General features: G+C 46.2%; 2 protein-coding genes across 10 annotated transcripts; both read right to left on the minus strand.

Annotated features, from left to right (window-relative positions):
• Window positions 1-24,027: 24,027 nt before the first annotated feature.
• Window positions 24,028-51,468, minus strand: spag9b (sperm associated antigen 9b). 9 transcript variants are annotated; one of them, XM_078102815.1, is made up of 30 exons: window positions 50,053-51,468; window positions 45,816-45,936; window positions 44,168-44,238; window positions 43,795-43,892; window positions 39,373-39,520; window positions 37,858-37,923; window positions 36,338-36,776; window positions 36,172-36,265; window positions 35,747-35,871; window positions 35,233-35,290; window positions 34,380-34,532; window positions 34,223-34,280; window positions 33,866-33,996; window positions 32,997-33,050; window positions 31,317-31,496; window positions 30,631-30,760; window positions 30,455-30,544; window positions 30,161-30,322; window positions 29,902-30,073; window positions 29,538-29,738; window positions 29,000-29,156; window positions 28,320-28,448; window positions 28,153-28,233; window positions 28,005-28,072; window positions 27,779-27,927; window positions 27,519-27,690; window positions 27,303-27,416; window positions 26,732-26,914; window positions 26,316-26,447; window positions 24,028-26,231 (listed from the first exon to the last, which is right to left on the minus strand). In XM_078102815.1, exons 1-30 carry the CDS (start codon window positions 50,350-50,352, stop codon window positions 26,119-26,121), a joined length of 4,149 nt encoding a protein of 1,382 aa, XP_077958941.1. In that variant the 5' UTR covers window positions 50,353-51,468; the 3' UTR covers window positions 24,028-26,118. The 9 variants fall into 9 exon arrangements, with proteins under 9 accessions (XP_077958941.1, XP_077958942.1, XP_040031944.2 ...); XM_078102816.1 differs by having other exon boundaries at window positions 31,317-31,490; window positions 32,994-33,050; XM_040176010.2 differs by having other exon boundaries at window positions 32,994-33,050.
• Window positions 51,468-60,039, minus strand: daglb (diacylglycerol lipase, beta). Its single transcript, XM_040176016.2, has 15 exons — window positions 59,280-60,039; window positions 59,007-59,158; window positions 58,512-58,686; window positions 58,135-58,402; window positions 57,815-57,937; window positions 57,560-57,687; window positions 55,766-55,892; window positions 55,577-55,660; window positions 54,483-54,560; window positions 54,316-54,396; window positions 53,983-54,110; window positions 53,709-53,777; window positions 53,248-53,320; window positions 52,917-53,170; window positions 51,468-52,553 (listed from the first exon to the last, which is right to left on the minus strand). The coding sequence occupies exons 1-15, from the start codon at window positions 59,372-59,374 to the stop codon at window positions 52,358-52,360; spliced, it is 2,031 nt and encodes a 676-aa protein (XP_040031950.1). The 5' UTR covers window positions 59,375-60,039; the 3' UTR covers window positions 51,468-52,357.
• Between the last annotated feature and the right edge of the window lie 3,427 nt (window positions 60,040-63,466).

The raw sequence follows: 63,466 nt of genomic DNA on the forward strand, positions 1-63,466 counted from the left end.
TCAAACAGAAGGGGGGTGAGTAGCAAACGGACCACTTAAAGCACTGCTATGCTAAGTTAGCTGCTAGGCTAGCTTAGCCTAGCATGTAACATCTGCAGAGGACCACCACTGTGTCCCTTAAAGACCGTGGTTTGAAAACGTCTTGGCTAAATGTGGGGAGATTGTTGGTGCTTCAAACACAGCTGTTAAATGATGGAGGTGGAATTCTGTCTCCAAGACCATCAAATGTGCGTGGTTTTGTGTTTAAAATAACAATTAAACAACAGTGTTAAAATAAATGTTTTGTGATTACTCATTACTTTTAAGATTTAGGCTTTAGAAGAAAAACAAACATTGATTAAAAGCAACATTGTAACAACGATATTCATTAATCGCAATTGCGAAATGTGCGATTAATTAGTTTAAAAAAACAAACAATTGACCTCCCTAATAAAAAGCAACCGTTTGACCTTTCACGATGGACAAAGCGATGGGCCATCCATAGCCACACCGCTGGCATTTGTTAGCTTGCATTGCTGCTCATTAGCACACCATTCGTGGTGCACGTAAACCATCATGTAATATTCTATTGAATCTACTCAGTTAAATAATTCTGCCGTTCTGTTCGTAGAGAAGTTTGGACCGACTGTTGCCTGAATACATCAAACATCAAACTTGTTTAAGGTAGCCTCTGGTTACTTGGGTTTTATCAATTATTTGACAGAAGTTAGAAAGTGAAGAAGCAGCAATCTAACTGTGAAGATACAAGTGGATAAAGATACAAGTTGAGGTGAGCTTGGTTCAATATTCTGAACTTACTTGTACATGTGTTGCACCCGCTTTGTGATCATATAATTGATCAGCTGACCATGCTGTCCACCCAAAAAGACCTCGGGAGATTTTCTTCGAATTACAAGGACTACACGACACAAGAAGACGAGCAGCACAGATATCAGAAGTGCCTCCAGGGTCACTGATTGAATAAGCCCTGTCCCCTCATGCCACCTCCAAACACCAGGATTAAATACTTGCTGGCTCACGGTTTGATAAGAGAAACAACACAGAGCTCCCCAGAGGGTGTGAGTGAAGCTCTGTCCCAGCGGCTCACAAAGGATTCAGATTGGAAGTGAAGTGAAGAAAAACTGTGCACAAAACAAGGTGAACCCCAAATGTGACAAGGCCGCATTAATAATGAAATGGCAATATTTCCAGTCCTCCCCAGCCTGTCTGTGAAGGCATTGCTGTAATTGGACAAGCAGAACGCATTTGAAGAATTTCTCTTCATGATAAAAATGTGCAGGGTGACTTCAAAGAGATGTTGGTTAGTTTGAACTACGTTTCTGCAACGGACATCAAACAGTGTCTTCTTATTTTAAGCCTTGGAATTCTGTGGCAGTTGTCTTTCCCCTTGTCAAAAGTAATGAAGACAGCTTCTTTGAGCGTGTTTTCCTGCGTTAGATGTAAATAGTTTTATTAAAAGCGGACTGGCCCGTGAATCATGTCTTAATGAATAGTGTCATTATCATTGCTGCCTTTCACACCACTAGTCGGTCTCACACACTAAGTCTTTACTGTAGTAAAAGCAACATACTGACAAACAACTCAATTCCACACGTAGTAGTAATTCAGTAGTACTCCACTAATCTTTGAAAGCAGTCAGAAATTCCGATTTGGATTTTGAACACAAGAATTTAACACACCAAGTGACGAGCTCAGCACAACAACAAACTGGCCAGCTGCAAGTTGCAAAGACAGTCTGACCTGATGACAAAGCGACAGGTAAAATAAAACCAACTGTTTTAGCTTACACACACTAGTTAACAACAGCATTTAATGCTTTTTATTTAGTTTGGCCCCGCTAGCAAGCCACACTACAGTTGCAGCTTCATCAAAGTCCAACAAGCAATACATTAATTTATCTTCCACGTCCAACTTGAATAAAGCAAGTGCACACAGTCACTGTTGATTTAGAAGCTTTGAGCATTTTGGCCATCGCCATCTTGTTTTTTGCTATTAGAGGTTTCACAGGACGTACTAATGTGACCATTACTTCAGTGGAAACTCACACTTGAAATGTCGTGATGAAAAGACATTTATCATGAAAGGGTAACCAAGGTTTGTGGAAATTTGCCAGTGGCAAAGCTGTTGCTGTCCAAAGGAATGGACTACTGGGCAAACTGGAGCCCAGTTTAAATGCCCACTAAGATCTAATGGAGGGAATGTGAGGGAAGATGAAGATCTGTCAAAGTGATTTACTGTCATTTTTACAGTCACAGAAGATTCTCCTGACCTCTGACCTTCGGTGCCGGTCGTCTCTGTGTGTGTGGTGGTTTGTTTGGTGAACACCGACATGTGACCCAGTCCCGTTTGCTTGTGAGCCCTTTAGCAGCAGGAACAAGCACATTATAGAAAATCGAGGAGGACTCGGGAACAGGCGAACTCCCTCCCGACCCACTCTGCAGAAAATGGACTCCCACGCAAACAAATACCCCACATCCCGTTTGAGTGAACACCTTTCGTGTCATTGGTGCGGCATTATCTCCGTAGAGGACCACATTAGCAAAGCAATGGCTGTCAACCACATGTTCTCTTTATGCCCGTCTCTTCTATCCGTGAGCTCAGCGTCCTCCCCGGGCTCACGATTCTCTCCAGTTTGTTTTTTTTGTTGTTGTGAGATGACAGAATGAAAGGCACTGGGTGAAGCGGAAATTCTATTCCTGTCGGACCAGAAAAGGGCAGAACATAATGAGTGTGCGTCACAGGTGTTTGTGATTTGGTGGCGCTGCTCTGTAGCTGAGCGAGGACGGGATTGAAATGCATTTTGCTCTCATTGCTGACGGCATGTGTCGCTTTATTACTGCAGGGGAGAAAAGCAAGGGGAGAAAAAAACGCAAGGGAGAGCTACAGAGTGGAGTAAAAAAGGGAAAAAGGGAGAGGGGGGCATGGTAAATGAGAACATGATACACAAGACACCTGATAGGGAGAACTATTCTGACACTCCAGGTTGAAGGACAATTGCCATTTGATGCATCTTGGGTTTTTTATTTTTTGATGGAATCCAAGAGCTCCCAATTTCTTGGGAATTCTCCCACACTACTACACTCCTCCTGTCAGGGATGAGGGTGGTGGAGGCAGGACTCAAGCGCAGACTTCTCAGAAAGCAAAAGACTTTAATTGTCAAAAGGCAAAATCAAAAGGCCAAGGGGCAAAAACACACACGAACCAGGGGAAAAACAGCAGGCAGGAAACTATGAACATCCACGACAATAGACAAGGACATGCGTGGCAAAAGACAATGACGCGACAAGTGACAACAGACACACGGCTTAAATACACAAGGGAGGTGCAGGTGATTGGACACAGGTGGAAACTATTAGACGATCACAGGGGATGACGAGACAAGGCAGGAAGTGAAGTTACCCGGGGACACGAGTGGCAGAAAACTACAATATATAACAGGAAGTGAACCACACCGTGACACCTCCGCTCTCTTCACTGGCTACCGGTGGCCGCCCGCATCCAGTTCTAAACATTGGTGCTCACGTACCATGCTGTGAATGGATCGGGTCCAGCTTACATCCAGGACATGGTCAAACCCTACATCCCGACCCGCACTCTCCGCTCTGCATCTGATAAACTACTCGTTCCTCCCTCACTGAGAGCAAAACACTCGACTAGATCACGACTCTTTGCTGTCCTTGCTCCGAAATGGTGGAACGAGCTCTCTGATGACACCAGGACCACAGAGAGCCTTCACATCTTCCGCCGCAAACTAAAGACACACCTCTTCAGACTCTACCTCGACTAAAGACTAACAAATTGTAGCACTTAAATTGTACTTAAAACGCCACTCGTCTATAGCAAATTGTAAATTGGCTTATTTGAGGAAATTGCACTTTCTTGTTTCTTGCTCTTCTGGGTTTGTATCCTTATGGTTGAATGCACTTATTGTAAGTCGCTTTGGATAAAAGTGTCAGCTAAATGACATGTAAGGAAAACGGGCAAAGCGACATGGAGAAAAAAAAGCAGCTCCACATTGAGAAAGGACCCTTTGTGCAGCCAAACTTATTAATAAGAAAAACTTGATTTGGGATTATTACCAAAATCACAGGTGACTCACTGTAGACTATTTCCCTACAAATGGGGAATACTAGGGAATAAGACAATTGGCAACGGCTAAACTGCTTGTTTTGAAACTGACATAATCCAACCATTAATCTGCACTCATACGTTTTTACACACATTTTATATTTTATGCAGTAAGTAAGGGTGTTGTCTTTTTTAATAGAACAAGGGCCAAAGACGGTATATTTTGTCCATGTCAACACATCAACAATGCTTCAATAAAAGATAACAGCAATTTAGTTCATACAAACTCATCGTTGTGAAAGTAAAGGCCAAGGTTACAGAAAAAAAAGGCCGAAGCTTGGCAATGAATGTTAACAATCCTCTTCAGAGAGGTGAAGATGTGTCGGTGAAACGGATAGCAGTGTGTGTCTGTGTGCAGGATGTGTGCGTGTGGAAGAGTAATTCAGTAAACAGCGTCTGACCCTCGGCAACTGTCCCCAGCAGAGACAACTCTCCCCCCTGTCAGCCAGCGTAATGCTCAGCCAGTGGGAAGAGCACAGCACCAGGCCGCCATAACTTTGTGACCTGGAACTTTTTGATTGACCTCAGGGTGGAGGGGGGGCGGATTTGGGATTAAAGTGGGGTTTTGTGTGCGTGTGGGGGGCTGATCTGAGTGTTAAACTAATCCTGCGGGAATCTGTATTTAAAGCCCGGGCGGATACACGCTGATGGCCGAGCTGGCGTAGACAGGGAGATAGAAGATCGCCGCTGTGTGGAAACATTACGTCGGAGGTTATGCAAGAGATACATGGAAGCACACGCTGTCCAACTCTCGCCATATTTCCCCCTTTATCTCACACGCACCCACATGGGCAGAGAGCATGCAGGACCTGAAGCGCTGAGAGAGGTTAATATATTATGACCAATCGTCAACCCAACCTACACACCAGCCTCAAATAGACTTCTAGCGTGTGAATGTTCCTGGAATTCCAGCCAAATGGACGCTGTAAAGCGTGGAAACGTACAATCACATGGCTGCCTCTGCGTGAGAACACTGCAGAGACTTTTAACAGATTTAGGACTTGTTATGTGTAAATCTTTTAATTGGTTGAAGTCACTGAACATGGGGACTGGCGGGTTTGATTAACGTGTGAGAAGAACAAACAAGTTGGGCGGGCTTCCTATCAGTGCTTTGCGAAAGAATATTAATTAAAGAAAGTAGAGTATTATACTGCATTCAATTCTGAAACGTTCCAAATCTTTATTTTGGGCCTCACGTGGTAACGTTGCTCTCCTTGTCACTGAGATGGTCCATGAACTACAGGATTGCCATAAACATTCATCCCAGACGATGAACCACAATTCTTCTACTTTGGTAATCGTGAACAACATTTCTTTTTGAGGGGGTTAGGGGTTAGTTTTGACTCCCTGCAGACCTTTCCTTTATCACCATTATCAGGTCAAACTTTCTCCCTTTTGTCATGACTAGTTAGTAAACACTAGCATGCAAACACACCAAGTTAAGATGATGAATGTGTCCCAAGGGCACCAGATTTCACCCTCCAAGTTCTTGAGTCCGACCAATCTTTAGCCCTGCAATTGCAAAACGTAACTGAAAATATTATTTGTGAAAATGTTAATATTTGTAACTTTTGGTCAAGGCCAGTCTCCACAGACCAGTGGAGAACATTAGACCATAAAAGAGGCCGCGGAGCTCGATTTGCTACTACTTGCTTTGCACATCGCTGGTTGAGCTACCTCGCTTTTCTCTCCCTGCAGGTGCCTATATTTGTGAGGGAGGGGGGGGGGTTCTGACCCTCTTACACAAGTCCAGTACTCGTGTGCACATACACACACATACAAGCACGCGGAGATTAGGTGTCGTCACACCGAAATACCATCGTCACGGCTGTTGGCATGTGGACAGGGTTTCCTCGTAGGGGAAAGGGAACGTGAAGGGAAGTCCGGAGGGGCTGCGGCCGAAAGAGAAGTCCTCACTACACACACACATCGTGAACAAGTATCTCCCGCGAGCTCATCCCTGGAGGGGTGAAATTAAAAAAAGGTGATGACCAAGGTCGTGCTTTTCGATCTTATCTGTGGTTCTGTAATCAAGGCACTCATACATCTCTCTGTGTCAATAAAGCAGATTGCTTTTGTCCTGCAGCGCTTTACAATGCTTAATGTCTGCTTTTGTATTCAGCAGCAGTTCCTCTTTCTTCACTCTGTGTCTTTTATGAAGGGGAGACATGACGGGGTTTTTTATGTTATCATGGCGGCCACTAACGCTACTTCAGGGTCATTTCACTCAATTAGGAACCTTCGTAACCAAATTTGACGATTCGATTCCAGCCAGAACCTCGGCGATGAAGAAAAACTCCACGCTGAACTTTCCACACCGCCAAGATTTACTGCATTCGCCTTTTGGTGCTACTGTGATTCTGTCATCGGCTGAGAAACTGATCAAGAAATATCTCACGTCGCCCTCTGCTCACAGCGAAATTAATCTTCTCCACTCACTTGACTGCTTCTCTCAAACTTCAATCTGCCTCATCTTTTTCTCTTTGTTCATTTATAGTTACCTTTACCCTCCTTCTGTAGCTGGATTGAAATAGTCCTTTTTACAGACACAGCAGTTGCTTTTCTCCCACTGCAAATCAATTGAATAGAAGTCTCCAACGGAACATATAGAAACACCTTTGGTATGAAACAAGCGAGGCCCAAAAAGCTCTCATTGCTTCAGTCACCGACATAAAATGCCACCTCAGTCACGTCGCAGGTAAATATACCCGTCTGCAGGCGTCACAGGAGTAGCTGATCAGCCCTGATTGGCTGGCTCTGCAGAAAGTCAGTGCTCATTGAGATTCATCCCTTCTTTGGCCAAACGTTACACAATCTATCTGATCATAAAACTCGTTATTGCAACTATTTAATTTAGATCAGCAATGGCCCTGTTTGCGACGTAATCCAGCACACACACAGACATTTGTAACATTCACTGGCTTCACCCTCTTAAATGTGATAAGTTGGTGCTATTCTTAGTTTTATAAATATATATAAAATAATTGTTTTTGTTGACGGAGTATTCACAAGCAAATTGAAGATGATGTTAGGGTTCGGAAAGCCCTCGAGGGAGGCCTCACTCCTTTGTTCTCGTCCTGGCCCGGAAACGAAGAATCAAAAGTGTCAGCTTGCTTAAATTCAAAAATCAAAAAGTATTTAATTACTAAACAACGTTATAAGGAATACAATTACAAAGTGAAATACAAAACGAACAGTCAAATATTTTGTGAAATAGAGAATTCTCTGTGTACAGTGTTTATATGATTTACATGACTATAGCTTGTGTTTGGTTCAAATTGCATTCACTTCATCTAACATGTTAATGTAATAACTAATATCTAATAACACACAAACTAGAATTCTAACACTAAACATTATTACACATATTATAATTTCCACCACTAGGGGTGCACTTCTTGCTTGAATCCCTAACAATGACACATATATTATAATTTCTAACTTTCACACAATGCATTGACCTTTAAATGGCTAAGATCCATTTTACGAATTGCATACTGATGGGCCTATTCTTACGTGGTATGATAGAACAGTGATGTTTTGAGTTTCACTGCGGTGCCGTCGGCATAAATTGCACAGGATATTAAAAAAATAATGGTTGACATGAGAAATGCGTGAACTGTGTTTGACACTGAGGGAGTGTGAGGACGCCGTGGTGTGACGGGGGTCCTGTGCACTCTGTCTTGTTTTGCCATGTTCTCTCTGACCTGCTATAAAAACAGAACGGTTGTCGGAGGCGGGACGGGCGGAGGGGCTTTGGGATTGGTTGCAGCTGTCGGCCCGACTCCTGGAGGACGGCGAGAGTCCGTCTCATCTCTTAATTACTGTCGTCCCTGAGACCCAGCCGGCTAATAACTGCCGCGCTACTGCAGCGAGCTGGATCCTTCGCTGAGCGCGAGCAGATGGAGGCGCAGAGAGGAACCTTCAGCTCCACAGCCAGGCAGATCAGATAGGACTCAACAGGGCCTTCCTTGACCATCTGGCCTAATGTGCGAAGCACGACTCGCACACGGACCTACGCGCAAACAGGCATTCCTTTTTTCTATCATAACATTGGCCGCGCTGCATCTTGTTCCCAGCTGATTTGAATGAACATTTGTCATCATCACCTCTGAAAGCCTCAATAAGAGACGCTCCTGTTGCACGGCAGGGTGGTGAGAGAAAGTACGGCACACATGCTGCTGCACGCTCAACCGAACAAGGGACGGTATTAGTGTTAGGCCTATTACTGCTCTGTGCCGTCCATGGCTGCCCAGACAAAGTGGCATCCACGCTGTAAATAGCGGTGCATCACTGTAAATACACGCAGCTTTGACCTGTTCGGTGTGCGTAACTGCTTTCTGGGAGCATATGGGCTGACGAGGATCAATGGCAGATATGGGCCAGTATTAGCAGTGACACTAACGCGGCTAATCGCCCTAACTTTCTAAGATGTTCTTCTCCCTGCTGTGGACACTCTCACACACACACACACACACAGGTACACGCATACACAAGCTTACCTCAATCCCCCATATCTGGGCCCCTATGGATCCAAGGGCACAGGTTGATTCTATATTCAACCAGTGACCCTTTTCCCTTAGTGCCGTTGGCAAGTGAGAAAGAAATGCTGCACGAGCTGTGTGAAATACTGCAAGCGTGCTGTAAGGCTCCTCTGAAGGGTTTCCTCTTTGTATTCATCTCAGTCTCATATGCTGAATGTTAACGCGACGTGACTCACTGAAGTGAAAAGCAATCAGAAAATGTGTAACGGAAAAAATGAAGTTGGTTGATGAAAATACAAAGCATGTGAGATGTGCCCAATACAGGAACATTCATTCCATCTTCATATTTAATTGGGATGTTTTAAGATTGGACCATTATGCGTTTCCCAGGATCTCGGTATGAGATACGCACAACGTGATGCTGTTTGCTGGGTGACAGTCAAACCCCAAAGCTTGTAAAATAGGGACCCAAGAGGCTACGAGTGAAATAAAACATCTACAAATTTAGCCAACAAGGCTAAACTAGTTAATGATTGATGTGGAGGGATTATGTTAGAAGCTGTTAAAAGGAGTAATTTTTCTGTTTAGCCTAAAGCTAATAATTAGACTAACATGACAAACAATATTTTAGGCATTAACTCTGAATGACGATGCCAGTACCAGCACCCTAAATACCAACAGAGTCATTCCTGCCAAGTTGACCAAATCTACAGTGACAAAGATCCTTTTATATTGATAAGAAAAAAGTAAAAAGCAGACAGGTGGAAACCAATGTTGATGCTCATCATATTGACGATGACGATGATCCAGCTCATCTTGAGCCAAAAAGAGTCAAACACACAGCAAAGGTTAACCTGCCTTTTTATACTTTGGTGGTGGGAAAGAAAGACAAAGCTTGACAGAGAACTCACATCATTGTAACTCGTTTTTAGCCCACCTCGGCCCACCTCACGGGCCCAAACGATGCCCCCTAAAAACAACAGCAGCTCAGAGTTAATGCAGATTAACCTTTGTGAGATCACACTCTGGCTGTGCGTCTCTCTCTCTCTCTCTCTCTGTGTGTCCGTGGGTCCGTGGCGTCCTTCACAGACTTTCCATCTCTCTCATGAATGTTTGATGGTGCTGCCAGCTGCTCTCTAAGTCTGAGGGCGGCACGTGTTCCTGCTCACAAACACAGGCCCCGCATTGTTTTTGCCCCGGGAGGACTTCTGCAAAACAGCAGCACTCATGTGTTTGTATCACGGTTAAGAAAAAGAAGCAAAAAAAAAAAGGGGTTTGCCTACGAGTAGCATGAGGTGTGCAACGGCTGTGCTATTTTTAGATGCATATATAGTCATTGTGCAGAAAACAACAGTGTCTCAGTCATTTAAAAATGAACAAATGATGTGTGGGCAACTTTCCCTCCTACACAAATCACTGTTTCAGACTGTTTTTGTGCACAGACGTTACATTTTCTACAGCAAATCTCTTCAATTGTTTGACTTTTTCCTTAAATTTGCATCCTTGACCATAAATTTCACGGCAACTATTCGCCAATGCAGATCAGCAGAGGTGGCGATGTTGTTGACAGGCGCACGCGGGCATTTCTAACTTTTGTGTGGAAGCATCAATCACAACTTTGCTCTCACTCTAGTTTTCCCAACCTTGCACAGACCCATACACATACACACACTCTCTGCATGAGCTTCCACCTATCCTGACACCCTCAGGATTCTTTTCAAGAGCCATATGTCTCCTTTCCGTTGTCACAGGAGCATCGAGCACTTCTCTGTCCTATCATGCAAATGAAGCAGGGATTTGGACTGGCGTCCTGCAGACAGACCATTGACACGATAGACACTCCATGGTCTGGTTATTTACACATTCATGATTGACTTTTAAATAAAAATATATAGTTTAATTTAGTTTCTTAACGATATGGCGTTATCACATTTTTATCCATAAATGTAATGTTGTGATTATATATCAACTGGAAACAATTAACAAAATAGTCATGTGGTTATTTATACATGAACTGATGAGGAGTGGACCAAGAATAGAACCCTGTGGTATTCCAGTTTCTTTTCTAGCAATTAGAAAGAGAATGTTTTGCAGGTGGAAAATGTGAGGGAAACTAAACAGACCTTTTGTTGCCTGAACAGACTAATTATTGCAGTTTGGTGCCACATTTTTATTTTGCTAGGCAACCAATGAATGAGTTTAATAAACAATTGTTAGTTGGATAAACTGACCACACATTAAGTTAGTAGATAGTAACCACACTAATTTGCCTGCAAGCCTGCTTTTTGGTTAAGTTCAGACAGCACAGGACAGGCTACTTAAACTTCATTGTCCACTTCCCCTTCTTTTCCCTCCACCCACACTGTCAGACAGAACTGGGTCATGGTGAACCTGAGGCCAGCGGCTCCCATTACTTCAGCTCAAAAGTCGGAACCCCAGGGCCTTGAATGGGATTCAAACATCACACTTTGGCTCAGACATTAAGGGTCACCATCAGCACCATAACTAGCCATCTTTCCTCCGAGCACTCATCATAAATGAGGAGATTTGGGCCCACTCCCCCAGGGGGAACTATGAAACATGTGCAGGTTTGTCACCTGTCAAATTTGTGTTCATTTCATGCACTGTCACCGTAAATAAAACTTTTAACACAACTCTGGGAGTTGGGGTTGAATGCTACGGTTCTTTCCATCACCGAATACCTTAATGGGACAGGTTAGGTTTTTGTTCGTATCCAGACTGTATGCTCGGTGCACACTACTATGTACAATAAGTATATGTAAGAATGGGGGATGTTTGTGTTGCAGAACGTAATACATTGTGCGACCGTGTGGGGAAACTTTCAATCACTCCCCTAACATGCAGGGCAGTCTAGTGCACAGGAGACGCATGAGCACGTTCATAAGAGGCTTACAGTGAGGACGGCTCGCTGCAAACTGGAGCTCCAGCATTGCTTCGTATAAGATGATTGGCCCATTGCCCAACCAGTTAAGTAAGCCATCACTGCGACTTAGCAAGTAAACAAACAACTGGACATTCTGGATCTATTGTCCGAACTCCACGCGGATGACCTCCTCGCTGTCCTTGCCTTGTCTATCCGCAGGCTCAGATGCTGGTGCTCAGCACCCTGCGGACGCTCATACTAGGAGACATCAGATTTTGCTTTACTTGTTTTCAAGTATCTACAGTTCTAAATGAATTACATCTTTATCTCCATGGACAATAGAGACATAATTCATACAACCCTTCAATATCTGAAAAGACATGCTGAACAATGTTTTTTGTTTTCAACTTTGGGAAAAACTATTCAGCAGTCGTTCTGATCTCCCGTAGTTTATAATGTGCCTATAAGGTTTATTTTAAGAGGTATCTTCAGATTATACCTAAAAACACTCACAAATTGTAGCACTTAAATTGTACTTGTAATGGCTCTATATACAGCAAGTTGTAAATCGTCTTATTTAATGAAATTACACTTTCTTGTTTCTTAGTTTGTATCTTATTGTAAGTCGCTTTGGATAAAAGCGGCAGCTAAATGACATGTAATGTAATGTATAGGTTACCATCAGTTACCGGTCTGAAGGGATTTTCCTAATATTCCTCAGGTTCGGGTGAGGACAGAGGATACCCAGATAACTGATATGTGTCCACAACATTCTCCTCTGTGTATGAGGGGGCCATTGTTACTGTCTGAGTGCTGACTGGAATATGAGTTGAGGGACCAACCACTTTTTTATTTAAAAGATAATAAGAAGCAAAACCATTAGTGTGGTTGTTTGTCCGTTGGTTTGTGTACTTCCATTATGAAGCCTTAAGTTTGGCAATTTTGTCATCGCCACCATGGAACACAACCTTTGCCATCTTGTCATTTTTGCAGGCGAAAGTTACCAAATTTTGGAATGCAGAGGAGGGACGTAGAGAAACCCAATGCAACTCTGGCCTGTCAATCACAGTAAGTTTGCTGCTAAAGTCTGTTTGAGTGATTTATTGGATCCTTATTCACCTCGTCCTGAGCTTTTACTGTAATATATAGAAATATCTACCACAAATTCTTCATGCACAGAAGGAGACCAAACAAGGACACGGGAAGTTGAAGCGGTGGGCGGGAGGATGGGGAGCAAAGGGCCAGACTGGAGGGCCGGGTGCACACATACACACTCACACGCAGGATGTGTGTCTCCAGGCACTGCAGGGCTGAAGTTAAAGAGAGAGCTTGTTTTCCTCCCTTCAATTGAAACACAGTAGTGCTCCCTGCAGGCTGCAGCCTCACCTTGGAGTGGGGGCAAAGAATAGAAAAGCCCACACCATCCTCAGAGAGGCCTTGAGGGCAAGTTTCCACCACGAACCGTAACTGCTTCAAAGCCAGGCGTCACGAAGGGCATCTGACGCAGCGTCCGGTGCTGCAGGACGGGTCGGGGAACAGCTCCATGGTGTGACGACGTCCAAAGGTTGTGATGAGTGGATACATCAGTGACAGGGCTGAGCTCGGGTTCGCCTTAACTTTGCCGGAACAACATGTGATGTGATGCTGCTGATTGAAAGAGGGTGGGGGGGGGGGGGGTTCTGCCTGCCCTTTGTGCGTGTTGTATGACTGTCAGGCAGAAATTCGCCCCGGGGATTAGACTCATCCGAATGCTATTCACGGTTTAATGGGGCTGATAATGAAACCTACAAGAGCGCGAGAGGCTCATTTTTTCAAATCAAAAGGGACTTGGGCAGAATATATTCGTGCTTCATGGTCATGTTGTGCGTCACTAGATTACATTTGGACACAGTGCTAATGGGGACTTGGGGGAGCGCCACAGCAGCACTTTGTGTAGCTGTCAGGTTAATAGCAACCCTTTGTATGTTAAAGTGTGCGCACCTGTCCCTTGATGAAAGTGTGTATGTCTGCAGGCTGCACAAGACCCCATTGAGCCCAGTGCGTTTGGGAGGGCGAGGTGACTCATCCTGCCCACTGGCTCCGCTTCTCAAAATACTCCTCTTTCCCATCCTCACCTTTTGTCCTTTCATTTCATCACCTCATATGACTTTAACAAGGGACCGATCCATGCCTGCTCACCAAAACGTTACGTCAAATGTCACTTATTTATATTTATATTTTAACCTCTGATTGAGGTTTTTTTTATGAAGCTGAATTTTGTCATATTCATTATCAAATGGGGAACACATGATTTAATTCAATTCAATTCAATTCATTTTATTTTGTATAGCCCAAAATCGCAAATTACAAATTTGCCTCAGAGGGCTTTACAGTCTGTACACATACGACATCCTCTGTCCCGAACCCACCATCGGCACAGGAAAAACTCCCCAAAAAATAAAAAAAAACCTTCCAAGAGGGGAAAAAAGGGAAGAAACCTTAGGGAGAACGTCAGAGGAGGGATCCCACTCCCGGGATGGACAAACTACAATGGATGCCATGTGTACAGAATGAACAATGTATAATACATGCAATTCCTATGACAGAAATGATTCAAGTAATTGTGAGTAGTAAGCCAGGCGCACAGCAGGACCACTGCAGGGGCAACCACCATCACATAGAACCACCATCAGATAGAACCACCATCTACAGAAGCCTGTGGGGAGGGAGAGCACAGAGACTTTAGGAGAGGGTAATGTTGGTTTACGAGTACAGTAATATAATTAATATCTAAAATAATAATGATGATGACGATGGCAGCAGCAGGCGTCAGCAGGGCCACGGCAGGTGTCAGGACCAGGGTCCAGAAGGAACCACGATCTACGGAGACCTGCTAGGGGAGAAAGCACAAAAAACTCCCGGAAAGACCCCGGCCTACTTTTTAAAACCATAGGAACAACAAGTAACCCAGCATCTATGGAGCGCAGCTGCCTTGTAGGGCAATAAGGTGTTACAAGCTCTTTAAAATACGACGGTGCCTCACCAGCAAGTGCCTTGTAGGTGAGGAAGTTTTAAGTACCTTAAAATCTATTCTTGATTTAACAGGGAGCCAGTGCAGAGAAGTTAATACAGGAGTGATATGATCCCTTTTCTTAGTTCTTGTTAATACACGTGCTGCAGCATTCTGAATCAACTGGAGAGGCTTAAGAGATTTACAAGAGCAGCCCGATAACAAAGAATTACAGTAGTCCAGTCAGGAAGTGACAAACGCATGAACTAATGATTCTGCATCACTTTGAGACAGGGAGTTCCTGATTTTTGATATGTTGACGGTGCTGCTGGGTACCAGAGCAATTCCATTCATAAAAACTGTATCACGTGACAGCTGGCTTCGAAGGCGCTCTGGGCCTATCAAGATAACTTCTTTTTTTTTGAGTTTAGCATCAGGAAGTTGCCGGTCATCCAAGTTTTGATGTCTCCAAGACATTCTTGAAGTCTAACTAGCTGGTCGGTCTCTTCTGGTTTGATCGACAGATACAGTTGAGTATCGTCTGCATAACAATGGAAGTTTATGCGGTGTTTCCTGATAAGATCGCCCAAAGGAAACATATAGAGGGTAAATAAATTCGGTCCAAGTACAGAACCTTGTGGGACTTCGTGACCAACATTGGTGGTCTTTGAGGATTCATCGTTTACAAGCACAAACTGGGATCGATCCGATAAGTAGGATTTAAACCAGCTGAGTGCAGTTCCTTTGATACCAATTAAATGTTCTAGTCTCTGCAACAGGATACAATGGTCTATGGTACCAAATGCGGCGAGGTCCAGCAAGACAAGAAAAGAGATGAGTCCTTGGTCCGAAGCAAGTAGAAGATCACTCATAATTTTCACCAGTGCTGTACAATGATGCACTCGAAATCCTGACTGGAAATCCTTGAACAAAGCATTGTTTTGTAGAAAGTCACATAATTGATTTGCGACAGATTTCTCAAGGATCTTAGAGAGGAAGGGAAGATTAGAGATAGGTCTGTGATTTAGTGTTATTGTGGTTACATAAACTAAATATGACGCTGTTATAATGATGCCAGACACATGTGTGCTTTGCTTGGGTAAGCAGGAGGCTATTAGTGAAGACCATAGTTTTGAATTTTGAAATTATTAAAACATGTAATTGAATTAAAGTACAGGATGAGGAGCTTAAAACTGGCTGGATTGGCCATTGGGCTGGTTTTGTCACACAGACCTGGCAACCCTGCACGAGGTCCACACCGAGGAGAGATGGAGACATCAATATAGAAGTAAGACATTTGATTTAAAGCAGAGATACATCTTTGAGGAACATGTGATTATTCTTGAAACTTATACCACACTTGTTAGTAGACCATCTGTGCGGCAGTGAAAGTGTGCTCGCTTACGTCGCCAACTGCCCCAGGCCCCATTGTGGTCAGTTTTGAGATCGTCACAACTGCCGTCGTTGCCCCCAGCGCCAAGTTGGCCTATGTAGTCTTCAACAGTGCCATTGCCTCCTTCATGCATCTTTTTTACAACATTAAGGTGGTGAGCTGATGCCAGTTGGTTGGTTTCCAAAAAATGTGGTTAATTAATTATGTGATATTCAACTTCTCTAAACAGAACCTGCTATGACAATTCCCCATTCAAAGACTTGATGAAAGGCATTTGAACGAAGCCGGTTACGATCTAAATTACATAAATGCAACAGAGTTTTAAGATCAGATATATTGTCAAATGTTTGTCAAAAGAAGGGCTGGATGTCAACGAGCACTGACTTTCTGAAGAGCCAGCCAATCAGGACTGATCAGCTACTCCTGTGACACCTGCAGATGGGTATATTTACCTGCGACGTGACTCAGGTTGCATTTTCTGTTGGTGACCGAAGTAATGGGAGTGTTTTGGGCCTTGCTTGTTTCTGTGCTGACTGTCTGGTTTACCAAAGGTATTTCTCTATGTTCCGTTGGAGACTTCAATTCAAGAACTTTGCGGTGGAGTATAGTAAATGTAGGGGTGATGAAGTAATGTTTGATGAAAAGCAACTTCTTTATCTGCAGGCTCTGGTTTGCCGGTTGGTGGCAAGAATGAAATGAGTGGTAATGGGCAGCAGAGGACAATGAGAGGTAAGAATATTGGTGACTACATATTTCATGAGGTTTGTTAATGATACTCATTTTTGTAACTTTACTATAGATCTATCTCCTAATGACTCCTCCATGAAGAAGGCCCTTACACTTCAGCATTCACTTGAGTCTGTGTTGCTGAGGAAGTCTAAAGAAGGTGAGCAACTTCTGCTTAACGCTACTTGCTGTTTGTGTACGGCTCTGGTTCTTGATGACATTATGTGGTATTTACGTCTCATCGAGGCTGTGTCTGGCTCATGGTACTTTTGATTTCATTCATTTTAATGTCTTCACTTCAGTCCAACTGGAAACCAATCAAGTGGAAGTGGCGACATCAGCTGTCTACCTGCATATTGTTGAAAAGGCGCAGGGCGACAAGGGCAGCAGCAGCAGCACAGGCCAGAACGGCACTCTGGACGATGGCAGCACAGGCCAGAACGGCACTCTGGACGATGGCAGCACGGGCCAGAACGGCACTGTGGACGATGGCAGCACAGGCCAGAACGGCACTGTGGACGATGGCAGCACGGGCCAGAACGGCACAGTGGACGATGGCAGCACGGGCCAGAACGGCACAGTGGACGATGGCAGCACGGGCCAGAACGGCACAGTGGACGATGGCAGCACGGGCCAGAACGGCACAGTGGACGATGGCAGCACGGGCCAGAACGGCACAGTGGACGATGGCAGCACGGGCCAGAACGGCACAGTGGACGATGGCAGCACGGGCCAGAACGGCACAGTGGACGATGGCAGCACGGGCCAGAACGGCACAGTGGACGATGGCAGCACGGGCCAGAACGGCACAGTGGACGATGGCAGCACGGGCCAGAACGGCACAGTGGACGATGGCAGCACGGGCCAGAACGGCACAGTGGACGATGGCAGCACGGGCCAGAACGGCACAGTGGACGATGGCAGCACGGGCCAGAACGGCACAGTGGACGATGGCAGCACGGGCCAGAACGGCACTGTGGACGATGGCAGCACGGGCCAGAACGGCACAGTGGACGATGGCAGCACGGGCCAGAACGGCACAGTGGACGATGGCAGCACGGGCCAGAACGGCACAGTGGACGATGGCAGCACGGGCCAGAACGGCACTGTGGACGATGGCAGCACGGGCCAGAACGGCACAGTGGACGATGGCAGCACGGGCCAGAACGGCACAGTGGACGATGGCAGCACGGGCCAGAACGGCACAGTGGACGATGGCAGCACGGGCCAGAACGGCACAGTGGACGATGGCAGCACGGGCCAGAACGGCACAGTGGACGATGGCAGCACGGGCCAGAACGGCACAGTGGACGATGGCAGCACGGGCCAGAACGGCACAGTGGACGATGGCAGCACGGGCCAGAACGGCACAGTGGACGATGGCAGCACGGGCCAGAACGGCACAGTGGACGATGGCAGCACGGGCCAGAACGGCACTGTGAGCGACTACTCGGCGGGCCAAAACAGCACTGTTCGGGACGATGACTACACTGGCGGTAACAACGGCACAGTGGGCGAGGATGACTACGATGTCCAAAATGGCACAGTGGGCGACGACGCCGCAGGTGGCAACAACGGCACTCTGGACGACTACGCCTACCCCAGCGACAAAGGCCAGAACGGCACTCTAGACGACTACGCCGATTGGGGCGCCAACGGCACAGTGGCCGACTACGCCGAATGGGGCGACAACGGCACTCTGGGCGACTATGCCTACGCAGATTGGGGAAACAACATTACCATGGGTCACACCACTTTAACGGTTGCACCGAGGGTGACCCCACTTTTACGGTCACGGGAGCGGCGACAGCGGCACCGTGGGCGACGCCACTTTTACGGCCGCAGTAATTGTTCCCTAAGGGGGTACTACAAGCGAGAAGAGTGCATTCCTTAATCTTAAATGTCTGCTTGTGCCCGCTTTTAATCTAGTGTTTAATAAAGTGGTCACTGAAATTTCTGTGTCCCTGTTTTTGTGGGTGTGCTAAACCGAAGAAGTAGACTTTGTGACTTGCAATGATTGGCCATGAACTTGTGTTGACTGGAATGGGCTCTTTGAATCCTAGGCAGTCTAGACTTATAGCAACTTACCAGGTTCTGACTAGTTCTCCAAGGCGTCTTGAGCCTAGTGTTAAATGAGGTGACTTTCTGCCCCCTGGACTGACTAATACAGGAAGTAATTGGATCCCTTTCCTCAGTTCTAATTACAGTGCATCCGGAAAGTATTCACAGCGCTTCACTTTTCCCGTGTTTTGTAATGTTACAGCCTTATTCCAAAATGGATTAAATTCATTTTCCTCAACATTCTACACACAACTACCCATAATGACAAAGTGAAAACTGTTTTTTGCAAATCTGTTAAATAAAGAACGAAAACCTAAGTATTCACAGCCTTTGCCATGACACTCAAAATTTAGCTCTGGTTGATCCTGTTTCCACTGATCATCCTTGTGATGTTTCTACAACTTGATTGGAGTCCACTTGTGCTAAATTAAAAGGCACACACCTGTCTATATAAGGTATCAGTTGACAGTGCATCAGAGCATAAACAAGCCATGAAGTCCAAGGAATTATCTGTAGACCTCAGTGACCGAATTGTATTGAGGCACAGATCTGGCGAAGGGTACAGAAAGATTTCTGCAGCATTGAAAGTCCCAATGAGCACAGTGGCCTCAGTCATCCGGAAATGGAAGTTTGGAACCACCGGGACTCTTCCTAGAGTTGGCCGCCCAGCCAGACAAAGCGTTCGGGGGAGAAGGGCCTTAGTCAGGGAGGTGACCAGGAACCCGATGGTCTCTGACAGAGCTCCAGCATTTTTCTATGAAGAGAGAACCTTCCAGAAGGACAACCATCTCTGCAGCACTCCACAAATCAGGCCTGTTTGGTAGAGTGGCCAGACGGAACCCACTCCTCAGTAAAAAGCACGTGAGAAACAAAATTCTCTGGTCTGATAAAACAAAGATTGAACTCTTTGGCCAGAATGCCAAGCGTCATGTCTGGAGGAAACCAGGCACTGCTCATCACCTGGCCAATACCATCCCTACAGTGAAGCATGGTGGTGGCAGCATCATGCTGTGGGGATGTTTTTCAGTGGGAGGAACTGGGAGACTAGTCAGGATTGAGGGAAAGATTACATTACATGTCATTTAGCAGACGCTTTTATCCAAAGCGACTTACATTACACTTTAAACCCATGGCTTTTTCACAGTTTTGCCTGGGGAGCAATTAGGGGTTAGGTGTCTTGCTCAGGGACACTTCGACATGGAACATGGGGCAGCCTGGACTTGAACCACCTACCTTGTGCTTCCCAGCACACCTTCTCTAACCCCTGCGCCATGACGACCCATGATGAATGCAGCAATGTACAGAGACATCATCAATGAAAACAAGCTCCAAAGCGCTCTGGACCTCAGACTGTGGCGACGGTTCATCTTCTAACAGGACAACGACCCGAAGCACACAGCCAAGATAACAAAGGAGTGGCTTCGGGACTCTGTGAATGTCCTTGAGGGGCCCAGCCAGAGCCCTGACTTGAACCCGATTGAACATCTCTGGAGAGATCTGAAAATGGCTGTGCACCGAACTTGAACTTGGAACTTGAGAGGTTCGGTAAAGAAGAATGGGAGAAACTGCCCAGAAATAGGTGAGCCACGCTTGTGGAATCATACCCAAGAAGACTTGAGGCTGTAATTGCTGCCAAAGGTGCTTCAACAAAGTATTGAAAAAAGGCTGTGAATACGTATGTACATGTTATGTTTTCGTTCTTTATTTTTAACAGATTTGCAAAAATTTGCAAAAATCAGTTTTCACTTTGTCATTATGGGTTGTTGTGTGTAGAATGTTGAGGAAAATAATGAATTCAATCCATTTTGGAATAAGGCTGTAACATAACAAAATGTGGAAAAAGTGAAGCGCTGTGAATACTTTGCGGATACACTGTACATTGTGATGCAGCGACTTAAGAGACTCCGATTGGCCGTTTTAAGAACTAGAAGTGCCTCAATTTCATAGGTAAAAAAAGGTCTTCAGCTTCATCAGGAAGTTAAAGGACACCTGATTATATATTTTATTATTTTATTTATGATGCCGCTGGATACCAGAGCCATGCCATCTAGAGAAACAACTCGACAATTAATGACCTCTTGTCTGAACAAGACCTCAGGAAGTAGCAGACCTGCTCGAAGTTTAGCTAGTCAGTTTAGTTTAGCTTGACGCATGTGAGTATCATCTGCATAACAAGTTTTTTCGGATAAAATGGCATGAAGGAAACCTACAGTCAATAAAATCTCTCAGTCATGGATTGTTGTTGCTTAACGTGAATCCTTTATCCCCATACCATACTTGTTATATTTTTTCTTTTTATACTATACTAAACAATGTGTTTCACATGTATTGTTTTCTTCTTTGCTATACAATTCGATTTCTTGACATAATGTACCATAATACCACTTACCATCCTCCTTTTTTAAACATTTTAGAATATATTATAGTATGGCAACATACCTTTACTTAAATCAGGGCAGTATGTTGGTTAGCACAGTCGCCCTGCAGCAAGAAGGTCCTGGTTCTGCAGCCTTGCAGCCTTTCTGTGTGGAGAATGTTCTCCCCGTGTCAGCATGGGTTCTCTTCAGGACTCCTTCCACAGTCCAAAGGCCTGCTCTGGGGGTTCGGTCAATTGGTGACTTTAAATTGCCCATAGGTGTGTGAGCGTGAAGAGTTTTTTGTCTCTATATCAGCGCTGCAATTTACTGGCGACCAGTCGCGTGCCCTGTCTATCGCTCGGTTGAAGGGGGGGTCGTTGGTTAGGATCAGTAAAAAAGAATATGTTGGGTTCTGGGGTTGGAACCCAGATTTTATGAAGGGGGGTGTGACGGCCCTTTGTTTTCGAGCAGGCCCTGCCGTGTGTGCGCTGTGTGTATGTGTTGGCCGAGCGACTCGAACACTGTGATGAAGTAGAGTTCATCTTTTTTGAGCTACATCAAACTTTATTTGATGTAATCACAAACAAGAGCTCACTTTTGAGACAATAAAATTGTCTTGCAGTGACCCGAGGTGAGCCCTCCCTCCTCGGCTTCAATGTCCATGTTGCCATAGTGATCTCACACAACGTTCTCAACTGGTGTGTTTCAAAGGTCCTTGCCCATTAATGTCTCTTCTTTCTTCGTCTCGGGTACAACTTCTCTGCTGCTTCCGTCGGGGCTCGTTTACTCTTTTCATGACAACGTCTAAAGGAGTAAAAGTTCTCTTTAATTCTGTGGATCTTCAGACTCGCCAAATGAGTCCTGGTTTCTTTGCTCGTCAGACTCCTGTCGTTCAGATCATGTGAGATTTTGTAATGTTCATTGATGGGGCTGTAGTTGTTGGTCCTTCTTCTTCATCCTTGGTGTGGTGGGAGGTTGGCGGTACCGAGGGAGATCACAGCTGGTGGCGAAGAGGAGTCCAGTCCAGGATTCCCTCGAACGTGTTCCTCATGCGATAAAACCGAAAACAGTTCAGACTACTATTTCTTTTTTCTTCCCTTGCATCTCTGCCTGATTTTAACCCGTCTGAAGATGAAATTTTGCAACCGTCAACTTCCCGTCAAACCCATATTGATCTTTCCACCTCTCTACCATCTTCATAAATGTCTCATCTCCTTCCAAGCTCTCATCCTCCCGTTCTTTGCTGATGAGCGACCCCATTTTATATTATATATATCATTTTCCAGGACCCCTGTTTTTAAGGCTTGCTGCCACGGCACTACAGAAAGAACCGAGTTCAGTTTTTGCGGCTAGTGTCAAGTTACTACAAAACCAACCGATTTCTAGTTTTGAGACTAAAGGGACGACAAAGAGCGTAGTGTGTGTGAAAAGTGATGCAAAATGATGAGAGGACAGAAATAGATGTGTGTGAATGATTTGGAAGGGACTCCTGCTGTGTGTTTATCCTGCACCAGGGACGACTGCTGAGATGACAGAGCAGGCGACAGGTCGGGTAGACACGCTCACATAGAAGGTGCGTGTCGTGCCTCTTCAGGAGTGCGTCTGCATTTGCGAGTTACACGTGATTCATGGAGGGTGAATTTCCTCCGACAGCGGTTTTCCACTTCAATGACTTCTGCCTCCTCCAGGAGAGAAGAGGGGCATTCTGCAAACACAGCGTTTTCCCCTCATTACAGCCGTGTGACTTTTAGTGAAATATGAAAGAATTGCGTTCACAAACACACATTCAGTCTGATTTTTTACAGCATGTTTGCAGGATTTTACATCCGAGCAGCTTGGCGTTGCTGTAAACACAGTTGCAGCGGCATTAGTGGGTCTGTTAACCTGGAGCATTATTGGAAGTAGTTCCACAACAGGAACAAGATGTTATGGTGAGACCTGGATAACACCCCGACCTCTAAACCACCATCTGGCTGTCAGAACAGACTGTAACATGGTGCTGCAACCCGGCAGACTGGATCCTGTGACCATTAATTTAGACACTTTTATGTATTGGTTGAAATGGATGTAATATCATTAAGTCCATATTAAAAGACATTTCAGAGCACAGGCATAACACTGTTCTGGCCGAGTGCCGCAAGTATCAGTACTTTGATTCTGGAGTTTGAAAATAGCACAATAAAGAACCTGTTTACAGTAGCGTTATTCTCAGCAGAGCCTTTGTTCAATCTGATAGCAGCGCGGAAGCGATATTGCAATGATGTATTTCTCATTTTTTTATTCAGTACCTTTAACATTTAAATATTTTTTCACCACTACATTAAAATAGGAGGTAATCATGCCATGTTTATTGTTGGCCCGTTGTGTACATCCACTACTTAACCTGCGGCTCCACTATCGTGGCTGTGATCCATGACGGCCAGGTGTTCTCCTGAGAGCTTGTGAAGAGATTAAAGCCTCCATCAATCTCTCAGCCTGCTAAGCACCAGTTCAGCCTCATTCAGGGGGCTGAAACCGAGGCCGAGAATAAAACGGCTGTGGGCCAATCACAGGCCGGGGCGGGGCGCGTATGTCCTTCCACTGGTCACTGGGGAAAAACAGCTATTATAAGTGTAGTGGAAGCACGCCACCTAGTGCTGGTAAACAGTGAGTCGAGTCTGGGTGGGGGGAAGGGCTCCATGAAGGAAGGATATATTTTGTTTAAATTTGGCTGTGTGATTGTTTTGCATTAAAATAGATCACTTGGCTTTATATTTTTTTTATTTTCCACTTTACAGAAGAATAAACCGAAATGCATATTATGGGTCTGAGCCAAGGACAAACATTTGATTTAATTTACTGCATTACTTTAGAAAAATAAAGGTTTACCCCATTGATGGAATGTATAATAAACCGGTTTGTGATTTTTCGGTTGGTTGACCGACCTCAGGTCAAAGACAAAGCTTCAGCTTTGAACCGTAAGACCAGCTGTGTGTCACTGACGCAGACAAACACTACAAGCAAAGGAAGCTCACAAAAAAGCTTTAATTTGACCGTTAGAAAAAACATGTAAGGCCAGAGAAGAAGAACAAGATGGTGCTCACTTGGAAGAGAGGACGCTGGTTAAAGACACCATATGCAGATGAGAGGGCGGACAGACCTGTGGAGGAAGGCGTTCGCCCAAAACTGATCACACCAGAAAATGAAACAACCCCACCTCCTTACAGACAGTGCATAGCTGAGTGACCCTCCCTTCCCCCCAGAAAACACATTCATACCATATGGAAACAGTAAACCCAAGCATATATAATCATATATATTCAATTTACAAAAGATACATTCGGAATTGCAAAGGCTCAATCATTGTAAATAAATACTGAAATGGCTAATCTGCAATAACGTCTCACTCCTCTCTTGGAGAGGACACACACACACACACACACACACACACACACTCGGACGCGGTTCAATACAAAGGAGGACCAAACAAAGAGCACACAGTGCAGTGTGCTGGTACACAAGGGCCAGAGTTACAGTCTCATTTTACACCCGAGTGAACCGCTTGTGCACCGTTCTCAGAGAGTACAGCCTGAAAGAAAAAGGACTTAAAACATCATTCTGCCATCAGGATAAACACATTAACCCCAGATAAAGATGTTCTGGCTTAAAGGGGGGCAGCGCCGCGAATTATGTTCAAATTGTGACCGTTAACGTGACAGGCACAGCACAATCTGCTCTCTGCTGAAAATACATTAATTCCCAGATATGAAAGTCTAAAAATATATCTCAACTATAAAACGGGATTTTGTGAAAACGTGCATTTCATCCTCATGGAGGCCGACTCACACATGCTGCTCTACATTAGTGAGACACTTATCCTCTCAGCCGGTGAAAAACTAGCCATCGTTAAGTCTTTATACTTTGGTAGCAAGCGCAGCAACATTCTTTGAAGGAAAAATAAATACTTTGTCACACCTGAAAAGCAGAGTAAATCAAAAACGCTGTTTTTGTTTCTTCTAAAGTGTCTACTAGCTGGTTTGTAGATTGAGAGCAGTGGGTCGACAGCATCCTCCCATCACGTTGGATTAAATACTTGCATAATAACAACAACCACCACCTGCAGCGGAGGCCGGGCTGACCAGCGCCTGTTGGCAGAAGCCGCCGCTTTCCATTTGATTATTAATGAGAATTGGATTTTGTCCCCGAGTTATTTGGGCTGCAGTTCGTGCCTCCGATGCATCATCGGGACCTCAGAGTCACAGAGCCGGCTTAACTTAAAAAGAATGGCAGACACGTTAGCGGCACTGAGGCCGTGCTTGAGCTTAACAACGACGTCAGCGTTGGCCTTAAGCGAGCTAACTTCTGCGAATTAGCATTAGGCACGAAGCACAGCAGTATGAATGCCATTGTTTTTGCAGCCACAAATTAGAAGAACATTGCAGGACATATTTCAATATTGCTTTTCTCTGTGACTGAAACGTTAATGGTAGAGCTTGCATGAGAGGGATGTACTAGGACCTGCATCTTGAATATTAACCAGGGGAAGCTGTATTGCATTTGACTATTTCGATTAACTTTGTCTTGCATACAATCAAAAGCCAAGTTTTCAAAAGGATGAAAAACCAAATAAAAATGACAATTGCTCCCGCAATAATTGCCACAGTCTTACATTGTTGAAGGGCAACAGGGGAGCTCCCACGTGATTGTTCTCATTTAGTGTGACGTGGAGTCGACATGAGCATAAAACCCCTAAAATGAGTGAAGGGAACCAGGAGGAAAATGCATTGGATTTGGTGAGCAAACATAACAAAGAGTTCTGTTTCCAGCTTTAGCTTAAATAATAAAAGATAAAGAGGCATCATAACAGATTAAAATAATTCAAATTCATAAAATATGTATATTCTAAAGATACAAATAAGAAATTATGGATTTTTTTTTTTATTTAGTTTGCACTGGTCGAATCCAGTTTCTGCTTGTTTCACTCGAATTGTTCAGGAAGAAAGAAAGTGCTAGTTGTCCTCTGCTTGTAGAGTCGTCCACCTGAACTCCTCCGTCCGTGACAGCCGGTTCAGGAGGAAAAGGAGCATCAGGGCCTCAGTGGGTCCTGGGGGGTCAGTTCAGTCCTCGCTGGTCATGACCTGCCAGACGATGAGGTGGCTGCGCTCGGCTTTACCTGCGAGCGGCTGCAGCTTCAAGGGGGGCTGCTCGCTCTCCTCCGCGTCCTCGTCACCTGAAGACACACAGAGGGACGTCACGTGTGCCTCTAGATCTGCTGCGCTGACGGCAAAGAGGGTTTCATCTGTTGCAAACTCACCCATCCTGAAGTCGATGTAGCCTTCTCCTCCACTCATCACCAGCATGGACTTGGTTCCTTCCTGAGTTGCGGCGTCTGCCGTCTTGTCGCCGGCTGCCTCCGCTCCGCAGGACGCGGATGGAACTGCGTGACCTGAGAGCAGAGAGCCAAAGTGTGAATAACACCAAATGAGATCCAGATTGTGTTTATCTGGGACAGACCTTCTCGTCTTATCTGCACACTGTATTTTTTATCAGATGGCAGCGCTTTGATTATTCATCTTTTGTTAGCATGAGGAGCACACTGGTCCTTTCATTTCCTACTCAGTTGGACTGCCGATTGTCCAATCGCACCACATATTGCAAGTGTACGGTGTTACCGACTGAAAGAGGAAAACAACACCGCTGGAATATAAACAAAGGGCTGGGTTTGTTTACCTGGTACGGCGGTGAAGAACTTGACAGCATCTCTGTGACCATGGAAACAGAGCTGAGCGTGAGCCATGGAGCAGTATGGAACAAATGTCCCTGCAGTCACTTTGTCACTGCTGTCGTCGCCATACACACGAACCACGCTTCCTGGATGGTTGCTCGCCGCTGCCTTGGTTACTTTGTTTGCCGCTAACGGAGCGAGAGAGAGAGAGACTAAGAGACTGATACAAAACCAGTCTGCAAAATCCACCTTCAGGACAATGTGTAATGTGCACTCTTTGTGGACGTTGTGCAATAATCTTTTTGCATGTTTCATTTGAATGATTGCAAGCGTCCAAGCGTCCTCAATCAGACTTGAGGTACTTCTCAAGTCTGATTAAGGAGGTACTTCTCTATAGTCAGTGTATCACCTCTCTGACAGGGAACAATGCCTTCACATACTTTTCAGACATTTGTATTACAATCGACAAAATGTAGAGTGATGCAGGTTAAGAGAAACTGCAGTGTGAATGTGTGTTTCCAACAGAAGTTTATCTCCGTTATAAAAGAAAGATTACAGAGTAGCTCCCAAACTCACTTTCTGTTAAAGGGATGGAGATGATGACTCCGTTTCCAGTGCCGATCCAAAGGCGGTTACTTGACACCATGAGCGCTGTGATCCTCACAAATGAGAAACCCAGTTTCCCCGTACCTGCAAAAAAAAACTAAATCAGATGTGGTTCACCAAAGTCGGTCTGCGCCTGACGACATCCTGTTGCCGGGAGAATCTGGTGGCAGAGAGCGCGGCACTGACCCAGCATCTTGCTGACGTAGGGCTCAATGTCGACGTCCTGAAGGTGCTGGAAGGTGTGAGCGTGGAAAAGCCTGAGGGTGGAGTCCAGTCGGATGGACACCCAGATGCCGTCCCCGTCCCAGGCCAGCTGACGGACCTGGCTTTCCTTACGGGGGTGTGCGTCAAAGGACTTCTGCAAAGAGGGGACAAAGCATCACCTTCCTGTGGGGATCAAAGAACGCCCGTCGTTTGCAGACGCTTTAGTGGTAAGACGGTCCTACCTCCATCTTCATGGCTTTGGGCTGCACCACGTAGATCTTGTTCTTGTAGCCACACCACACTTTGTCGTGCACTACAGTCATGCAGCGGATGGCGTGGTGCGGCCGGCCCAAGTCTAACAGATGGTAGTTGGTCAGATCCCACTGTCCGTCTGCCACACACAAAGGAGGAGGAGATACACGGTTATGGTTGCAGACAATTCAGATCGACACTGTACTTTTTTCTTACCTGCTCCTCTGTGGAAAATGGCTAAAGTGCCGTCAGCGAGACCCACCAGTACACGGCCCTTCACATGCCTGGGGGAAGACAAAATAAAAGCTTTCAAATCAAATAAAAAAAAATCATTAGCAGCATTAGAGGGATCCGGCGCACTCACACTATCCCGAGCACGGAGTCCTTCAGCTTTATCGAGTGGAGACACCTCTTCCACTGGGCCACGGAGGAGTGGACGTACACACTGCAATCACAAAACGTCTCATTCCATCAGCGGCTCTTCTTCAATTGGGGTGCAGTGCGTAACCCCCCCCGGGGCGTAACACTCACCATCCGTTCTGTGCTCCCAGCCACATGGTGGGCAGCACACTGCTCATCTTCTGAGCCTCCTCCCTCATCAGGTCCTGCTCCTCTGCGTTGGGGTTGGAACTCACGCCGTCTTTCAACAGATCGCACTCCCTGGTCATCGGACACACAACGCATTATTAGGGACTCCGATTCAGTGCGTCTGTCCGCTAGCAAGATGTATGTGCCAGATTTCTTATCCGGCGTCCAAACACATTCAGTGAGCCTTGAGAGGCGAGTGAGAAAATGCATTTCCGATCTTAAGTTATTGTTTAGCTAACATAAAAAAAGGAAAATCTTTGGAGATCAGATTGGAAAAGTAAAACTTTTTTGTTCCCTGTCAAGCCACAAACTAAAAAAATATTTAGATCACAAGCATCCGATCCGAGGAAATGAATATTCATCCAAGGTTGAATCCACATGTCTCTCGCCATTTCAACATCACACCCCATTTTCAGAGGATAGGTGGAAGCTGGGGGCAAAGTTCACCTAGCCATGTAGCAGGGGGGTTTGAATCAAAAGTTTCATTTACCATCACACAAATATGGACACGTTTCATGATGAACAGGAAACATTTTTGATGGTGATTTGAGGCTGTTGCTCGTGGGTTTTGTCGTTTTATTGGACAGACTAAAGCGTAAGAGCATGGGGCCTCCTGGCGTTACCTCTGCGAGTAGTTGGCCAGAGCCTCTGCTGTCTGCTGAGCTCCCAGTGGATCGGTGAAGACGTGTTCGGTGTAGGCTCCCCTCAGGCTCTCTCTTTGGTCGGCAGGCCCGGCGCTCGCCTCGGTCGCCTCTGTGGCTTCCTCTGCCGGCCGGGATTCTGTAGAGAGGACCATCACTTAGTAACCCGGGCGCCACTTTGACACAAATTTCAACATTGTGGGTTCATTACTTATAATGTAGTAAAATAATTCTGTATGCTGTATTGTTCATATTCCTGCAGAATATTTTTCCATCACAGGGTGACATTGCAGAGATTATTTTTCCCTCCTCTGATAACGCAAAAATTAAAATTAAGGTGTAGTTAAAAGTTAACAAATGCCATGTTTTCAATGAGACTGTTGAATAAATAGCATTTTGAGATGACGTGTTCTTTGGCTCACTACCGTAGAAGCTTGGTCAATGCTGAGGAATGCTGCCCTGATCGAGACAACACACGCTAAAGTCAGGTGGAAAGAAAAAAACAGCAAACATGTCTGACCGCTTTCTCCGTCCTCTCCTGCGGTCTGAGGGACGGCTGCTGCTCCCTCAGCTTCGCAGCCCACGACGGTGATGCCTCCCAGCACGCCCTCCCCACACGGCGAGCCGCTGTGGGCCGACGGCGAGCCGGCGTCCCCCGCTGGTCCCGCCACGCCGCTCGGGGCCACTTCCTCCCCCGCCGGGTAGTCCGTCTCTCTTGCACCTAAACAAAAAAAGCACGCGTACACATTCCGAATGAGGCGAGACGCGACGTTCCCCTGTGGTTTGGTGCAGCTGAACACAGAGCGAGCCGGCTGCACGCAGGTGTCGCTAGTTAAAAAAAAAAACCTGCGACCCGTCGGACGCCCGCGCACTCGTCCGCTGACCTGGAACACTGGCGATGCAGAGCACGTGGGAGTTGCACACAAAGAAGGTCTCCAGGATGTTGCCAGCCTGGTTGGCGTCGATGACGACGGCTGTGGTGGTGGACTCGGTGCTCGTGCAGATCCAAACCAGCGACGACAACTCGTCGTGCTGCCGCAGCTCCTTCTGCTGCTCCTGGAGCCAGGCACAAAAGGAGGTGGCCTTTGAAGGAGCTAGCATTCATCTAGGGGGTTATCTTTATGGCCATGGGCGCGCGTGTACCTTGAGGTCCTGGTCCAGTTTATCCAGGCTGCTCTGAGATCCCATTTTCTTTGTGGGGCTCTCTGGTCCGGGCACGTCGTTGTAGAACACGCTGGCCCCGACGATGGAACCTCCGTCTCTGGTTTTACCCCCGGAGAGGTTCACGCCCGCAGCACACCACAGCTGCAGCACAGTCACACAGTCAGATACAAGGAGACGCGGGCCAGAATTGACGGGATGAACCGAGCCAGAGGGGAGCGGGCAGCTACTCGAGGAGCAGCTGACAAATACATTCAGACACTGAACTAGGAGTACCTTCATAGAAGCATCTTTCTCATCCAGGGGTCTGAGGAAGACGGGAACAGGTAGATTCTTCACCTTACTCTCCGTCTGACCGCCGTTCGCCTGAAAAATGCATTACTCAACATTACAGTCCTACAGACAAACTGCAGTGGGGACGTCGGCTCCTGTGACCGCGCTCATCTCCTTACTTTGTGTTTCTTGGGCAGACTCCAGCCGTAAGCCTGCACTCGGCCGTCCTCCTTCTGGACGTGGGCTTTGACCTGCTTGTACTGGGCCCTCTTCTGCTCCCGCCTGGACACCACGTTATCGGCGGCCACTCTGTGGGACACGACAGCGGCTCACCAACAAACACACACACGGCTATTTTTGGACGTTTTCCGCAAATAATAAAATCCCACAAGGGTCCCTTCACACCCGAGTCAAAGCTTTTGATGCAACACTGCTGCTCAACAAACTACCAAACCGTGGCTTGAGTTTGGTAAGCAACCTTCGATAGTAACTGTGTGTGAAAAAACTTATCCTGGTGCTGAACTGCTGCACTTTAATGCATCCAAATGTGCTCAACTACTTTTGTCCAGGGTCGAAAAGAAACCACAAACAAAAATAGTTTGCACTTTAAGAAGTGTGATGCATAAAAGACGGACACATGTTCGAGATTTAGAGGGATAGTTCAGCAGTTCTTTTAGGTTGGCTACAATACGTTTTACTGCCGCCACCCTCTACAGTGGGGGCTCCGGGCTGTTCGTCCGGACGAGGGGCAATGCAGGCTGCCCTTTACTGCATGCAATGCACAGACTGCATACGTACGTCACACACCTCCACTTCAAAACACTTTGAACTGTCCCTTCACTCGTTCCCCCCCCGAGCGACTTACTCCTCGTTGAGGAAATCAAAGGCTTTGCTCTTGTCGCTGGGCAGCTGCTGCAGGGTGGTGCTCCTCTTCTTGACTGACGGCTGGATCTGAGAGGTGGGCGCATTGTACTTGACGTTCACCGGGGCCTCCAACGCCGGCTTCTTAGCCGCCCCGCCCGACGAGCTAAACAAACGGCTGAAACTGGAAGTGTAAGGGCGGGGAAGTGGGATGGGGGAGGGGGGGGGGGGGGGGGGTAAGAAGAAGCACACAGACAAACATATAGAGGGATGGACACAAGCAGCAGCTCCAGCGGTAGAACATGTAAGGGTTGCAAAAAGTCCCAACACACCGTGCCAGAGGCAGACATTGATACGCACGTCTCCTAAACAGCAAAGCACCAGAGCAGCGTCCCTCCCACAATGCATGAGTGCAGGGTTAATATTGTGCACCGACGAGGACGTTAGTCGCCAACACAGGGGGGGAAACTGGACAGACACTTTTCATTTCCCCGTAACTTCCCACTGAGAGCACGCGCACGTCATTATGTTGACAGTTTATGCACAGCAACAGGTGTTAAGCGTGTTTCAGATACAGCAGACACTACTAGCATGTAACTTAGTTAGAAGAAAAGGGCTCTGCTAAGTTTATCTATGTGAGTATATTTGTTCTAAATCAACACACTTCCCCCCAAACACACCTCCTGCACACAGACGCCACAACATCAGGAAGAACATAGAGGGACACACAGAAACAGGGCAGGAGAGACGGTGGTTTGATCAGATTTTGCTCGTCTTATGGACACACCTGCCCCGGATAATGTCTCCTTAAACCAAACCAGAGGCATTCCTCATCAAACTCAACCAAGGAGAGCAGATCACACACATCAAGTCTTTTGCATTTTGTTGCTCCAAAGGGCATTTCTCCCAATTAGTTATCTAAAGAAAAGAAAAACCTTTCGTCATGCCTGATGTTTACACCTTTCTTTTGTTTTTTTTCATGTTTTTGTATCCGAGTGACTAATAACAATACTTTTTACTTCACGATACATCCACTAGAAGAAACTGTTCCGATTGTTGTTAACAGTGTCTGGCCACGTTCATCTCTCACTCGTGTGTCGCTTATTCTGAAATGACTGAAGATTTTCAGCGTCGTGGGTGAAAATGTATATTTTGATAATGTAAAGAGTCGCGATATTTCAAAGCAAGACTTGTGAGAATTTGTTAAGACACTAAATCAAACAGAAAGAGAAAACAGAAAAGGATTTTATTTCTCTGTGCGGTTCTTCCCGTAATGCCGTCAGACACTTTGTTAACAATCAAAGCCACTTTAGTGCATTGATGATGCAGAGTCGCCCGATTACATTGCAGCCCTTTGAGTGGCAGCCATGTGAAGTGTTTTATTGTTCCCATTAGTCGCTTAGACAAAACATTTAAAAAGATTTTTAAAAAGTAATTACAGACACGACAGGAAAGCAGCTCAGATTTGAGATCAGAGCCACCTGTTCCTGACTGGCTCTCCTGAGTTAAGATGAAAACAACCAGGCAAGAGACACCATGTCGAAAATGTACCTACATCCTGGAGAAAAGAACCACACAACATGGAATACAAAGAAAAGCAAAATAAAAATGCATGAATACCACAGCTATCGCACTCTGGTTGGTATTTGAGAGCTGAAGTGAAATAAAAAGAGGAGCTTACAACTGCCAAAGGCTGGATTTCTTCTTCTCTGGAAGACCTGGGTTCTCCTTTGAAGCCCTGAGAGAGCGAGAGAGACAATTCACGGAGAATCAAACGGAATCCTCAAGAAGGCGCTCTAGTCTGTTCCTTCAGTTCTACTTCAAGCTATTGTAGTGTTTCCTCTTTTTGGGTGGTGTGTTCAGGATCAAGGCGAGGGAAACAGGAAAGAGTATTAAATAGCAACAGCACCTCATGATCAAATCATGGCCGAGTAGGATGACACACAAATTTGATATTGACAGAGAATGATTTAAGTCTTCTCCTGCATAGATGCTCCAGGGGATCGTCTGAGAGGTATCAGACACCATTTGGACCAAGACCACCACAGACGCACCAGCTTCAAACCATGAAGCCTGAACTCCGTGTCATCAGTTAAATATCAAACCGTGTCCGCACTACCATGACAGCATGCAGCCGTTATGTAACCAGTGGTGGAAAGCAACGGCACTTTGGATTTTTAATTGGATTTTTACAATCCGTTTAATCATTGTTACTGATAAAAACAGAATATACCATTCTACAAAAGAGGATCTGCATGGGGAGTACTTTTTACTTTGAGGACGTTGATGTGAACAATTTGCTTTTACTTTTGTAAACATCCATTTAATTGTAATGGAGTCCTTTAATGTGAGCGTATTTCATAACATTTACAGCTGCATTGACTTTTTTTCTCTGGCTGAATAGATGAACAAACCACAGATGCAAAGTAATTACGCCTGCTGCTTTATTATCTTCTTCAGTGTCTTTGCCCGCAAATCAGAAAAACTACAAGCATTCCTCCATTTTTTCCCCCCGTGAGTCCTTCATCTTCTCGTCCATTCCTGCTGGCTTACCTGATCATCTCCGTCCATCTGACCGCCTCCTGCAGCTCCATCAGCCTCTCCTTGTACTGGTTCCTCTCCATCAGGACCCTGGCCATCTCCACCCGGGTGAAGCGCTTCCTCTGTGCTGTAGGCACGTCGCTCTGCAGCCACAACACCGGCATGAGACCCCCAACCCACCATCCAATGCTCACGACACCTATGACACCTATGACACCTATGACACGCGCTCACACAGGCCTTTTATTTCCATTCAGATGAGCACGGCTCCGTTTTTAAAAAGGGACCACGACTTGGCACTGAAGTATTAATATTTAGAACTACTAATCCATACAGGTGTACGACCCATAGAGCGAAACAAATACTCACGTCATCCTCGTTGTCATTCTTGACCGTGTGTTTGGCGTCTTCAAGCTCTGCTCGAATCCTGCAAGCGAGCACACGACCACATTTATACAGGAGGAGACACTGAAGAATATATTTTTTTGGACCTGTGTGTACTTGTTTTGAAGGCAAAGCAACTCACTTCTTAAGTTCGTCCTCCAAGTCTTTGTTCTTGTCCTCCAGTCTGGACTTGGCCTGGGTGACGGCATTCAGCTCACCTCGCAGCGCCTCCTTCTCACAGGACAGCTCGTCCATTTGGGCGATGAGGTCATTTTTCACCACGTTCAAAGCGTTTCTGGAAACAAACACAAATCCATGTACATGTGGTGATTAAACACAAGGCGGCAGCGCCGTCCTGCTTCTCAACACGCCGCCGAGACCAATATCGATCTTCGGCATGAAGTGCAGCGAGGCACAGAACTGAAACGCTGGCACACACGGGAGTGATTCTAGTTTAGATTCCAATGAACTGCATTTGTTGAGTATAAAAAGATTGCCGGTTTGACGGCATGTGAATGACTAAACCCAACTGGTTGGGGACCAACAACCTCGCTACTTTAAAGGTCAACTAAGTCTTCCTCATCCTGATGCCGGGTCTGAACTTTATGTATTTATCTACATGACTAGTTAAAGGAATTGAGCCGCTGCCGCCTGCCGCTGACTAGAGGTTGGACTTTTCTTTCATTTTTAATATTTCTCAAAGGTTTGCATTTGCCTGTTATTTCCGGTGCTGTTATTCTTGGGCAGGTCTCCCATGTAAAAGAGATCCTTGATCTCAATCAGCCTGGTTAGATATATATTAAAAAATGCCAACCGCAGAGCGGACGAGCAAGAAACGAAACTGCCACATATTGGATAAACAGGGTATAATGACCCTCTAATGCAGCAATGCATGCGAAGCTAATGAAGTTACTTCACTGTTAAAAGCATTTTTTCATGATGCGGCCGTTAACAAGGACGTAAGTCAGAGGTGAAAAGAAAATGAATAAACTAACTTGGTCTCCAGCAGCTGGGCGTTCTCGTGGATCAGATGTTCGACTTCCCGACCCATACCTGAAAACAACAAAACAACAACCAACGTTTCATGGCATCGTGTGCTGCAACATGAAAGGGGGAAAAAAACTAACTGAAGAAGTGTTTCTTCCGATCGTACTCGGTGACATGTTGATCCCAGTCTTACCTAGAAAGTTGTAGTCTGAGAGCATGCGACAAATCAGGAAGAGCTTTATCAGACTGTGAAGTTACGAGGTCTCATTTGAATTGAATCTCTAGTCTAGGAGATCACTGCTCTCCACAGAACAGTAGCTATTCACTACTCTGGGGGAACGGAGACACAGAACCAAGGACACATAAGACGAGAATAACGAGATCTTTGACACACCAGAAAACTCATCTGTGAGGATGAAAAAGCCCCGACAGCCAAAAGGAAAACAAGAATTCAGAGATTTTGAGAATGAAAATATGGGGGCGCTGACGGCATCGTAGACTCCCGTCAGGGAGGCTTCTTACCCAGCATGTCGGCTCCCTCGTCCATGTCTCCGATCAGGTCGTTGCCTGCAGATGACAGCTCGGCAAACAGAGAGTCGGTGTTGCGGTCGAACGCCAGGTTTTCAATGCCGCCTTTAGTTGGCGTGCTGCTCGGGGAAGGAGAGGAGACACAAGAAGGGGGAAGGATATTGCAACATGATTTATTATTTTAATAGACCAGTGCTTTTAAAACAATTTTTTAACAGTTTAGTACAAATGGCTACTATCTGGAATTATAACGTGTAACATTATTTTGGGCATTAAGTTATTCTTTTTGTAAACAAATCTCATGAAAAGACCAAAAACCACAATGAGTTGATTCCGCTTCTCGAGATTTGTGAACGATATGAAAGAGTCTTTGCTTTATAGTCAGATGATGATGAAACATCTCATGGCGAGTCCTGTACCTTGCTCCTCTGAAGCCATCGAGGTCCATATCCAGCTCAGGGGTGGACTCGATGATGGCCTGCACCTCGGACGTCTCCCGGTTGTCTGCTCCATCTAAGTCACACGTGCATGTTTAAATGTGTGAACACGACGGACATGTGATTTCACCGCAGCGCCGGCCGTCACCTTTGAGGAGCGTGAAAGCCGAGTCCGGATGACTCTGCTGTCCCTCTTGCACTGACGCGAGGTCTCTGCCGCCGCCCGGCTTTCCCCCGCTCCTGCCCACCTTCTCGTTGAGCCCGTCCGACGTTGCCACGGAGACAGCAGAACAGGAGGACTCAGAGGCGGCAGCGGACGAGCCGGACCCTCCGGCCACGGCGGACGGCGGACACGTCCTCGTGGACGCTCCCCCGGGAGGAGATAGCGGCGTGGTGGACGGAGAGCCAGCACTGTTGGTAGATGTGGGGGTGTTGGATTGAGAGGAACCACCCTGAGAGGACATGCAGGTGTTGGGTTTGGAGCCTCCACTTTGTGAGGACACGGGAGTTCCACTTTTGGAGACACTTCCCTGGCTGGTTGGAGTACTGGACCTGGAGCCTCCGCGGGTGGAACCGGACAATTCATCCTGAAGTTGGAAGAAGAGGAAGTGAAGAATAAGAGATGAAGACAACAACACGGTTCCATAAACATTTGTTTTGTTATTAATTCAATTTTCTATATACAAAGACTTCCCTCGTGTACATGAAGATCAAACACAATAACACAAAAGTGGGATCAAGACAAAGACAAAACAAATCTTTAAAGAAATCAGTCAACGCCGGTAACATGGATTTCATAAAACTGAAAATATAATCCGAAGTGAAGGTCCACTTCCAAGCTTCTTCCAGAACTTTTAAATATTATTGTAGTTGCACACTTATGTTCATGAAATAAAAAAAACTGTATTGTAAGCTCAGGAAATAAACTCTCAAATGGATTTCAAACCTTGAGAAATCTTTCAGGAAAAGGCATTAACATATACAGGTCTTCTCTTAAGTATAATAAAGCCAAACAGACGCTAAAACCATCTGTGTGCACCTCAGCATGCAACCAAAACCAACACAGAAACTAACCAAACCGCACACGTCATAGGAGTGACGGCAGCGCTAAAAGGGCCAGCGTGTGACATTCAGTGACATCATCTCAGAGGGTGCAGATTTCAACTAGCGGAGTTCAGCCAACTCCTCCTCTTCTAACGAAGCGGGCGAGTTATCGAGACACTGAACCCCAACTGACTGCAGTGTGTGAATGGTGTGGATGTTAGTTACTGAACATGCAAATGACGACATGCAGTGTAAAAGAGCTTTGTATAATTCAGCGAATGTAAAAAAGGGTAATGCGAGCGTTTAGTTCTTCCCTGCCGGTTGTGAGCCACTGATCCCTCTCAGTTAAAACCCTTTTCATAGCTAACATTGTGACTTGAGAGCACAGGGAGGAAAAGCATGCGCTCCTGTCCCAGGAAGCCACCAGCTCACCTAAATGGAAGGCAGTCTTTGTGCTTGAGATGTCTGTTTAGAATTTTAAAAAACATGAGGCCGGGCTGAAAGTTTCTAATGGCTGTGAGTTATATCGTTATGTTAGCATCACTGCATTCAATAACACCACAGCAACATCTGCAAAAACATCTACTAAGGTAGATTAGTTGGGTCAGAGTTCCTCCGGTCTACCTGGTCCTGGTCGGCCTCCTTCCAACACCCAGCTTCCACTGTGACCGGGGAGGACTCTTCCCCACGCTGAGGGCATACGAGACCCCACTCATTACGACATCCTGATACGCGTTTCTTTCCATTTCAATATACAGCAATGTGTGGATTTGGTAGGACATAAAAAGAACGGGCAAATTATGTGAATGTGTCCAAGAAGACCAAACAAAACTGTTGGGAAAAACCTGCACACCACAAGAGAGGGAGGGATGTGCGTGGATTCATGGCTTCTTCTAGTACTCAGTGAGCCCTTACGAAGAAACACTCAAAAGGTTTCGTTAGTTCCAAGCAGCCCTTTTTATATGTAGGACATCTAACGCTGCATTGTCTTCATCCTTTAATGCTGGTGGCTGTAGTCATATAAATAGCACAGGGCCTGATGGAAAAGGATCAATCAGGAGATCGACAACGCGCCCACACGGGAGGATCCCTCGGTCACCTTGAAAACAGACGAGCTGTCAGACGGAGCGACATCGTATTAGGGATAAAAGCTTTCACCATACTGTAATTAAATGTATTCCCTTTTCTTGTTTCTGGTTCACTCCTCTGCACACTGATGGGATTACTTCCTTGTTTTGCTTGCATGCTGCCATCACTTTGCAGAGATGATTATCGTTTTGTTGTCTAGCGTCGCACTGGCTCCAACTACAGAAATCCAATGGGGTGTTTTTTATTGTTTTGATTGTTGAGGAAATGAAGCTCTGAGCAAACGGAAGTTTATGACACTTACAATGACTTTAAATTTAGCTATTGAAGTATGTTGAAGAAGAAAACATTCAATTCTATTGGGCGTGTTTGTAACCACAGACATTATCTCTGGAATCTAAACAAACAGGCTTCGAAAGCAGCGTGATGGAAGCGGGAACATACCAACCTCGTTTCTCACGATACTTAATCCTGCTACTCCGCTAATTGTGGATGACCCTCCCCCAACCCTCCAAACACACACACACACACCGCGACACCTACGTTGTACTCCACGACAGTTCTTGTAAGAACTCAAACGCCAGTTGTAAAATGTCCATCCGACGCAGCGCAAGTGTAATGATGGCAAATTAATGCTTATTAGCCGTTTTTTTTTATGCACGATGGAGCCTTGCTGTTTCCAACAGCAACAATGTGAAGACACTGTCCTTGCCACCCTCCCCTGGGGTTAAAGACAGGCCCTCTGATGGTACCACTTCCTCTGCTCGCTGGGCTCCACACCCCGCGCACACACACACACACACACACACACGCACACACACACACACCCAAGCTGCTGCTAATCATTCTGGACACACTGAACAATCCTCTCTCTCTGAAAAGAAACGGGCCTCTTTCGTTGGTGTTTTCCTGGCATCGAGTGTTTACGTTTCGGTTTTCCACAACCTCTCTCTTAGAGAACTGGGGATGATGTCACTGGTCCAATCCGTGGGAAGAACTTCAAGCCGGATCCTTTAAAACTTTCTGGGGGGGGGGGGGGGGGGGGTGCCGTACCTTGAGGCTGGTGTTGGAGCGCGGGTGGCTCAGGTTGTTGAATCTCCACGGCTCAGAAGGGGTGTCCACAGGTTCCTTCTGGAGGTCAGAGGTCATACCATCAGTCCCAGGAAGCTGGAATATCCCCATGGAGATGGGACGCTCCTTTCTGAACACAGAAACAAGAGGGATGAATCAAAAGGGCAAAGAGGCTGTTCTCTGTGCTTTGAACTAAATGCTAATGTCCCCGTCCCAACAAGGACAGTTCACACATACTGTGTAGTGTAATGTCGTCGCTAGCTCCCTTTAAGACAGGGTCAAACTGACAGGAGACGTATTCTGCTATATTCTGCTGTGTGTAGTATTAGGAGGTCAACTAAGAATAGACTATGAACAAATATGTGTCACCATCTCAGGCTCTCATATAGAACTCCGGCTCACTCTCTTATGGAGATGCTCTATTCGACACCAAGCACTGAAAGCCAAACAACATTCAGTAACGCATTGAACTAAGCACCCTGAAGCCTCCACTGCACCCGACCGGTTACCCGCTGGTAGTTCTCACTGCTGTGGTATGAAAAGCAAAAACATCGTACAGTTCAGTGGCAGCCATTGTTCTGCTGCCAGGAGGAAAAGAGCAGCAGGCCGGCAGCAGCCCAGAAACAATGGACACACCACCATATTGAGAGGAAAAGGTCACACGCAGGCCACTGATTGGTCACAATCGCTGCCTTTCACGATTTAATCTGAGGGTGGGAGGAAAAAAAAAAAAATGAAACACATGCTTAGGTATCGGCCCGCCAATACGTCTCATCTTCTCCATCAAAGCATGAGGATAATCACACACGGCTATAAACTGCAGTGATCAAAAAAGGGTGCTGTAGTCTTCCAGATGTGACTCTGCGATTTATTCTCTCTCTCCTGACCTACTTTTAGAGTGCAGTCTCACAGCGACTGACGATATCAGACCCACATGGCAGCAGCGCTGCGACTGCACGGCGACAACACGGAGCCCCGCGGGAAAGGAAAAGCCACTCATCATACATGGAGGTAACACACACAGAGGTATACGTGATCTACCTGCGGGCTCCGGGTGAGGAGGGTGAGGAGGGTAAGGAGGGTAAGGAAGGCAGGGCAGGTAAGCCGCCGGTGGCGACAGAGTAGTGAACCAGCAGCAGCACTGACAGAGAGACCAGCACGGCAGAGTTGATGACCACCGCTCCCCCTACAAAGCCGAAAACAAACAGCAGCATACACCCGGGGCTCATGGCCCCCCCCAGGTCGTGGCCTCAACGCGGGACCAGTGGGGTGGGGGGCAGCAGGTCAACAGCAGCGGTCACAAAAGACTAATCCTGGTGGCTTCAGCGAGTGGGATGGATGAACATCCGAGCAGCAGATCGTCCAGCGAGGGGAGGGAGGGGCTGGCGGCGGCTCCGATCCTCCAGTGTCCTCATCCGGGGGGGGGGGGGGGAGGTGGGGGGTAGCGTTTCCTTTCCTCCTCCGCGCTTCCTATCGCCCGCCGAGATGCGACGCAGCTGCCCGCCGGTCAATGCACAGGACTCTGACGCCGTGCTTCTCTCGCTCCGATGGCAACACCGCCCCCACCGCCCCCACCCTCTCCGGCTCGCTTTTGGGTGCTGAGGCAGCTCTTTTCACGTGCCTCTTCTCAGGCTGCAGCTTATTGGCTGCAGCACAGGGGGTCTGGTAAAAAAAAAGCGTGTGTGTGTGTGTGTGAGGGAGGGAAGTTCGCAGCGTTGTCTGCATTAAAGGGAGGGACGGTGAAGGGGTGCCTGAATACACAGAGCGGCTACGGTTAGAACAGGGATTCTCAGGTCTGTTCCACAGGGTCGCAAAAATACATTTGAATTACAAAATTGTGCCATGTCATCTACATCATCATACAGCCATATTGTGTCCTTACTCCCACTTGCTTTGGACCAACAGAAACTGATAAAATAATCGCTTTTTTATGAAGCTGAAGAATTGAAGCTGGCTCAGTTTTAAATAAGTAGGCTATGAATGCTGGAAGTGCCGTTAGTCCAAATACAATTCGGTGGAGTGGTATCAACATTCCAAAGTCAACAGCAGTGTAACATCTTTAAAAAATATAACCGTGTTTCCGTTCATGCCCATGAAACAGTTATGCTGTTTTGAAAGTTTTAGAATACAAATACTTCAACTTGTTCCAAACATAAATGGCACCGATAAAACTTGTTCCTACAAATTAAACTCGAGATGGGGCCTTCGCCATATCAGCAAGACGGCAAGAAGAGGCGGCCAACTTGTTCAAACAGTTAAAAACAAAAAAGATGTTTACTCTGGAAGGTTGTACTCTAGCTAAATGCTGACTTGAGACTGCTCAGCATTATAGCATCCTACGATACGATATATTGGCGTCTTAGCGCCATAAGTAATAGATAATGTGACATTTTGCCAAATGACAACGCTGCAATCCCTTGAGCGGCGCTGCTTCGGATCAGGACAAATATGCCTGAAAAAATGCATCCAATCTCAGGATAGATGGATAGATAAAATACACTCGATAGGAACACCAGACCCTGAGCTGAGCCTTGTCAAACTCGCTGTATGAGGACAGGCGTCAATGGTGGACATTGGAGACCCCGTGCATACAATAAGTAGAGGAACATACATGAAAACACTACGACAAACACAAACTAAACGCACTGGCGGACACACAGGACTGAACCAGTGTCTCTGCATGAATGTCACATTGACGATCAAACCACTAATGATGATCTATTGACAATTGAAATGTTGAAATAAACTGGGGGGGGGGGGGGGGTCTGCTGACCTGCCGGCTCCTACAGCTCCATCTGCAAGTGAGCAATCAACCACGAAGCTCATCCTCCCATGGAAGGAGATTACTGACAGCAGACATCCAACAGATCTGATCTGCTCAGCGACCTCAATCCGCCCCACTGGATTCCACCCTACAGTTTATAGAGAAGGTCTCCCCTTACACGCTTTGTGTTATCGTTACAACTTTAAGTCAAAATCCTCAAAAATAACCGCACAGTTTTACTGTTACTTTCAAGTTCTCCTACTTCTGTCACTTTGTTTCTCCGCTCGACTTCTCTGCTGTGAGACATTCTGGCTCATTTCTGTCTCTTGCAGATTGGTACGATCCAGTGGCCCCGCACCTCTGGAATTACCCCTGGCTCCCTGAAAAAGCCTGGATTCAAAACATAAATATAAATAATTCACGCAGGCAGTTCCACCAGGTCTGTGTCTGCGCAGTGGACAGAGAGCACCGACTGCTGCTTCCCCGTAGACGGCCGCTCCGCAGTTGTAAAGGAGAAACACTAGGATCTGTGTGCATGTGGGTTTAGAGCTCACAGGGGTTCAAAGTGCTCCAATTTACAGCGTAGTGACGATATAGATATATAGATATAGGGCTGGCTCAGGTTTATAGTTGGGCTGGCTGCCATTTTGACACAAACTGATACGAATACTACTGTTATTTGTCCCATTATCATTACTGCTTTTAATATAGTATTTTACTATATACACTGCTGCTGCTGTTTCCCCATCATTTGTCCTCCTGCCATCAGGTTCAGAACTATACAAACACACACAAACAGACTGAGGAACAGCTTCTTCCCCAGAGATGTAGCCTCTACCCCCCCGCCACACACACACACACACACACACACACACAGCTCTAGCTGAATCTCCCCTCCAACATCAAAATGCAGAAATAAAAACTACTTCACACACTGCGACACTTGACACTGTTTGCTCTCAAACTAAAAGAAACTAACATTTTATCTTCATACTTCAGTAATATGTTTTATTCCTTTTGTGTATTTTTATCTTTAGTAATGTTTAACTTATTTTATTCCTTGTGTATCCTTATCTTGTACATTGTTTATTGTTGTTCGCTGCTATTGGCTGACAGAGGGGAACCAAACGTGTACAACAATGACAACAAAATCTTTAACCTTTTTAATCCATTAATTACTCTCATACGAATCACACTTTTGTCCCTCTTCTGTTTCTTCCTTTTTTTCATAACAGAGGATGTTGTATGTTTAATTAAATTGTCGGAAAAACATTTAGTTTCCATTAACAACTTAATTCTCAGTGTTAAATACTGATCACAATATTTCAAATTGCTTTGACCCAAAGTCTTCCCATTGATTACACTGCCGTTATAAATCTGAATGGATAAGATCTTCAATAAGAGAACTAAACGATTTAAAAGCAGAGCTTCTTATAAGCTTGCTTTAATTATTTCTAAAGTGTTGAGTCCAAACCTATAGGATGGATACATTTGGTGTCTGGTGAACACACACACACACACACACACACACACACACACACACACACACACACACACACACACACACACACACACACACACACACACACACACACGTTAGGGATGAACAAATGCCTGCATGGGGCGAGAGAACGGCTCACCGCGCTCTGGCCGGCGTGCCGGCCTCCGAGGACTCTGCTGCTGAGACGGCGTGCTGGTGTTTACTTCGCTCCAGGTGCTCCATGTAGCTGTGGATCATCTGCAGGGTACAGAGCGCACACAGGGTCGTGGAATTAGATCATATTTATGACCATTACATTTCTGTAGAATTATTTTGCAATCTGGATGGTACACATCGACGTTAATGGAAGCACTAATTGTAAAAAGGCCTGAGGAAAAGGGTTGTAACTCTTGTTATTCAATTTGACCTTAAGATATTCTTCTTTTAGAATATGATCTGATGAATGAAGACCTTAATGGAAATGTGTGACAGGTGAACAGCCTTGTTGACTAAACACACAAACGTCTTCATACCTCAGTGTGTCTCTGATGAAGGCTGTTGTACTCCTTCTTGATATCCGCTTCTCTCTCCTCCAACCGGCCAACTGGACGAAACAAAAAGTTGAATTGCAATGTTTTTAGAGAAATTAAATATTATTTTGACAAATCATGAGACAAACGTTTCCAACTGATGACTTGGTTTCTTTTATTTTATAGGATCTGGATGTGTTGGTGGCGCAGGAGCTGCTATTGCGCGCCGGAGCCAGAGGAGGTCTCCCGTGCATCAGCAAACGCCAGGCAGAGACCGCTCTGTGTCGGCGGTGCAATCTGATCCATCACGACAATCCTTAACAACCCATTTTAAAATGTGACGTCATCAACGTAAATGGTAGAAAGAATGGAAATGAATGTGGAGTTACAATCGACTCAAAAGGAGAAGAAACAACAGTAGTAGACGTGTGTGTGTGTTTAGTCAACAAGGCTGTTCACCTGTCACATTAAGGTGACAGCAATTTGTGGTCAAAACAGCTCGACGATCGTCTATTGTTTTCAGAGCATAGCCTAACAAAGTATTCTCACCAGGCACTTAAACGGCCCTTGCAAATCCGTAAAAGTGGGAGTTCCAACCTCAGGACCTTTCACGCTTCATGCTTTGCAGCTCGGTTTGAGTCAGGAATAACTTTTTTTTTTCCTCCCTCGGGTGTTTAACAAGAACCAAGTCCAGCATTCAGGGAAAATCACCTGATAACAGCTGCCGACGACGATGTAACCTGTGATTCAGTGCGCTTAGGAGAGCCGATGGAGGAAGTCGTGGTTAAAGAGTGGAGCACAAATAACCCGGGTCAGATACACGGGCATGTGGGGTAAAAGGAAGTGTCCCTCCAGGAAAGCCACACATGAAGGGCCAGAAAATTCCCCCCTGATTTCCTCTTTGACGCCGGAGGTCGTGGCCACTTCACAATTTACCGTGAAGACCTACAGGTTGCTGTGACACGTGTCACACAATCAAAGTAATGTAATGAGAAAAGAAAAACAGAAGAGATGAAGTCTGTCCCTGTGTGTGTGTGTGTGTGTGTGTAGATGTATTCCAATGTCATGAACAAACACAGATGAGGGAACTCATGCTGCTGCCAACTCGTTCAACAAACATCATTTCAGATCGATATGAAAGTGAGAAACAGGAAAGGAGAAGTGTCATTATGAGAGAAATAAAAGGCGTTCTGAGGCCACTGTTCCCTGAGCATGAGCGCTGTGTTACACAGCGCAGCAACAAACCAGCAGTCACACACACAAAACGGTATCATTGTGTTTTTGAATGCAGCGTAAAACTAGGAAGCTCTTGAGACTTCAAAGAATAACGTCTCTCCTGGTAAGTTAATATATGATTCCTGGCGCAGAAAAATCAATCTAGAAAAAAACAGAATGCTAATAAATATTAAAAGAAGAAAAAAAAGGTAAAGGTCCTTTGCCTCAGCTCCCTGAATTCCACACTAAACTTTGGATTATGTCGGGTTTATTCCATCACGGCGTTACATGGGAGTCCATCTGCCCTGCGGCACATCAGGCTAACAAACAGTCACAAGACCTGCACCCGGTCCATGCTGCTCACAGGGTGTGGGTGTGTGTGTGTGTGTGAACGCCTTTAGTAAAGCAGAGCAAAAACCAGCGGCCGTCCACTTACTCTGATCTGCATAGTTTTTAGTTTTCAGCTCTAGCTGACGCGTGTGCGACTCCAACATCACCAGTCGACTCTGGAGGTCCTTCTTCTCGCCGTCCTGGGAGTCCTCCAAGGTGATGTACCTCTGCAGGCGGAGACCGGAAGCAGAGGGAAGGAACGGAGAAGCTGTTAATCAAACCCGTGAGACTCCCAGACTGAGGAGGCGATTGGCTCGGAGGGACCGAGCTGTCAGTTCCTCTCTGCCAGTTTAACACCTGCTTCAGCACCGAATGACCACATCTACGACATCGAGCCGTTTGAAAGTCAAATTAGGGCTTTGATGACATCGACGACATTTTGAACGTGTGTGTACAACAGGTGCATATTGCACATCGCCAGCCGTCCTACCGAAACAAAAGGGCAACAGCTTGTGTGTGTGTGTGTGTGTGTGTGTGTGTGTGGGGACACAGTTTAATGGGCCAGTTAGTAACACTTGATGTTGGTCTCAAAGTTGTTCTACCAATCTTTACAGCAGCCGCTCTTACAAACCTCAGTCCTTCCCTCGGGGGGGGGGGGGGGGGGGTCACACACTTTGTGAGTGGAGAGATTAGATCAGGTGAAACCTTAACGAGCGGAAGGGACAAATATCCAAAGCAAGTGAAGCAGAACTGGAACACAAAGTTGGTTTTCCTACTGGGAGCCCATCTCTTGATCCCTCAGCTGATTGCCCAGTCAGGAGTCTGACGAGGCGCCAGTAAAACACTGCGGCCTTGTGATGCGGGGCGCTGTGGATCAGTCGGACCCTGGGCGATGGATGGAGGTCTCCGTGACAAACAGCCTCTTGTATCTACGCACATCACATGAAGACCAGAGGCGGCAGCAACAAGGTGTTTCCTCAAACTGCTCCAAAACAAGGCAGATGGTACGGATAGTTTTTACCTTTTTGTGGAATGTAGTTCGTTTAGGGGTTGAGGAGATTGTTTGGGTTTTGAGGGGGGGAGATATAAGGGTGGGGGGCGAAATAATGGAACACCATAGGAATCTTATCACATTTACGCCAGTTAACAGCATTACAGAGCAGCACATGAAAGGACGCCCGATGGGATCTACACACTGTTTGACAACGACGCCGAGCATCGTCCCGCTCGCCATGTGACCCGAGCATATGACAGCGCTCCAGAGAACGAGTGTTCCTGCGCTTTTACATCCACTCTTTCCCCCTACACGGTGTGTGTCGCCATGTATAATGCGCTCTTTGTCCCCGAATGCCAACACACACACACACACACACAGACACACACACACAGGGCTCCACTGTATTGGTACTCAATTGACAGTTGAGTCGAATCAACCCCTCGGCATGTGTTTGGCCGAGGGGTTGATAACGGAGCATCTCGCACTCCGCCGCACCGCTCAGGTCACATGACGACCACTCAGGTACCATAAGTGACGGGGCTGCAGATGCTCGCAGGTCCGCAGACAAACCTGAGAGGGCAGAAAGGGGAAGTGCTTTGTTTTTTTCCCAGCCCCAAGTATTTCCTGCCTTGCCTTTTCCTCTCCTCTGCTGAAAGGCACTACGAAGAGGAGGTGTCCCTCTGGGCTCGGAGCTGCATTTGGCTCACACAATGTGTTTGCTTGGTAATGAATGTGCTCCTTTGCTCGCCACCCAACAGAGCTCCGCTCAGTAACGGGTCAGTGCCGCGCTGCTGGTTAGTGTGAGGAAGCAGCTGATTTGAAGGAAGTGTGCGTTATTAATCCCCATGGGGGAACGATTCTCTGCATTTAACGCAGCCCACGCAAGCGGCCTTTGAACCGTCAACCCGGCTGTTTCAGGCTCTTTACTCACTGGATCTGTGACATTTTGGCTGGATATCAATTTAGTCTAAACCCAGCTGTCTGAGTGACTGAGGGATAATGGAATAAGAGGGACGTTGAAAGGCTGTGCGTGTGTGTGTGTGTGCAGAGACACACACACACACACACAATAGCATTAACATGTTACGGTTCCTTCCATGAATGATATTTGTTCTCCTCTCCAGTTGCGCAAGACAGCGATTCAACCCTTTTTCACAATTTCTACTTTATAGTGCACAATGTCTACTTTGCATAGATCATCATACAGGAAGTGGACGTAGTCACTAGGAGGTCATTTATTGCTTGGACACTCTGAAAGGAGTAAATCTGGAAGACAACTCACAGACCCGACAGCACCTTGGTGGCGGCCTGTCAATCAGAATGTAGCCCCGCCCTAAGCATACTCTGATCTGACTCAGAATGGACTTTAAGACAAAGACTTAGACAGATTGTACAGTACAGTAAAGATTAGACCCTAAAATCATGTTTCATATGTTACTGAGGCAATACATAAGTGAGAAGTCAAGTCATTTTCTCATAGAGCTCTATACAATCAGAGGAATTCCCCTCGTAGGCATTTAGAAAGAAATCAAGTTTTATGCACTCCAGCGTTTCTTCGGCGTTTAAAGAAAAAGATCTGTCTAAAGGACGTCTTGCTTCAATAAAGATTTGCATTGATCAGATATTTTTCTACTCTCCATTAGAACACGGCCGTGACCTCTGCAGCTGAGAACAACACGTCCTGAACTTGTTCATTCAAGTTCCCAAACTGGGACGGAAGCTGACCTCTAGAGGACGCAGGGTCAAAAGGCTTGAGACCCGGGACGTGAACATTACTGATCACACCAACGGGACCGCTGACGTGACGCCTCGCTGAGGGAGGAACTAGTGCTTTGCGGGATCAGGGATTTGACACACAGAAGCGAGAGGAAACGGGACCAATGGAAGCCGGCGAGCTGCGGTCTGTGCCAGCGCCTTGACGACGTGCGCCGACGTGACCCGTTGGGCCCGTCGTTCCACATTAAACTGTCAAGTCGAACGGCAACAAGTCTGGAAATACTGAGAGGAAAAACATACGTTTATTTTGCATAATTTTTCCAGTCTAAATCATGTTAGCAACCATTAGTATTGCTGAGACTAAAGAGGTTTAAAAAAATAGCGGAGATGATTAAGTGAAGAACTCCGCGGTGACTCGAGGTTATTACACATGCTCATACTAGCAGCTGACTGTGCGTTTACTGCTGAAACATGAGAAACCCTGTCGACGAGATTACTGCGAGTTCCACCTTTTAAAGTGACAAAAACCCACTTAACTCAAAGCGAAGTTCTTGATTTGCATGTCGGTGTATTTTATGATCTTGGATCTATTCTTATTTTTAGTTTGATCAGTTTAGATGTGTGTGAGGTGAACTTCGAGCCGTGCACACAGCACTGATCTTAAGATAAAGAGAACAACCCGGGCGTTCAGTACTTTACTGCATTAGCACGACATCATACACTGAGCATTCAAACTGCAGTTTTGATTTTAACATCTAAAACCACACGATTCTTTTATGTTCTCACTCAGCAGAAAAAGGTGACTGCAGCAGCAAGCACCCTAAAAACGAAAGTGGACAACATTAAATTAAAAAGGGAAGAACCACACAATAGAGAAATTAAGACGTGGCTTAATTTATCTGACTCATTTTTAGCTTCGTATCGTGGCAAACTACGGAGTTCATAATCCCACCATCTGATCGGGAAAGGGCCGGACTACGGCTACTATGGCCAACGTTTGGTAGAGAGTTGCCAGTAAGTAACTTAAATGACTCAAGTGTGTTCTTTTCGTGGCGTCTCCGTGGACGTCCTGCCCCTGATGCTTCAAAAAGCGTAGCCGTGTGGATCCAACAGCTTTCGTCTGGTTTCAGCACTGGATTCAAAGTCTAATGCTGGATGTCATTTAAATACAGCATCATCCCCTGTCCACCAATGTGTCCCTGTCCATAACACTGCACTGGAGGGGTGAAGAACAGGTGCCGCACTTGGGTTGAACCAAATGAGAATGTAAATAGGAACCACATTTGAATTGCAGGTGTAAGTCAATTAAAACAAATCACCGATGAGGTTTTGCATGTATCTGAAAACAAATATTGATACTTTCCAAGGCAATCAAAGAGATGCTGAGATGTACAGTATGTGGTTCACATTCATTTATCCTCATTGTGAAGCTTTACCCATCAAGCTGTGTGCTTTTTTTTAAAAACAATTTAACCTTCTCATCCTTAAATTTGCCTAATTTAAATTTCTATTTTTAAAAATGTACTAATTAGAGGTTTTCTTCGAGCGTTGGAATATCTCCCCAATAAAAGCACCCGTCGCACCGCGGGACGTCCCCTGACCGGGCGGCTCTCGCGCAGGTGGGACCCACCTCCTCCGCGTGCTTCCTCCGCGCCTTCTCCCGCTCGTACTGGGTGACGAGCTGCTCGTTGTCCTCCCGCAGCAGCTCCAGCTCCACTTCGTGCTCCTGGTTGGCGGCGAACACCGAGTCCAGGTTCTCCAGCACGGCGACGACCAGCGGCATCAGCTCCTTCACCACGTCCTCGCCGTAGCGCTCGATCAGCCGCTCGAACTCGCGGTAGATGGAGCCGGCCAGACCCGAGACCCGCTCGGACATCACGGTGGCGTCGCCCGAGTCGTCCTGGTAGAGGACCCCGCCGTCCAGCTCCATTTCCCCCCTCCTCCCTTCGGGCTTCGGTCCCCCCGGCTAACGGCAGCGAGCTAGCGGCCGAGGGCTTGTCCCGCCTCGCTACTTTTAGCGTAACGAAACGGCGCTCCTAAAACATGTCCCGGGAGGGTGTGTGCTGTGCTAAAGAGACGGCTCACTCCATAAAGTCACGTCTGTACGTCGGAGTCGTCCGGGCGGATGACTTTGTAAGCTTCGCTAGCCTCGAAGCTAACAGCCCCGAAAAGTATTTACTTGGCTCCTGATTAGTTTCCCTGCGTCCAACAGATGAGCCTCTGCTGCCTTCAGGTGCTGTTGGAAAAAACGAAGATGAACGCAGTTGTCCCACGAAACGAAGAAAGTAAACAATGGAAAGAGGTGTAATCCTGGGAAAATGCAAAACCAAGTTTGCAAAAAAATGAAGCATGAAAACCCTACAAAGGGGTGAACGGATAAAGCATAAGTTAGCGAATGAGTGTGAACCCTGTCATGTTGTTTATTTCACGTGACCTCTTGCTCATGCTGCTATATAGTTGGTGTTATGTGACGTTTAAGGGGTGGAGAACAACCATGGGGTTAAAGACATCCGTTTATTGTTTCGACATAACTTTTAGGTGAAAAGTGTAATATCTCGATGTCCCACTATTGTCACATGTATTTACCTCGCAGATTGATTTCGTTCGCTGGTTTATTGCACATTTCCTCCCTGTTATTCTACAGCACAAGTGATGTCGTTATTCTTGGATTTAAAGCGAAAAGAAGAATTCTGTTGTTGAGCCCACTTTGCTAATGTTCAGACTGCACTTGGATCCGCGTGGTCCAGTAACGGGAGTGACGAGCGTCACTTGAAGATGTCACGTGCTGGTGACGGGTCGTCGCTGTTACGTCACATGCTAAACAGGGCCGGTTAGCGCAGAGAAACTACAGCTAATGCGTAGTGATCTGTTCAGTAAAAAAAATTCATAATTCTAACGCCCTGTGCTAATGAGTCGTATGGCTTCAGGAAGACATTAATCCCAATTTTTAAGCCTCGTAAAATGCAGTGTACTTAAGTTCAACAGGTTGCTGTGATTTAAAACTCCTCCCATTCCTCCTGTTGGGAAAAAAAAGCATGGAGAACGTGCTAAACAAGAGCTTTTATTTGGATCGACGCATCCAATACAATCTATTGAATGTGGAATAGTTATGCAAGCATAATGACTTAAATATCGTCCCTTACCTGAAGAAATGGTGATATTCATTGCAAGTAAACAGAATCCACAATCACTTACCCTTTTCAACAACATGCACTATTCAAACTGCATCGTGGGATATGCAGAATTAACTGTAAACGCACTGCACCCGGCTCTGCCTTTTACTTAAAGCATTTCTGTTGACTTTTTTTTCTAGAATGCATAGGCACTGTTCACCCTGATGTTTCAATACAATAAACACAGGACTGACTCACCAGTCACTATACAATGACGCAATGCCTCAGTCCACATTTTAACATAAACGACACTCCCGCATCCTCACATCCAGGATCCAACTGCTCCTCAGTCATATCCCACAGACGAGGAAGACGGCATCTGACCCTTTCACCGAGTAGCATCTACCAGGCGGACAGCGCTCACACAAACATACAATGTGCAACACTGACATTACAGCAAAACCGTCAAACACATTATGCACAACGCACATTCAAAGATCATGGCTTTGAGTTACTCATGGAGTAACTCAAGGAGTTGGAAGTAAAACAAATGGTTTAAATCCCAAAATTAAAAGTGCAATTTTTAAGAAAATGTCCCAGCGCTCTGACACGTTAACTGATCATGTTCGGTCGTGTGTGCCACGGCCATTACAATCTTTTTTCCAAATGTGCATGAGACAAAGGGCCTTCGGGATCCTGCGAGCAGGATCAGCATGAGGAGCATAAAGTATCCAAAGGGGTCCTGGATCAGGTGTGGAGTCGATGAAACGGTAGCAGGGAGGTCTGGGAGCACAGACGAGGAGTCGGCCTCGGCCACGCCTCTCAGACGGCGTGGTGCTGGTTGCTGTTTAAAGACGACGGGCACAGGGAGAAGGGCCTTTCGCTGGTCAGACTCTTGAGTGCTTGCAGCACAGCATCGGGCATGTGATCGGCGAGCATCCTGGGACTGATCAAAATACTCCTGAACGCCATTTCATTGGACCAGTCGGCCCGGTAGCGCACCTGGGAAAAGCAGGATCTGGGGGCGAAAAGGGGAGATAAAGAGGAACTTTATTATTGACACACATCTGGTCGAACAATGGGCTGGTAAAGATGTGCTGGACTTATCCAGGTGAAACACTCCGGTAAAAAGCTTGAAGGCTTTTACGAGGACACCTGCATCCAACACCAAAACACCATTTGGTTCTGCTACGCCAACCGAATGAAGCTTACTGCATATCAAGTTAAAGCAAAGGATGCCGTGCTACATACTGGTGCACACGGTTATTTGGTTATCGGGTTGCCCCATGGCGGTGACTCGGGTCACCAAACACCCCCGTGGTCACGGCGTCATGGATCTATGTGCATGAAGAGGACAGGTGGACAACATCAGTAGACAAACCTCCGCGACGGTCCGTCCTCTGTGATATGCAGAATGCGTCCGGGCAGGAAGAGGGGTAAGTGAGCGGCCGAGCGGGCGGGCGAGTCGTCCGACGTCAAGCTCTGATAGGATGACGAGTGGCGAATCATGAGCGACTCCTCCCCCAGCAGCGGCTGGCTCAGCTCCTCCTCCCTCCGGTTGTCCATCTCGGTGGGGAAGTCGTCGGGATCTCCGCCGAAGAGCTCGTACCAACACCCCTGCAGCAGAATGCGGTACTGAAACACAGACGGGAGGGCGTCTTTAGAGGCTCACGCAGCAGCAGGTCGAGGTCATTGCTTGGCGTGGTCCTCACCTTGGGCCTATTGCAGTTTGAAACTATTTTAAGAAGCTTTCTCTTCAGATCCTCCATATTGGGAATGCTCAATCTGAAATTAAAAATAGAAAAAACACACAAATTAAAAAAGGAGGACCAGATTCTGCAGGAAAAAAAACTGGCAAAAAAGAGAGGAAGAAGTAGCGCATGAGTTGCTCTTATTCTCTCCTTCTCTGCCTGTAATAACAGGGCCGAGCCAAATATAGTCTCCATCACGCAGTAGTCTATAATAGTCTGTGCACAGCGGCACATTCGTATTGGCCTTTCACAGACAAGAGTCTGCAGTGCTGCTGACACACAAACATATATTTAACCAACAGCAATCTGCAGTAAAGATCGTCACCCAAGGATCAACACCCAACAGAGATATTATGCATCGTCAATTGGATTAAAAAATGAATTAAAAAACTGAGCAGAAGAATGAAGTGTAAAAGTATTACCTGGGAACCAGATCCTTTCCAAGCACAACTGACACCACAAAGTCTTTGGAGTAATCAGCTAATGCTTTACTACATTCAGGGGGAAATACAACAGAAAACAGTTCTATTAGTCCAATAATCAAACAGCATACAGGGGAGTTTCATATTTCGCTTCACTGCTAAATGATTTAAACACACACAATGTAAATTCATCCTTACACATATTGATAACACATGACTAAGGAGAAATTAAGAAGTCTATCCAGTCAACTGTTTGTTATACTAACTTGCCCACCTCAGGAGTCCCCCTGGTGGAGAGAATGAGTAGCACTGCAGGCTGGGAAAGGAACCGCGCAGGAGAATAGCCAGTAAGGACGCCGTTCCAGCACCCAGACTGTGACCAGTGATGACCAGCTTGTACTCCTGCAGACACAGGAGCACGGACACGCGTTGCATACTTGGTCCACTACTTCTGCAAAGGCTGACGTTATCAGACAGCAATGAACTCGAAATGCAAGTGTGCTGCGTGGAAAGCTTGTAAGCTTGTTCGTATAAGGGTCACGTTGGACGGCGCAGACACACTCCCCGCACCGCGTGGAACAGAGTTTTTGACCTCAGTCACACTTACCGGCGCGATGGCGAAAGCCTGGTTCAGGATGCCGTCGTTGACCAGCTTCTTGTAGATGTAACTCGCCGCTTGACACATGCCCTGCAGCGGGGAAATAAATAAAGCAACAGGTTGTAACTTTTCCACTTAAAACAGGGGAAGGGCGCTGCGTTTAAATGTGCACGCACCTTGTGAGCGTAGCAAGCTCCAGACACTCCTTCTATGGGCAGGTTCTCACACTCCGCAGACAAGTCTGTCAGGACGTCCTGCAGGACAGACGCCGGGTGGAGTTAAGAATTAACTGGAGCATGCATTGGCCTTGTGGGTCAAAGGTTACACGTAGAGCAATTTCTTGGAGGGTGGGTGGGGGTAATTGAATGAAAAGCTCTGATCAGAATCGACAAAAATCACCTCAGAAAATTAGAGTTGATGCGCTCCTACACACGCACACATCACTCCCTCCCTTTGAGATTTTCATTCTTAAATTCACCCCGTCTGTGTTGTGAAGCACTGACATTTGGATTCTTGGGGCTTCCGTGCCCTCGATCTGACGCAGCATCGTTACTAAGCAACAAGTTGTCTGGCGGTCATTCTTTGCGCAGTCTTTCGTTTCTCACAACGAGGTAGTCAGAGCCATTCTCGTTTGTACAAAGTTTAAAAGTAACAAGATATGAAACGTAAACAGACCCAAATAACACGACTTCCGTGTTTTCAAGTCCGTCCCTGAAGCTACAGCCGCGTCGGGTGACACTGCGGCTGCAACACAATGTGATGACCCGTTGGTCAACGTCACTGTTACAGAAAACCGGCCGGAAAATTCTACCACAACATCACTGTTACCTGGTGAGAGTAGCTTATATGATAGCGTGTGTGTTTGTGTGCCTGTGTGACGTCACAGTACTTAGTGTATGGGGGCGTCGCTCTGGGAAAAGTGTTGTCAAAAATATAGACTACACCACTGGAAGTGAGTGACCATTAGGACGAACTGGGAGAGGATAAAGTCGAGGAATGTACATGCACAGCATTTGTGTAGACGAGACTGATGCTGAATACTTTATCGCGCTCAAGCATGGACAGAAAGTAGTTCAGGCGATGTTGATGTATATTAGTGGGGGAATGCATGATGATGTGGGTCGTGTGTTGGCGTTGGTGGCATCAAGTAACGAGCAAATGAGAACGCAGATTGACAAATACATAAACATAAACAAATCATTTAAAACACAGTGCTCTCTACTATCAGCTCATTACTAACAAAAAGTGATTAGTTGGAGTCCCAGCTCACCCTCAGTGACAGCGTTCCTCTGACAGCCACCAGAACAGCCTCCCTCTTGTGATCCAGAGCCACGTAGAACGGGATCTCATAGATCTGGAACAAGGACAACATGAGAGTGGCGGAGAACTGTCCGGACGGGTGCTGACGTCTAAAATGTACACACAGAGGAGTACACACGACAGGGGGGGGGGGTCCTACCTGGTTGTGGAAGCTGACGTGGATGAAGTCTCTGTACTGTAAACCGGTGCTGTGCAGGATGGAGGAAAAGTGACAGCCGAGGTGCTCGCCTCCAACGATGTCGTACTCGGCAGCGCGGCTTCTACAGCTGGTGCACACAAGCACACGACTTGTTTTGGAGACAGTTTTCTTCTGGGACTCTGAAATTGACTCTCAACGAGAGTCACTCATTTGTCATTTGTGAACCTGTTTGCCCTCCTCCCCTCTGGGAGGCGCTACAGGGTGCTCCGTTCCCGGACCAGCAGGTTCAGGAACAGCTTCATCCCTGCGGCTGACACTCTACTGAACTCTGCCCCCCACCCCCACACACATCTCCCTCAGTGACTGTACTTCCCCCTCGCTTGACTGCCACACACCTTCCTCCAGCCACTGAACATTTTGCACTGTTATTGTATATCCATTTCTTACTGTTCATATTGCATAACTATTTCTTACTGTACATATCTATTTATTCACTTATTACACTTTACATATGCACATATTGAAAACATATTTTTGCTATTTTGCACTTCTGGTTGGATGTTAAACTGCATTTCGTTGCCTCAGTACTTGTACCCTGTGCAGTGACAATAAAGTTGAATCTAATCTAATCTAACAATCGATCGGATAATAGCAACAATAAATATCCATTATTCCTGTTAATTCCTGTTAACTGTTTCTAGGGGACCATAATTCACGATATACCTAATACCTAGGGGTGTAACGATTCATCCACTGAATCGATTAATCGATTTATATTCCTGCGATCCAACTGAATCGATCTGTGCTCAGCAAATCGGCATTCCGGACGACATATATCGATTACAAATCGATTGAAATGGTACATAATCGATTGTATCGATACTTGGAAACTGCACATTAGATTTAAGCACAAAAACGGTACGGATGTGTGTGTGTTTGTTTGTTTTTTAGTACGTTAGACACGTTAAACGTTACTGGATTCAGTCTGCCTGTCTGTGACGTCATCAGTACGTAGCGGCAGCCGCGCGAAACTCTGAACAACAACAAAACACAGCGTGGAGGAGACGACTGCGAGCAAGACATTTACAAACCAACTTATTGATCCAGCGTGTGGAAACATTTGGGCTTTTGCAAACACGGAGGTGTTCTAAATAAGTCGGTCTTTGTTTGTAGAATATGTAGAAGCCAAATAAAAAAACCACGGAAACACGACGAATTTTTCCGGCCATCTACTAAGGCGCCGTGGGATTAAACAACGCCGACAGTCAGGCACCTCTAGCAGCGTCACCGCTGCAGCAGCAGCAGCAGGTAACTCCAGCTCTGCAGACACCTAAGGCCTCGCCAGCACCAAACTCAACATCACAGTAACAATTGGCAAGTTTATCTGTAAAGACATGCGACCCTACAATGTGGTTGAAAATCCGGGGTTCTGTGAATTGATCCAAACATTGTGTAATTATTGTGTAATGTTTACATTGAAAATGGTTGCACAATAAAAGGTTAATACATTTTCCATCAATTGTTGTTTGCTTGTTTATAATATCCACAATTAATTTAAACCTGATTTCCTTACAAGAAACAACAGGGATCTCAGGGAACTTTGCCTGCACTGTCCAGTAAAGTTACTTAATCGATTTTAAGTCACTGAATCGAATCGTTCTAAATTAACCCAGATTGTCCATGAATCGAATCAGCAACCACGAATCGCGATTCGAATCGAATCGTTGTTAAAATGAATCGTTACACCCCTACTAATACCCAACATGCCGGTCTAGACACGTCCCACGGACTCACCAGTCTCCACTGAGTTTGCAGGGCCCGGACAGGGGGTTGGAGTAAACGTACAGCGGCCAGCCGTAAGCCGCCGCAGCAAACCGCATGCAGTGAGCCGCCTTCTCCAGCTCCGCCTCCAAATCCTCTCCCTTCGGAGCGGGCAAAAGACGAACGCGTGAGAAGAATGTTTCAACGGACCTGCGCGACGTGCAAATGCCTGCCCGCCTGCTTTTTAGGTCTACTGTAGGTCCGTGGCCGACAGAGTTCTGTACTCACGATGGGAGAGGAAGGGCTGTGGTCGACCACTGCGTCCGGGTCTCTGCTTAGCTCCATCTTATCCTGCTCCTGGTGCAGCAGGGCCAAACCAGCCGCTATGTCACTTGCCACCAGGTCCGTGTCCTGCGTCACACACACAAACGGCACGTCCAAAAGCGTCTCACAACTGGTTTCACACCAAGTATTGCAGACGCCATGAGACAGTCGGCACATCGGGCTGTTTCTTCTTGATGCATTCTAGTACGTCTGCACGAATCAACGAACTGGTGGATGTAAGGCGCAGCACAGGACAAATGCAGAGACAGATAGCAGTCCCTTACAGAGAAGAACCCGCCAACCAGCTGTGCGATGCTGGAGAACGCCGCCCGGTGGCTTTCGTCCTGCGGCAGACAGCAGCACAGCAGCCGCAGCCTGCTCTCCCACACCTTGACGGCGAGGGAGCGAGCCGTGGAGAGGAACTGGGTGCCCTCGTTGCTCTGCAGGTCGCGTACTCCCAGCGGCTCCATGGCGGCAGCCGCACGGCGCGGGTTGCCGAGCGGGTCGAACACAAACACCACGCCTAACCCGGTGAACAGCAGCAGGATCCAGCTGTCATGAACCAGAAATGCTGAGTCAAAACCAAAGATTTTAAAAAGCCTTTTCGCCAAACTGTAACAAGATGAAAGCTATGTAATTGGCAAACCCCCGGACAATCTACCTGGCAACCACCGCTGCGATGACGGCACCCACCGTGGCAGGATCGCAGCCTTTGCTGTCACCCGACACCCAAGCGGCTCCCAGACACGCCCACACCAGCTCGGGGATGTACAGGAGAGCTCGCAGGTACACCAGTGCAGGGATGGAGCGCCGGGGGCCGGGGTTTGTTATGGTACCTGAGAAACAACCAGCAAATTAGAAATGTGGCCATTGCTTTTCAATCCGTTAGAAGTGGCTGATCGATGAGCAGTGAGACGCGGTGTGACAGAGTTAACTGATGGTTTGAAATTGACAGTTGAGCCTTTCGCAAGTTGACACCTATTTTTTTTGTGCGCACTCCAAGAGTTACAATTGGTGGTTGTATTGATAACCTGTATTTTGAGAGCAAAGTTATGTGAACCTGCAAACTCCACCCCTACAAAAGACTTGTCTTAATATATTAAGCTTTTTTTAGTTTTTAAAAGGCGGGAGAGCCCATTCACCATAGCAGCTCTACCTTTGGCACTGACTTGGACGATGGCACATAGTGACAAGATGATGAGCGCCAGGATGACCAGCAGTCCGACCAGATAGCTGTGGAGGAATCCCCTCCCATTACAATCGAAACGGCCACTGTGATAAGTGAAAAGGATCATGGTGCCAATCCACCTGAGGGGAAACACAGTAGCAGAGGAGTCAATGAATGACATCATAAGGCATAATTAGTCAGTCAAAGAAACCCTCTGGGAATCACAAACAAAAGGGTAAAATAAAAAATAAAAACACATACCAGAGTACACGAACGAATAGTTCAAAGAATCCCGGGAAAACCAGGTCGTCGCTGGCAATCCCCCACCGCCGACCAAAAACCACGATTCCAGGCATGTTGCGGGTTCCCAAGAGAAAATGTACCACCGACGGCGCTTTACCACTTCAACACTGTGAAGCAAACCGGGTCACTTCAAGTCAGGCATGACATCACCGGAAAAGCAGCAACCTTTCACACTGGCCGGCCCATTATTGTCTCACGTTAACGTCAATTTGCTGCGTTGCTTAACGTTAATTAGCCAAAAAGATCTGTGTTTAACGGTTTTAGCTAGCCAACGTTACAAGCTAACGATAAGCCGAATATAACGTTACTTTAAAATGAAGGTTTCGGCTAATATCACCCAATTCAACAATAGTTAACACCCGAGCTGTTGCGTCTTGCGACCTGTCGACACATAGCTTTGATAACATAAGCTAAGGTTGCCAATACGGCTAACGTCAGCTAGCAGATGTTATCTTTACCGTTGCATGACAAGCTAGCTGACATTAGCCATTTAACGTTAGCTAAAAATACGTCAGAGCTTTTCTGGGAAAGGGAAAGCTAATCCAGCGTGACACACACTGTTTTTTTGTGGCTAGTAATATATCAATAAAACGCGTATCATCCAAGTCAACCTCCGACGTTTAGGTAACTCAACGGGCAGCTGGTGTAGAAAGCTGGTTTGTTTTGAAAAAGATAACAGTTCAAGGTTCGTCCCCTAATGGTTTCCTATTGCAACATCGACCACCACTTAGGTTCCGGGTTTTTCCTTCTACTTTTTAAAAAGGACCTTGACAGATGACAGAGCCCCTCTTGGCAAATGTGGATGAATTTTATACACGCCATATGTGTGTTATACTGCAATAAAGCTGAGGAAGAATGGGAAAATAGGTCACTAAATTTTACATACAGGTCTACGTAGATCGTAGTTCCTTCTGGACCCTGATCCTGACACCTTTTGGGGCCCTGCTGACACCTGCTGCTATCATCATTATTATTATTTTAAATATTAATCATATTACTGTTACTGTCATCATAAACCCACATTACTCCTTCCTAAAGTCTTTGTGCTTTCCCTCACACAGGATTCCGCGGTTCTATCTGATGGTGGTTTTCCCTGCAGTGGTCCTGCTGGCTTACTAATTGCAATTATTTGAATCATTTCTGTTATAGGAATTGAATGTATTGTAGATATTCTGCGTTGTTCATTCTGTGCACATGACATCCATTGTAGTGTGTCCATCCCGGGAGAGGGATCCTCCTCTGACGTTCTCCCTGAGGTTTATTCCCTTTTTTCCCCATGAAAAAAGGGGAGTTTTTCCTGTGACGATGTGAGGGTTTCGGGAAAGAGGATGTTGCATGTGTACAGACTGTAAAGCCCTCTGAGGCAAATTTGTAGTTTTTGGGCTATACAAAATAAAATGAATTGAATATTTAGGTGTGTCAATAAGGATGACTTTATACCTCTTATCATACCGTGGTTAAGCCTAGGTGAAACTACAGAACATCTCTTTTATATGTACTCCATAATACGGCTGATTATATTATCAAAATGTTGTAGTTCTTACTTATAGGGTTAAAACACAGGCACTTCGGATTTATGTGTCCCCTTTTCCTATCCTAAACCCTAGTTGTTCGTCCTTAAAATGTCATAAAACAACATTAACAATTTTGCATATTATTCTACCCTTAAATATCCATTTCCTTGTTTCCATGTCCGTTTAATTGGAGATGTGAGATTGGAGAGAGGGGGTAATGTGAGACACCCTTGTGTCTAGAAAACGGACCCATTTATGGTCATGTGACCATTATTTTTTCAAGCCCCTCCCATTCCCCCCTTGCCATGAGGGAGAAGTTGGTGCTAAAAAATGTGTTTTTTGCATGTAAAAATATTAATCAACTGTTGTGTCAAAACGAATTGTTTCAGGTAGAAAAACATATATAATTATATGATATCGATAAACTTGAAGAGTTGCTGTTTTATCTAAAAGGGTGGCTGTGGGGTTAAGTGAGACACCGGTGACCGTGGTGTGTGAAGTGAATGCCATACCTCCCATGTTTGTCTTCCCCAAAGGTTTATGGACAACCTCAGGATAGGAGCACCTCCAGGAGCCAAAGGTGCCTCCACCAGAACGGGATGGATGAATGAAGACACGAAGCACGCTAAGTGCACTCCTGACCATCCCGTGCTGCTAATCCTTGATAATCTTAAAGCTTACATCTCACTCAAGGCAGTAGAAAAAGCAAAGAGCAACGGTATTGTTCTGCTCACCCTTCCACCCCACACATGCCATCGCATGCAGCCTCTCGACGTGACCGTGTGTGGCCCCTTCAAGACCCTACACTGCCGAGCTCTTGATGGGTGGAGGAGGTCTAACCCTGGCAAAACAGTTTCCATCTACCAGATTGCAGGACTTGTGAATGAGGCCTTCTTGTCAGCAGTGACACCACAGAATATAACTTCTGGATTCAAGTCCACTGGGGTTTTCTAATATAACCAAGATATTTTCCCTGAGGAGGTTTGATCCTGAGCTGTAGCCTGCATCCATTGGTCCATCCGCTTCAGATGATCCATTGGTCCATCCGCTTCAGATGATCCATTGGTCCATCCGCTTCAGATGATCCATTGGTCCATCCGCTTCAGATGATCCATTGGTCCATCCGCTTCAGATGATCCATTGGTCCATCCGCTTCAGATGATCCAAGTGGTCCATCAGCTTCAGATGATCCAAGTGGTCCATTCGCTTCAGATGATCCATTGGTCCATCCGCTTCAGATGATCCAAGTGGTCCATCAGCTTCAGATGATCCAAGTGGTCCATCCACTTCAGATGACCTGGATGGTCCACGCCCTGCAGATGATCCAGATGGTCCACGCCCTGCAGATGACCCACCAGCAGATGAACCACCTGCTGCAGATGATTTACATTACATGTCATTCCGCTGACGCTTTTATCCGAAGCAACTACATTGCCTTTTTAACCCATGGTTTTTACATTTTCCCCAGATGATCCACTCGCTGATGCTATTCCATCCACTGTGCGTGGTCCACATGGGTGCACCTCGCCAGCTGACTCAGATGTGCCACGTGTTCCCAGTCGACCTGGAAATGCGTCCCCTCGTGAAATCCTACCACTTCCCAAATGTCCCCCCAGAGCACAAACCAAAAGAGTGTGAAGACAGCCATCCTAACGGATACTCCTGAGAAGCACACAATAGAAAGGCCTCATGAAGAGAGACAAAAGAAACTGGTAGGGAAAAGCAAAACAGCAAAGAAAGGGGAAAACCGAAAAAGAAAGTACCCTCGGACCTGCGCCTCTGCTGCCCATGCGCAGTGAGGCCTGATAGTCAGTATCGGTATGTCAAATAATGGAATAATGGTTTCAAATTACGATACCATTAATAATGATTGCAGATGTAATTCAATGTAATATAACTTGAGTTGAATTATAGAATTAAATAATTTAATGCAATGTAATTAAATAATATTTATCAGCTAAACACACTGTGGAATTCAGTGCAATATAATTTAATGTATAATTTAATTTAGATTTATTTAGTGTAATATAATGTAATTAAATGAAATGTAACTTGAATTGACGTAAAATCATTTGATTGAACCATAAGTTCCTCAACGTCTGCGTGGGTTTTCCTCGCCAGATAATCCAGTGTGTTTCGTTATACTCGGCTTTGAAATAATAATAAAGATTTGGAAATGTAAATGTTATGGTACTTTATTTCATCCAACAATACATACAAAAACTATATTAATGTTTAACTGTTCGTTATCCCTCTTGACTATTAACAAAGAATAGCAAACTGAACACTGAGGTAGTTTTTCATTATAAACAACAGTGATATAAACTCATCCAGTTCATTGTTGTGAAACTGGACTTCCTGTGTTGGGATCAACAAGCTTCTGCAGAATGACGTTTGTCCAATGAAGAAGACTACACACGCCAGACACACTCCTTTGCGCGTGCGCACACATTTTCATGAAGGCTCACGTGTTCCGATCAACTCTGGGCCACTTTCTTTGGGATGAGTTCGGTATTCTCGTCTACATGACGGCGGGTCATTTAGGAACATGGAACGTTTGGTGTTGCCAAAATCCCCCCAAGACTGGCTGTGGCTAGGATTGTGAAAGTCAAGTCGTTTATTTATGGGGAG

Source organism: Gasterosteus aculeatus, chromosome 5, assembly GCF_964276395.1.
Source record: "Gasterosteus aculeatus chromosome 5, fGasAcu3.hap1.1, whole genome shotgun sequence".
NCBI classification, from domain to species: Eukaryota; Metazoa; Chordata; class Actinopteri; order Perciformes; family Gasterosteidae; genus Gasterosteus; species Gasterosteus aculeatus.

Bases quoted from the DNA above. Each gene is read 5' to 3' on its own strand.
- spag9b (XM_040176010.2), bottom strand. From the start codon at position 50,352: ATGGAGCTGGACGGCGGGGTCCTCTACCAGGACGACTCGGGCGACGCC. The intron at 35,291-35,746 runs GTAAGAAGCCTC...TGTTGTTTTCAG, and splicing joins CGAGGGAGCCGACATGCTGG to GTATGGGTCGGGAAGTCGAA. The intron at 27,417-27,518 runs GTCAGTGCCGCG...TTTTTTTTGCAG, and splicing joins CTACGTCAGCAAGATGCTGG to GTACGGGGAAACTGGGTTTC.
- daglb (XM_040176016.2), bottom strand. From the start codon at position 59,374: ATGCCTGGAATCGTGGTTTTTGGTCGGCGGTGGGGGATTGCCAGCGAC. The intron at 54,397-54,482 runs GTGCGTGCACAT...TCCCCGCTGCAG, and splicing joins GAGCTTGCTACGCTCACAAG to GGCATGTGTCAAGCGGCGAG. The intron at 53,321-53,708 runs GTAATACTTTTA...TTTTAATTTCAG, and splicing joins GGAAAGGATCTGGTTCCCAG to ATTGAGCATTCCCAATATGG.